This window comes from Manacus vitellinus, unplaced genomic scaffold (assembly GCF_001715985.3).
Source record: "Manacus vitellinus isolate BGI_N305 unplaced genomic scaffold, ASM171598v3 scaffold_1_pilon, whole genome shotgun sequence".
NCBI classification, from domain to species: Eukaryota; Metazoa; Chordata; class Aves; order Passeriformes; family Pipridae; genus Manacus; species Manacus vitellinus.
The window spans coordinates 39,908,188-39,980,276 of NW_021939396.1; the positions used below are offsets into that span (position 1 = coordinate 39,908,188).

General features: G+C 37.8%; 1 protein-coding gene across 3 annotated transcripts; it reads left to right on the plus strand.

Moving 5' to 3' along the window:
- The first annotated feature begins 508 nt into the window (after positions 1–508).
- On the plus strand, positions 509–42,142 carry PCMTD1 (protein-L-isoaspartate (D-aspartate) O-methyltransferase domain containing 1). 3 transcript variants are annotated; one of them, XM_018080310.1, is made up of 6 exons: positions 509–617; positions 18,760–19,186; positions 23,130–23,232; positions 34,378–34,549; positions 36,137–36,260; positions 39,466–42,142. In XM_018080310.1, the coding sequence occupies exons 2-6, from the start codon at positions 18,880–18,882 to the stop codon at positions 39,834–39,836; spliced, it is 1,077 nt and encodes a 358-aa protein (XP_017935799.1). In that variant the 5' UTR covers positions 509–617; positions 18,760–18,879; the 3' UTR covers positions 39,837–42,142. The 3 variants fall into 3 exon arrangements, with proteins under 3 accessions (XP_017935799.1, XP_017935791.1, XP_008920912.1); XM_018080302.1 differs by lacking the exon at positions 509–617 and adding an exon at positions 2,031–2,150; XM_008922664.3 differs by lacking the exon at positions 509–617 and adding an exon at positions 8,321–8,486.
- Positions 42,143–72,089: the final 29,947 nt, after the last annotated feature.

The window sequence follows — 72,089 nt, forward strand, 5'->3', positions numbered from 1 at the left end:
CCCCTCCGCGTCCGCCCCCGAGCCGCCGCAGCGCTCTGCCGCCTGCAGTCCCCCCCAGGCGGGTCCGGCGCTGCCGCCCCGCGCAGGGCCCGCGGCCCCTGCGGAACGGTGAGTGTCCCGCAGTGGGGGTGGGCAAGCTGCGCTCTCGCCGCGCTCTGCGGCGCCCGGCCCCCTGGGACGGCCGGGACGGTGGTTGCGGGCGAAGGGGTGGGACCGCGGCCCGCCGGCCCCGCCGCTCAAGCTTGGGTCGGCTCCCCGGGTGCCCCGGGTCCCATGTCCCGGGCCCCGCACGCAGGCGCGGGGGAGCGGGGGGTGGGGGTGTTTGTTTTCACGCAGCCGGGACAGGGCGAGGGCTCGCCCCGGGGAGGCACGGGACGGGGGCTGTGCGCGTCCGCCCTCAGCAGCCCGTTCTTCTCGTCCTCCTCCTTTGCCCGACCCCCGCCACCCCCCGCTCCATCCCGCCGCCTGCGTAATAAATAATCCCTGGCCCAAAAAGGGTTGGGAGGAGGGGAGGTGGTTGATGTAGCTGTCGCGGGCCCAGGGCAGCGGTGAGGGGAGGACGACAAGAGAGAAGGTTCCAGTCCTGAGATCCAGGCGGAGTGGGGGGTGGAGGCAAGGTAAGGACATTGCTCGTCCCCCACTGCGGCTCAGCGCCCTGCCTCTTCCCCCGTGATGGCAGTGGGTTTGCTTTTTGCCTTTGAGGAAATGCAGTGAGAACAGGAGCTTGCGTTTTGGAGGTTTGTTTGTTGTTTGTTTGGGGTTTATTGTTGGTTTGTTTTTGTTGGTTTGTTTTTTTTCTTTTTACCTCTGCCGAGCTTTTATAACCTCAGGGGCTTGTGGGGGCTGGCTGCGTCTTCCAGGCCGAGGCATCTGCGTGAGACAACGCTTTGTTTCCCGCGGACTAGGGAAGGATATTTCTCCTTTCGGGAGAGGAGTTGGTGCAGCGGCAGTGAGGGGCAAATACTTTATTTACATAAATAAAGTGTGTGAAACGCGCGATAAGTTCGCTTTTCGCCCCTAAGCCGGAGTGAGTCGGTCGGTGAGCCTTCCTGGCGGCCGCCAGGGGAAAGCGAGAGGGCTGCTCTGCCCCCCGCTTTGCCATAAGCGCACATTTTGCCTCTGTTTACATTGTGGTCTCTGTTTTGGCTGGGAGCAGCGTAAGGGGAGGAGCAGGAACTGGCTCCGGGGCAGCCACCTCCGCCCCTCTGTTTTCTTTGTTGTTATCTGTCTGTTCGGGGAGGCGTCCTGGGGTCACGTCTGCCGGTAGCTGAGCCGCGGTCTGCGGTTAATGGGATTCCTCTTGGGCCCGAAACCTGGGCCGCCTTCTGCCGTGCGTGTGCCGGTCTTGTCTGTCCCCCGCCGTCGCCCTCCTCCCCCTGCCTCCGCAGTTGTCAGCGGCTCGCAGTGGAGTTGGAGGAAGGGGAAGGGAGGGCAGAGGGGGAAGGAATCTTGGCATTTATTTGATACTCGGTCAGCAGCCTGGGCCAGCTTTGTACAGCTCTGTCATGAAAAAATACCGAAACAAAAAGCACCTCAAAAACCACCTATGGCCGAAGGGTGAGGGGTTCGTTCAAAAACATCTTCAGAGTCTGCAGGAAAGAGATGGAAGTACTGAACTGCTGCAGTGTGTAGAGAATGCATGTGTGTCCTTCCAGTACTTGCCAGGGCCCACATAGTTACTGTTCTAGCGGGTATTTTTTCACTCAAGTCAAGTAAAAGTCAAATACAGTTGAACTAAACACTTTAATGAGGAAGTAGGGTTTCTTCTGATAGTGAGGAACAAATTTTGATACACACAGAAAAAAAAAGACACAGGTAAGGCTAGTCAGCAATTGAGTGAATTAATGAAGATACCCAATTCCTCTTCACCATGTGACCTTTCTGTTACAGAGAAGGCTTGTTAAGATGCAAGATGCAAAAAATCTAATGCCTAAAATTAATATGTTACAAGCATGTATTGTCTTTGTAACCTTAATCCATTATGCTTGCAAATGAATCATAATGTGTGATACATTTTTTTCCCCCAACAGGACCATTACCTTACTCTGGGCAGACCATCTCTGGGAAGAGTCAGGCTTGGATAAGTGGAGCTGTCTTCTGCAGAACTCCTGCCTGATTTGTTGGGAAAGTTTGAAAAATACTTTGGATGTGTAGGTGGAAAAATGTGTGAAAGATCTATTGGTATTTTAACTGACTTTGGGTGAATAAATGTAATGATAGGAATATAAGTATATGAGTGAGGTCAGAGAGCCACAATGAGGGCTTTGGAGATGGACACTTAGCCAGATGTTCTTTACAACAGTCAGTGTCCCTCAGAAAAGCTAGCAAAAACAATTGGATGTTGTTGGGAGGTCCGCAGTGAGGAGAACGTGATGAAATCACAGAAACAGAAAAAAAGTATGTAATAGTGAACAGTCCTGGGTGGCAAATCTTATCACTGTGTGTTGTGCAGGATTAGGTTCCTTCCCTGTGTAATCTCTGATCTTCCTTCCAGAATTCTTGTAAAAATATTCCTGCCTCTCTAACTGGCCTTCTCTCTGGATTTTCTTCATCTAATCTGACTGCATCGTGAGTTGCTTTAGATGTTTGACTAGCCAGTTTCAATTTTACAGTGTTTATAAATTTATGAAGTCTTGCCATTTTTATAATCACAGTCTTGGCAGATTATTGATTTTTATTGCTTAGTCTTCTGTTTGCCTGTCAGTGACTGCCCCAAGCTGCAGCATCTCCTTTTGAAGAGGATTCTGCCTAATAGGAGAATAAGAATAGGATCTGAATGCCAGACATGTATTGTAGTTTTCTGTGCCTGTGCTGGACCACACCAGAGCAGTCACTTGTCTGTGTTTCTGTAATCTTGAAGTGCTTTTGAGATAGTGTGTATTCTGAAGCTAAAGGTAGGCTTAGGCATGATACTACTGCAGGTTGAAGTCTTAAAAGAGCATGTTGCCTGTGATATTTTTTTTTCTTTAGGCAAATTTAAAAGACATTAGCACAAAGGTAAAATTTGAAATTCCTACAGCAAGATACAGTTAGTAGTGTAGGTTTTTTTTCCCCCCAAAGATACTCCCAAAACTAGGCAAGATAATTTTTCCATGAAGTGTTCCAGAAAGATTTACATGAGGAGTTTTAAAACTTCCCCAGAACAAATACTTAAAAAGCAATTCTGAAATAGTTAGGCATATGGGAATGCTCATCCCAATCTCAGGTGCATGGTGAGAAACACCTGAGAATACAGTCGTTGTTTCTCAGTGAGAAATGTCTTTACATGTGTCCTTTTCATTTCCTACTTTGTTCCCATTTTCAGCAGGAATGTCACCGAGATGTGCTATTCTACCCTACTGAACTGAAAGTGATGTTCTGTAGCTGATGATTAATTAGTTCTCTGTATAAGAAAAGTGCCTTGAAGTCTACAGCAGTTGGCACTCTTGAATGCAAACATTGTTTAATATTATCTTGTGTAATTTACCTACTTAGAATGTAAATTCCTCAAACCAGAAGTGGGTAGAATATATGTGCAATCATGTTTTGCAAATGAATAATCAGGTATATGACTGCCCTAAGGCACTCCATGAGTCTTCGGTAGGGTCAGAAGTTGATCTACATGCTTCATCTTCTCCAACCAACAAGCGTGAATTTTTTAGATGGAGAATTCTTTTAAAGTATCTGGTTTGCAGAAGTGTGATCACACTGTTCCACTTCATTATTTGTGGAGTTCTAGGAACTAAAGTGTAGTAGTTATGATGAAATATTATGGTTATAATTGTATGAAAGCATCAGGAAAGAACTACTGTGCTTCAATTCCTTTGGGACTTATTTGTGTGCACTGGATGTTAATGAGAGCCTTCAGGCCTGCTTCATGCAAGCTCTTAAAGCAGTTGCTGCTGCTGTGTTATTTAAGAAATTTGGACTGGACTTCTGGTCCTTGAAGAAAGGCTAGAATGTGTAGCAGCTTAGGATAATTTTTGCAGAACTAAAAGATAGTTGGCTGACATTCAGAACAGTGGTCTTGGTTCTCTGTCCATTTTGTCCTGGTACATCATGACAACTTGGTGTTTCAGAATTAATGTTGCAACTCCAAAGTTGACAGTGATCTTAACTAATCTCGAGGAGCTTGGAATCCTGGTGGAATATATGTGTGTGAATTATTGCTAAATCTATGTCTGATGAGAAGCTTATTGAAAATGTTGAAAGGAAGAAGTAAAAGTAAACTGAAAACAAAGATGCATTTAAAAATGGCAGTTACTCCAAAGAAACTTATTCCTGGAAGGAAAAAAGGATTGGAAACAGTATCTGGAAACAACTGTAGGGTCTTTATCACTTGTACATTGTGACTACAGTTGGTACCTGACATTTCTCAGTGAATTTTATCAGTACTTTAAATTGAAGCACAAAAATATAAATTGCCCTTTATTGTGAGGAGAAATCACTGGTTTAGAGGTCATCACAGAGCACAGAACAAACAAACAAACAAAGACAAACCCTCAAACTCCACAGCCCTGAAGTAGTTTAGATGTGACATCAGGAGTCTCTCTGGTTACTCACAGGCTACAGATTGTGGTGTATTCTCATGTGGCGAAGTTCTAGAGTGGGGAAGTGACTGTGGAGCAGGATTAAACTGTCTTGTGGCAGAAAAATACTTGGAACCTGCAGCTTGGAAAATGCATTTAATGAAGGCTAATTTTGGACTTCTGGCTTTGTTTTGTATAATATTTAGCAAAGAAAGGATATAAAGATCTTGTTTGTTAGAAGTGGAGAATATTGCGTTCTACAAGTTGCACACAAGTAGAGATTTAAGATTCTGTGTTGTATTGTTAAGTTGATATAAAAGGTGATCTTTGGAATGTCTCTCAAGTAGCGCATTTCACTCATAGTAGTATTTGCTCAGCATACAGTTGGAAAACAAATGCTGAATTTGGACTTGCAGTGTTCCTATGGTGTAAAAGACGACAAGTCGAATTAATATTTAAAAACTTGGTTGAGGAAACAATGCAGAATTTGCCAACAAAACTTTAAAATTAGGTTTAAAATCTAGTAGGCTTAGAGCAAGTGGTTTGATAGCGACATGGGATGTTTTGAATCCTGAATGAAAGACATTTATATGGAGATGCTGTAGGGCGTCTGAGTTGTCAGCATGGAGCTGTTGGATATGAGATGGGATTTACTGAAAGCCTACGTTCTTTGAAGTTAAGATTTATCCTGTCTGCTGTTTTTTTTAAGTAGAGGTAGCTTAGCAGTTAGGGAAGGGAGAGCCTTTGTCTTGGTTGCTGACATACATGCTTTACTGGAGATGCTGTGTGTTGTAGACATAGAAGCACAAGGAACACATGGACAACCAACCAGTTCTGTGGCAGTGTACAGACTGAACAGGCCAATGATGCCTTTTATCTAGTTGGTTTTGCAGTCCCAACTGAGTAGTCTTAAATCACACAAGAGCAGCTTTTCTTCCTTGTTTGCAGAGAAGCAAAGACAGGATGTGGGCAGAAGAGTTTTTTGTTTTGTCACTTAGTGCCGTTGCCACTTCATAGGCCGAGTAGCCTGTAGTCGGTATGAGCACTTAATGTAGCACTGGAGGTCTGTGTTTGAGCACCTGAGTCACATCACAAGTATCAGAAGCTTGCTGTTATTACAAAAACTTTTCTTTGCATGATTCTAAATAGATGCAGCTTATTAAGGCTGTCAGTAATCGTAATTATTTCTTCCTTTTTTAATAGTTGGCTTATTGAAGCCTTAAGTGAGGGGTGTGTATTTCTAATGGCAAATTAAGCAGTCATGAAAACTATTTTCAGGAAGAGTAGCGAAAACTTTGTTGTACTGGATAGTGTTCCACCGGGAGGCATCTGTCAATGGGAAGACTTTTTTTTTTTTTTTTCCCCCAGCTAATGTCCACAAATGTTTTTATAGATGTAGCAGTAGTCAAATCAGAGTTTTTCTAGTATAGTAGTTTAAGATGTAATGAAAGGCAGTATGCAGTAGTATAGTGGACACAAAATACATGCACTCTTGAATGTAACCATTGAAAGTATTTGTATTGATATTATCCTTCAAGCAAAACAAATAGAATTTGCTATGAGTTGTATTCTGGAGTGAAAGGGAACGAAATTTCAAAGAGAAGATCTCAGAGATGATACATCTTAATTATTTGTTCATATTTAAAAAGAAAAAAAAGCTGCTTATCCAGAAAGAGATCCCTGCATCAATGCATGGTTTCCATAAGTGAAGTGATAGTGATGGGAATCGGTTATAGTAATAGTCAGCTAGTTAGTCATATCCAGCAATTGATATGTCTGTGGCATCCCTGTCCCAAATAAAAGGCTTGGTTCCTATAAATGGTTGTTTTAACATTGAAAGAGGAATTAGGACCACGTGGCTGGGAGAAAATGAGAAGTGTTTACTATTTTGAGAATTTATTATTTCTATAGCAAATGTTTTTAGCAGATATTCAGGAATTACGATGTAGTTTTCTTGAAACATATGAAAGAAAAACATGAAAGAAGGAACCAAGTAATACTTCTCAACCCAGTCAGGATGACTATGCTATGTAATGGTCTATATATCAAAGTTAAGAGACAGATGATTGTAGGGGCCTCTGTACTCTAATCACTTTCAGCACAATTTTTCTTGCTTGATAGGTATGGCTGAACTCTATGCAAGTTTTGCTGAAAGAATGAGCTGCAAAGTTCTCTAAAGGAGATGCTTAATTTTGACAAATGTTCTAATATTTCTACAGTACTCATAACTTCAAGTAGTCAGGAATGCTGTGAATATTTCTACTGGGGCATCAGTTTGCCATCACCGGATTTTATTTTGATTTGAAAGTCTTTGCATGAGACTCATAAAGTTCTTATTTACTCTTGTAGTTCATGTTGCATTCTGGTAGATTGAGTTTTGCTGGCTCTTCTTCTGCTGGGGCATGTGACCCTGCTGTCTATTGCAAAACTGTCCCCTTTACCCTTTTCAGAATGAACTGTGGCTTTCTTTCCATTCAGTGTAGTCCAGTTTGTTAAGCTTTGCTGTGTTCTTCTGTCAAGAAACTAAATTTGGCATTATTGAGGTCAGAAGGTCAGTGAAACTGGAAGGACACAGAAAAGTTGAGTTGCTGAGTTTCTTTGACTTCTGCTGAGCTGACAGTTGCAATGTTATAAAATCCCATAGGCCTTAGTCTCTGCTTATTTGCTTCAGTTAATTATGCATTCATTATGACTAAGACTCATTGCTGCCAAGTTTCCTGAGATTCTGTGATGTTTTCTGAAGTAATTCAGTTGTCAGAAAACGTCAGTGTACAATTTGACTTCTCCATTCTGGCATGCTCTGGATAAACTGGAGATATCTGTGATATAACTACATCAGGTTATGTGATTGTAGCAGCCTCTTGTGTTATATCTGTAAACTACACTTTTGTCAGGTGAAAACCATGCGCTTTGTGTGACTGCAGAAAACCTGATTGTGAGGCTGACGATTAAGTTAAGCTGTTCAAGTGCAGTGCTGCTATATAAACAGTGATATAAGTTTTCCAACCTCTGTGTCATGCTGAAATATTTTTATGAATGTCTTGAAATGGTCACTGAAGCTTTCACAAATGCTCCAGATCCCCTCCAGACAACATCTACTGCTGTCTGTACTGTAAGGAAATCATAACTTTGGAGCCAGATTTACAGTGGTACTTGATTCATACCTGGAGACAAAGAAAAACAATAATTTGGAAACATTTTCAAGGTAAGAATGTGCTTATGTATGATGGTTTTGGCTTTTAAGGAAGGCCTATAAGGGGTTTTGTTCAAGTATTTCTAGTTTTTAGTTTAGGTGTACATGGCCCCAGGTCCAGTGAGTAGTGAGGCTAAGCACGTATTCTCAGTAGCACACAAACACATGTGTTCAGCATGTACATACATAAATATATAGCAGGCCACCACACCAACACAGAAGGCAGCAGTAATACAAACACAAACAGCACCAATGGCCTTATCCTGTTGCCCTTTCTGGGTGGCCAACCTAAATGTCTGCAAACACATGTGCGTATGTATTACGACTCTTTCCGGTTACTGGGTTGAGGCACTAGTTCTACCCTGGATTTGGCCCTTTGGTCCATTTATGCCCTATTGCCTCTTAGAGACATACACGGACTCAGCTACCAGTCCCAAACCCCACAGTTCTCCAACAGCTCACTTGGACTCCTCCTTGTTCCTTTTTCAGCCAACCCCTTCAGTTGCCTCGCTCAGTCAGTCTGTCCTGTCCCAGGTTCCAAGGCCACTCTGCCAGTTTTCTGGCTAGCCCAGCTTGGTGCTCCCTGTGATCACACTCTGACCTGCAGAAGTTCACCCTCGCCTTTCCTGGCACCAGAGACCCACTAGCACCCCTGTGACCTATGATCTGACTCCACGTCATGCACCTGGGGCACTGAACAGAGATCCAAGAAAAAGAAATTAATGGTCAGACAGGACAGGCAGAGCACAGCTGGACACACATACAGACCTGCAGACTGCTCACAGGTGACCCGTCCCTCTTGTTACCATAGCCCTGGCTTTCCATGCTTGTTTTGCCTCTAGACACTGGGGTCCCTCCCTTTTCCCACCCTTGGTTCCTCCTTCTTTCACAGGACTTCTGCAATCCCCAAGTCCCTTTCCCCTGTACCCCATGGTAACTCTTCTAGTCTTGTAGGAATCACACCTTTCAATCTGAGAAGTGCCTTGGAGAGGCCCAGTGGTGGTGGGAGTGTGGGGAGAGCTCATGGATCTTCTGTGATAGCCTGGGTCAGGGTATTCATGTGGGCTTCCCTCAGCCATAGGCATACCTCTCCGCTCCTTTGTGTGCAGAACAGTTTCCTGTCGCATAACCCAACAGGGTTAACTTTGGTATGTGCAGGCAAATAATCTGTTTAATCATTTGCAAGCCCTGTGAAAAATTTAAGGTAGAAGTTGCTGGCTGGTCACAGGTGTAAATTAAAGTGATACTGTTGTGAAAGCGGTAGTTTGAAACATTACCTCAAGTAGGGAGAATTATAGAATGTTTGCATGAAGCTTTGTGGAAAAGGCTTTGATAACAGTATTAATGCTGTATCCTTTTTACATTGTAAACTAAAATGTTGATTTTCTCCCTCCCCCGCCCTGATGACTAGAGAGGTTTCAAAGATTTTTAAAGTAAACTTAGTTAATACTTGATTTGTACGTTTTGAGTCTTGATAAAACATCGCTCCCTTTTGGTAAGAACCATGAAGGGATAGTTGATCTCTGTTTTATATTAAGTAAGCATTGGACATCTTAATGAATAGAGATTTATGGACAAAGTCATTTTAGGTTGTGCTGTTCATGGGTTTATGGAAAATAAGACAGATTATGATATGGATCCTTAAAGTGTAAAGCTTTTGGAGATATGCAGGATTTGGGGATTAAAAAGAAGAAAGGTTCAATTAGATATCCATTGCTTTCTTAGACAAGGTAAAAGTAACTCTTGGTGTGCATGTGTTAGTAAACAAGTTACATTTGAAAAAAATGATGAGTGCAGTGTGATGCTTCTGGAAGATTGCATCAGTGAAAGAATTTTGTGTCATGGTTCTGAGGAAGAGAAGCAGGAAACAGGAGTGGACCATACTTATTTTTCCCTCTTGAGAATTACAGGCCTAAGTAATAAAGTAACTTCTCAAAACATGTTATTGTATTACACTGGACTATTTTAAAAATCAAGCAAAAAAGGATTAGGACTTATTTTTCCTTAAACTGTATTTATTTAGCATCTTGTAAGAAGAGGGTATATAATAAATAAAAGTTGAGATTCTTAGGCTCTGAAAGTAAACAACAAAATACAGTATTTAGAATTGTTTGTACTGTGATTATTGCATGCTATTTAGATGCTTTTAGATGTATTTCTAAAGATTAGAAACTCAAAAGTTTTCATGTACTTGGAACTTGGTAAAGTTGATTGATATTTGTGTTTTTTTAATTGGGCCTGTGTTTTTTCTGTAGAGACTGAATTAACTGCATAACTCTATGATGAGGTTTCAAGTGTCAGGAATGCAACTATCTTCTATTTTTACACTTGACCTCATTTCTATTTTCTTTTGCTAAAGGCAACAGGCGTATGTTGTTCTGTTGCTGCTGGAAGTGAGTTATTTAAATAACTTGAAATGTTTATGTGCAATAAGTTTTTGAACTTTAGCAGTAGCTGAAATAGTGAATATTTTGTCATGGGCTACATTTCGCCTACTCAAAGTTATATGAAGTGTGACTTGATCTGCTTAAGAACTATAACTTTTGTGGTAAAAGCTTAGGAAAATACGTTTCAGTTCTTGTACAAAACCTGCTTTGTATTTTATTGTAAAAGAGGATTCTCCTTCCCCAGTCCCCTATTGTTACTGGTTACTCTCATCAGATGATATTGAAAGTAAAGGAGCATGATTTTCCTGTGGTTTGTTACATTCTGGTCACCACAAACTAAATTATTAAGCATTTTCTTTCATGAAGAAAAATGAGTTTCATTTTAAAATTGAGTATTTGGCTTGTTCTTTATATATATATATATCTCAAGGTGTCTTAGTTGGCAAGTGTTCACAATAATATTAAAATTTGCAGAAAAGTTTGTGTCACTTTTATGCCTTTTTCCATTTTCAGACTAAACAAGATTAGATATACCAGAACTAGTTCTTTTCACACCTTACTCTACAACTCTTCTAATTCCTAATGTTTGACAGATAGGGCTTATATGAACCTGCTTGAAATGAATATTCTGTTAAATACCCTTCTACAAAACTGTGTATAGTGGCAATGAGTTTTGCAGGCTAGTCACTCTGTAGCTCACTAATTCCTCTGAAATATGTGCATGGACAGCAGTTTCTCATCTGAAAAACAGGTGCGTGATACAGACTTGGTGAATATCAGACACCTGCATGTATTAATCATCATAGATTCATATCTGTCATATGAAGTCCTGACATTTTAGTCTTGCCAGTGAGCAAACTGCTATTACCTGGTACCTCCTCTTTTTGTGGGTCTGTTAGGCCCTCTTGAGAAGCTTCTCATCTTTCTGCTTTCTCCCAGCCAGTCCGTGATAAAGCAGTACTCTTCAGCTGGACAGACTAAAAATAGCAGTATCTGGGGCATAGGCAGAGCTGTAGGCACACCTCTCAGGACCTGAGACCTTTACAACGTGTACTATAAGAGGGTTGCCAGGTTGTGTCATGGACACTGGTGTCAGAGGAAGGATAGGGGATCTTCTACGTGTTAGAAATTGACTTGTCAAAGCTCCACCAGAAGATCTCATAAGCAAAGGGTATCAGTTTAACCCAATGTCTAACACGTAGAAGATCCCCTATCCTTCCTCTGACACCAGTTGCTGTTCAGTCCCAGAGCCAGCTCCTCCTCATAATCTGAAGCACATGACCAGAACTGCTGTTAAGAAAATAGCCTCTTAAGTGCTCAAAAAAAAAAACATTTTTCAAAGCAGCAAGATGCTGCTGGCTAGCACCATCAGAGAAAAACACACCAAAGATGTAAAATTTGCTGTGTGTCAGTTCAGTGATACAGTCTACTCCCCAAGGATGAGGGCATTTTATCCAGAATCCTACAAAGAAGCAATAGGAAATATTTTGGACTGGTGTGGGTAGAGAAGCAATATTAATTGTTTTGAAATCTGCAATTGATGGGATACTACAGCGTACCCAGAATCTGGGCAGAGCTAGTGTTCATTCAATCATAAAGGTATACGTACAGCCTGTTGAGATGTAATCACCATTTTGCCTGTAGCTGAACTTTAATGGCAAGCAACAGACTGGCAATTATTATTTTGTTGATATTTTCCCACTGCATACTGTGAAAAAAACGTGTCATGCTGTTCTGATCAGGTACTACTACCGTTCTGATCAGGTACTACTACCGGGAACTGCGTAGTTTTACTGCTCAGACCACATCACACACTTCCAATGACTTTGGTTCTTGTCATTGTCAATCAGGTATTCAGACTTCTGTTAGATGTTATCATTGCTCTCTGAAACTACTGCAATAATTTAGAAATTTTTTTTAATCTAGTAGACTGTATCACTGAACTGACACACAGCAAATTTTACATCTTTGGTGTGTTTTTTTTCTGATGGTGCTAACCAGCAGCATCTTGGTGCTTTGAAAAATGTTTTTTTGGAGCACTTAAGAGGCTATTTTCTTAACAGCAGTTCTGGTCATGTGCTTCAGATTATGAGGAGGAGCTGGCTCTGGGACTGAACAGCTCCTGGTTATTAATGCTGTCTATCAGTAATGCACAAAGTCTTTATGCCAGGCAGACTCATGTCTTCTGCACAGGTGGTACTGTCACGTACTTGAAGTCTCATGAAACTTTTGCAAAGACAGGTTAATCAGGAAATTTCAGAGCTGTTAGTCATCAGCCTCTCATACATGGAGGCTTTTTCATTTTAAAAATAATGTTTCTTAACAAAGTATTTATGGCAGATGCTGGCTAAACTAAAATTTACTGTGAAATTAGATACTAGCAAATCCTTCTAAAAGAAGGAAATGTTTCTGTGCTTGGTCCCAATTTAAAACTTTTTGTAACGTGAGTGACTACATTTGAAATGTTTGTAGGTATTCACACTCTCATGTGCATAGGAGGTGTGTGGGGGAAATAATTTTGTACAGATGACCAGTAGATACTCTTTACTAGGAATTAATGAATCTGTGTTTGAAGAAGAAACTGCTTCTGAAGCCTCAGAGGCTAAGCTTTGCAAAAATTTTTTGATTGCCCAGATTTTAAATAGTAAGGAGAACTAAATCAAGATGTGGGTTTAAGCTAAGCATTAGAAGTTCCATCCAGGAAATATATAGGATTGTTTCCTTTGCTTTGTAATAAAAGATAATGAATTTTAAAGTCTTTATCAGCATACCTGAAAAAGGGTGTGGCATATAGAAATGATGTATAGAATATGTTCCTTTTAGCATTCAGTCCTTGCAATTATTTGAAGAAGGTAGGTAGAATTTCAGATGAGAAAAAAAAAATGCAGTGCAGGAGAAGGCATAGACCAAGAAAGAAATATAACCTAGTCCAAAGAAGGAGAAAAAAAACACCAGCAAAATTCTATGTTGTTTTATTATATTTTACTTCAAGTTCCTGTGAACTGTATCAAATTAAAGAAAAAAGTTCAGTAGATACTCAGCAAAGTTGGTCTAAAATTACGCCCTTGTGTAACTTCCAAGGTTAAAGTCATTTGATCATGCACTGATATGCTTGTCCCTGCTCATACATTTGTGGGGTTCCAAAAGCTTCAGTGCCTCTTTTGAGAGAAATGCAGTACCATGTGTGCTGTTTGGTGTGTTCAGGTGACTGGAAGTGGAGGAAGAGTGAGAGCAGGCACATACCTGGAATCTTGTATAAACAGCTGTTGAAAGCCTAAACAGGAAGATCAGGGCTTAAGCTTACATCAGACTTGACAAACATTTTCTGCTGAAGTAGGTCAATGCAATTCAGGTTTAGTCAGTAGCTGTAGCTGTTTACATTCATTTGACTTAACCTAATCCTGAGGTCTGTTCTTTGTTCCGTTGCTATATTGCAAAGAACTTCAAAGTATGCTTTGTGAAGTACATTGCATTTGAGAGCTGACTGCAGTTGTTTTTGTACTTGCTTCTCTTTAACTCGAAGTGCTTCTTGAAACCATCTACTGAACAGTAGGTTAGCAGTGAATGTTAAGATGAGTCTAGAGTATAGACTTCAAAAATGTGCAGTGTTTTCAAAAGTGTTTTCTTTAATGCACCAATAGTATGTTAGTATAGCCTGAAAACAATTTTTCTTCTTTCATAACTGTTTGGAGTGACAAAACAAATAGGTGTGGAAGAGAAGGCAGTTCAAGTAGTAGCTGATTTTCCAAAGTGCTTAGACTATTTGTTGCCTTTAGTATTGGTTTAGCAGCAAGGTGTGGGTATAAAAATAATTAAAATAAACTGTTTGTAAAGACTTCACTCTGAAATACCTGTGTGTTCCACATTTAGTTCTTATTTTTGTAGTCACCTACTATAGTTACTTCCAGCATGCACTTCATATTTTAGTTTTCTCCAGTCTTTGCCTGGTGAAGTTAATATTAGAATTTTTCTCTTTTTCCTTTCAGGTCATAATCAATCATTCTGGGTTTTTTGATAGCTCCCACTGAAGTCTTAAACTCAGCTCTGCAGTTTGGAGTTGATTTTTTTTGTGTGAGGCACTGTTTCAATACACGGGAGACAGAGCGAAGCTAAACTAAAAATGGAGCCCTGTGGTTGTAGGAGTTGCTGGATGAGACAAGGACAGGCAAAACATGATCTTGAGATCCTAACAGCTGCAGGGGTGTCATGAATGTCACGAATTGAGTCGGAACCAAAATAAGTAGGTCTAACAGTGGATTAGTGGCCTGGAGAACTTTAAATCTCTGCTGATCAGAGCAATGTTGCTGATTTTTGCCATGAGTAAACTTAAACTGTGAAGTGGACTGAAGTGTTTCAGGCACTTATGTGCATTCATGGTTAATTCCCTTCTATTGCTGGTCACAGAACATTCCTTTCTGGGGAAACTTAACAGCTGAGTTGTAATAGTACTGTGCAGCTCAGTGGTTTATAGTTGTCTTTTGCCCCCTCACAGGAAACAGGGAAAATTGACCAAGCAGTGTTGTATTCCATTATGAGTTGAAAGTAGTGTCACATGTCATGATTGTGTGGTGTTGCTCCAAGCTGATATCTTAGTGAAGATAGTTCTGAAGAGGAGACTTGAAATATAGCTTGTTCCATTTATTATATTTATCTTGTATTTTTTATCTTTTGAAACAAAATAAGAATCAAGTAAATAGACTCAAATAACATGTATTTCTAAGGAGTCATCTATTTGGAGTCAAGATATGTCAGTATTACAAGATACTAAATTTGTAAGATACTTGACACTATATGGATTTAGCAACGTCAGTGAGATTTTTTTCTGCCAAATTAAATGGATACCTTGCTAGCATGGTATTTAAACTGTATTTAGGAGTGTGTGCAAGTGCTTAGTGACCTAAGGAATTAACTTGAAGTGCAAATGTATTTGTAAAAATTCTGAAACGTGCAAAACTTGTGTCCCTTTGGAAGTTGGCAAAAAACCCCTTAGTAAACCTTGCTGCACCTGGTTACTGACTCACCAGATAAGAGATCTGCGTAGCTTTTAAGATGGTGAAGAATTAAAATGCTCTCAAATTGCCAGAATTTCTTAGCCAGATAGCCAAAAAATACCTGTTCAATTCATGTGAAAATATTAAGAAAAATCAACAGAAGAACCCTCAGAAATTACTTATGATAAGGAATTTCAGTGAAATTTGTTACAGATTAGGTCAGAAACAGAGGTGCAGTTGTGTGGATTGTTATGTAATACGAAAGTGTGTTGTCATTTCATTTTTATTGTGAATATAAGAATCTTCAAGATAGTGTTCTGACTTCTGAAAATGAATTCATGAACTGTGTGGAATGAGAAGTGGAGATTGTTTTAGCTGTAGTTGGTTTTAATAAGTGAGTGAACTTTTTAATCAAGACTATATTGAAATTTTAACTCCTAAACTACGATTTCTGTTGGCTTCTGTATTCCACAGATTCTTAAACCTAAAGGCAACTGCTGCATTTTGTTAACTTTATGCACCTTTCTATTTCTTGTGAAATTGCTACACCTCTTGGCATAATAGGCATCAGAATGTTGCATATGCTTTTTGTGAACTGCATGTGCTTCACTTTTAGTATCAGCGAGATTACAGGTTGAAGTGCTTTATTTTGTGTGTTTAAAATCTGTCATCTGTTAGAAGTAATTTTACTTTCATAAGGCAAAAGCTTTCAAATAAAAAAGCATTAGAGGAAAGTGGAAAAAAGTACAAGAGGTCACTTTTCGTGAAAATATCTATTTCCTTCCTAGGGCATTTTTTTTGTTTTTGAACAAAAATACTTTCTACTACCTATAGCTGTAGAGTCCAGAGTAGACCACCATAGTTGATTAATGAAAGCAAACCAAAAGCAAGATATCTAAAAAGCAAACAATATCACTGTAATCTACCTTATGTCACCTCCTTCAGACAGGAGCAGTGTATCCAGAATAAGATGTAACCTTCAACTGCACTACCAAACAGCCACAGTTCAGCTGCGCAGGCATCCCGTTTGTCAGAGAAGGCTTTTATTTCTTTTCTCCCCTACCTCCCACAATGTCATGCTGTCTACCACACCTTTCCTGTTCTTGCCTTTGAGATTCTGTGTGATAACCAGAAGGTGAAATGCTGTGTGAAACTAGTGAAGACGCTTGTTGATGGAAATACTAAAGCTTTGCTCTGGAAGAGCAGCATTTTCCCGTCCGCGGGCTCTGTGTTTGCCGCTGCAGTGCTGGTGGCGAGCGAAGTTCTCCATCTGCTGGTGCGAAGTGGTGGATGCACCCCGCGGGAAGAGCTGGAAGCGACATTGCTGTTTCTCTAACAAGTCTTCAGTAAACTCAGTTCTTACCTTTGTGGTTTTAGTTAAAATTATTTCCAAACATATCTCAAGATAATCATGAACTTTGTATTGTGAAAGGATGGCAAAAACTATTACTTTAGTCACTGTAGGTTATTTAACTGAAGAATCCTTTGATTCATTGAACTTTCAGGTGTGATGCAAGTGCAGACAAGCAAGTAGGGCTGGAATATTTTTACAAACTGTACTTAGAAAAAGCCTCCCTCAGGTTTCATATCTTCTGTCTAAATTGCCCCCTAGTTTTTTCACTAGTAGAAAGGAATGTTCCTGCGCAAGTGAACACGCACATACCTGCTTATTCTGGTGTGGAACACTGGGGTGTTGAGAAATGTGGCTTTTCTACCTTAATCAAAGGTTTTCCTGCTGGTTGATAATTGCACCTGGTGACTTTTTCTCTCTTCCCAGTCGAGAATGGCACTGAAAATTGCTTCAGAGGGGAGCACACAGGTGAGCGGTGAAAAGTCATAATTTTACCAGGGCTTTAGCAGCCCTGAGCATTCTACCCTCTCCCCAGTAATCTGCCCCTGGTTTGTATACTGGGCATGACACCCGATGGTATGCAATATCTCTTTGACCAGTTCGGGTCAACTGTCCTGGCCATGCTCCCTTCCAGCTTCTTGTGCACCTGCTCAGTGGCGGAGTGTGGCAGATGGAAAAGTCCTTGGCTTAGGGTAAACACTACTGAGCAACGACTAAACTGAAGTGTGTTATCAACATTATTCTCATCCTAAATTCAAAACACTAGCTGTGTACCAGCTTTTAGGAACAAAATGAACTTGATCCTAGCCAAAACCAGGACCGGTTCAAACTCCAAAAGTCTTTTTTTGATGTTGTAGTGGCAGGAAAAACCCACCAAATCTAACTATGCTTGTAAGTTCCTGTTTCTGAATGTTTCCATTGAGTATTATGGAAAGGTTTGTTAGTTCTGTTTTGGTAGACACCTTTTAAACATGTTCTCAGGAGGTTCTTCATTTAAAGTGTTTAACTGTAAAACCTGTGTTGCAGTTATCCTTATCCCCACAACATAAATTTAAGAACCAGCTTCGGTCTGTTAAGCGACCATCGACATTTGGGTTGTATTTGTGAATTCCTGACATGAATATGCACAGATAGGCACGTGCAAAATGGCAATTTGATGAATTAGGTTGGAGTATTCTCAGATAAAAGATTATATTTGTATTTTCAAAAAAGAAATATGCTTGTTTGAAGAAGAAGGTGGAATGTTTTAAAACATGATACTCAGCAATGCAGTTGAAGAGTCAAGGGTGAATGTGTCATTGATTTGGGATTTGTTTGGGTTTTTTTATTTGTTAACTAAGTTACGTAGAATGTGTAGCAAGATTCATGATTGCCTTTCTCTTCTCTTAGCTGTCTGAGCTGACATTCAATTACTGTTAACAAGTAGCTCACTGTGTACTGTATTCATCTACAAGTGGTGGATTAAACCTTTTTGTTTTCTTTTCTCTTAGTCATCTGTTGCTATTTTACTGGTAACTCATGCAACATTAAAAATATCAACATCTGGAATTGATGAGTTTAGTAATTAATAATTTAGTAAGTGCAGATAAAATAGAGATCTGAAGGATTTTGAAGTTAATATACTGTGTAGAATTACACTAAGGAGCTGACAAGTTGTTGAAAACTTCTAGGTACTTAAGGAATTTGTATTCCTCTAGTGAATACGGCAGGCATTAGGAGGAGCTCAAATACTTGGAGTGGTTTCCTGTTTTGAATTCAGAACAGCAATGTGCCATTGTATCTGCTGTAGTATTCTGGTTCAGCTCAAAAGTGAACATCTGAAAAGCATCTCCTGGACGTGACCGCTTACTGGGCTTAGTCTCCCACCATGGAGTGATGTTAGAGCATGTGAACCCAGTTCCTTTCAAAATTAACTACGTTGGTACATGCTCCAGCTGCTGTTGGACATTTAGTTCCAAGGATGGGACTAGAGCTAGCCCAAAGCCAGTTGCTATCCCATCCGTTCCCCCTTCAAATATATAACATGGGTGATAGGTTCTTAGCACAGTAGTGTTTTTGGTGTTTAGCAAGCAATGCAGCGTTAGGGTTTATTTAATGTAGACAGCCCATGTTGACACATGAAGGCTAAGATATGTTTCTGGCTAAGGTCAGACACATTGGCTTGAGGTAGAATCTGAAGGGCAGAATTTTGATTAAATACTAGCTGTCCTGACTCTTAATAGTTCTGCTTCACGAAGTTATCCAGTATTAACTATTTCATCACCCACTAATAGTTGTTGATTTGTTTCTCTTTTGAAACTCAAGTAATCTAAACATATCTGTTTTTCAGGATTCGTTTGTGATGTGCTTCTGAAAGAAGAACTGAGACTCCATTACATACATATACTTTTGGGAAAACTCTCCTCCTAATGTATTTTGCAAACTAATTGAATTACCGTAGAAATTCAGCATGGGAGGAGCTGTGAGTGCTGGAGAAGACAATGATGACTTAATTGATAACTTGAAAGAAGCTCAGTACATTCGCACTGAGAGTGTGGAGCAAGCCTTCAGAGCGATTGATCGTGGTGATTATTATCTGGAAGGATACAGGGACAATGCTTATAAAGACTTGGCGTGGAAGCATGGAAATATACACTTGTCAGCACCTTGCATTTATTCTGAAGTCATGGAAGCACTGAAGCTTCAGCCTGGATTGTCTTTTCTAAATCTGGGTAGTGGAACCGGATACTTGAGTACAATGGTGGGATTAATATTAGGTAACCTGAATGTTTTTGTTTTAATATAGTGTGTTTGCATATTTTTAGAAAGTTATGCAAGCCCTGCAAAACTTATTTAAAAATGACAATACTATGCTTAAGGCTGGCTCTTTGAGATGTGTTGTTAAAATATTATTTGTTATCTGTACTGGCACCTGTAGTTCAGTGGTGTTTCATGGGATTTTTTTGGAAGCAGCAATTCTTCCTGCGTTCTACAGTCTAAAATTCTCATTTGAAAGGAACCAGTCCTTTTGTTGCTTAAAAGGGAAAGGTACAGTGGAAAAATTTTTGAAGATTAGAATTTCAGTCTACATTTGCACCGTGTTTATGCCCTCACTCTAGGTTACTGGTTTCATCTTCAGTTTATGGAAAGAAAAATCTAAATTGTAAAGGCTTCTCTTGAAGAAACTTAATTGAAAAATAAATCTGTATCAATGTGCAAACATTCCTTTTAAAATATATTTATTGAATAATTTTATTAGTGAGAAAATTTAGGGATGTAGACTGGATAAGATGTTTAATCACTGTAGGTCTGTAGGTTTCCAAACTGCTTTAACCAATTAGCACTGTAGTTTTTCTTCTGTTTTCAAATAAATTTCCTGTATGAAAAAAGATGTAATTAAATATTGTTTTCTAAATTTAAATTTAAAAACCTACATACGAAAGTGCTTTAAATCTTCTTCTATCCCCAGTGTTTAGACTACAGAGCATATGCACCAACAAGTAATTTCTTTACCAATTAATTTCATTACATAAAACAACTGCAGTTATTTTAATACGTAGCTTTCATAGATATAATTTTTGACCATATTACAAGCAGTTTTTCTTTGGTTGCAGAAACCTTCCTGACAAGTAATATACAGATTTTGTTTACTTATATATAGAACAAGAGTTGGTATATACAGTCAAGAGTTGGTTTGTTAATTTTTCAGTGAGTTGCTTTCTGTCATCAGTTCTTATTTATTAAAGAGCAGAAATTATACCTAATAGCGCATAACAAATGTCATTTGTTGGTATCTCTGGCAGTATCTTTTGTTCCAGTTAATAGTAATAAATTTAACAGGTTCCACTGTTTTGTGAAAATAGGAGTTACGTTCATTCACAGGTAAAAATAAAATGTAATAAAGATGCCTACTCTCTCAGAGTGTTGCTTTGCTTTGTTTGGAAGTGTTTCTGTTTAAGGGTAGCTATTTTAAATTAGACTGTAATATTTTAAGCTCCGTATTAAACCAATAAGAAAATATTGCTGCATTTTTTTCTCTAAAATGTTTCTTCAGCTTAGTGAGTAATGGTATTAATTTATTTGTCTTGTGGGAAGCTTTGTTATTTCATTATTCTTAACTGCTGGAAAAAAAATAATGTATATTGCTCTTGCTTATATATATTGCACTTGTATCTGTGTATTTATCTAACCAATTTTGAGTGGCTGTTGGTTGGCTTTTGAATCCTCCTGAGTTTGACCTTTCCTTATCAAGCAGAATTCCTGCCTTCAGAATAGTATATGCAGTGTTGAAGAAATTAGGCAGGAAAAGACTTGTCTCTTGCAGAGGGTGAGATTGGCTGACAGCCCCTGAAGAGCACAGTTACCCTGCAGATGCTCCCACAAAGGCAGCTCAGGTGCTGATATTCCCTAGCAGGGCTGAGCAGCCTGAAGCAGCAACTGCTCAGCTACTTACAGAAGGAGACTTTCTATGTTTCTGTAATGCTGTATCCTGTCACTGAAATCTGCTTAGTGTTGCAATGTGTTTTGAGTTCTAGGCTGAGGCATAGAAAGTATAAATGCAATTTATGTGCCTTTATTTTCTTACTCAGCTCCTGATAGAATTAGTTACATGTAATCATTTTACTTCAGTGTGTGTTTTAGGCCAGGGAACAGCTGTTTTAACAAAGAAAAATAAACGGATGTAGTTTCCTGACAAATAAACCATATATATTTTTAATAGCTCACCTTTTTTCAAACCAACTTCAGTGTACATTGCAGTGAGCAACAGAGAACCATGTGGGTTTTGACAGTAGTTGGGTGTCTTTCCATTGGACAATGTATGAGTAGTATTTCTGCCACACTGGTGGTGTCAAAATGACTAGGTTAAATTTTGAAATAATTTGAAACTGGTAATCACTTCTGTGTATAGCAACATAATAATAAGACATCCACCCTGCTCAATCTATACAGATTAAATTAACTGCTGCTGATACTGTTAAAATATAAGCGAACTTCAGACTAGGTAGTGGAATTGCCAGCTCATTATGCTGGAAGAGGCCAGTTGATTTCAGAGAATAATAGAGAAATTACATTGATGATTTTAGAATAGCTGACTCTGCTTAAAAGTACAGTTGTGACTTTCCCTGTGAAAGAAGAGAACATGTTTCTCATCTTTCTGTTCAAATTATGGATACTGTGATGTTTGATGATGGGGTAGCGTTCGGCATTCACAGATTTAATTTTAAGCTTTTGGAGCAACTGATGTTTGCAGGATTTTTTAGTTCTTTGTTTTCAAAATTAAGTAATGGAAGGTACGTACATGTGAATTTTTGGACAGGTGATGTTGATGCATCTTTTAAATGATGAGATTGAAGGAATGGCAATTTTTAAGTAAAGAAAACATAAATTGAGTGCTGCTGCATGCTATAGAACTGTTAGAAACATCATTGTCTATTACAGTACAAGAAAACAATAAACAGCTAGGAAGGGATTTCCTATGCCAGTACTTTTTTAATGTGAGCAATGATAAACTAAATTTACATGGAATGTCATCAGGAGGTACGTTTTCACAAGTTCTGAGAACATCCCTTGAATGACACCTACCTCTTCCCTGCAGTCAGAGAGATCTTACAAACACTGCCTGTGGTAACCTAGTGGATTGCTGTTATTTCACCCAGTAGAAAATGTTCTAAACTATTTTAAGAATTGCAGTTCTTGATCACCTTAATGGCATATGCAGTATTTTTCTTGCAGTAAAATGAAACCTCTCTTACTAGCCCTAGGTCTGTTTTGTTAATCCGTGTCCTAGAAAAGACAAATTGAATTGTTTCATTGGAGTAACATCATTGAGCTAAATATTTAGGAAAGATTTGGAATGCAGTAGAGGATATAAATATAAGTTTTGTCTAATCTTATTGATGTTTACTTTCCCTTCTTACCCTTTCCTCTCCCTTTTCCAATTCTGTGCTCCAATGACTAAAGTCCCTGGGCTATGAGTGCATGTTAAATTTAGAATCCTCACAGCAAATGTGACTATCTGATTCAAATTCCTTCCTGATGTGGATAATCCTCATAGTACTGTCTCATGATTTCTTCTCATTCCCAAAAAATAGCATTAACTTTTGGCACACAAATTTACTTGGAATTATATTTGGATTTGATCACAGGAAAGCAGTGTTGTGATTGTGATGAGTGACCACAATGCTCTAGGTGGAAATTAATTATTATATGTAGGTAAATCAGAAGCAAACTTCTGATTTTGCAACCTGCGAAGTAGAAGAGCAGATGTGGCTAAGGGATATAATATCTAATCTCTGAATTGTCGAAACTGAACATTTTGCCATAAGAAAGCTTAAAAATTTAAATAGCAAAATACAGAAAATTTTTAATTGTTGTATTCCAAGTAAGCGACATGTTGAAAAAGAATTTGCGCAGACTGACTTAAGTGGAGTCAATGTTTTTTCATTTTCTGCATGCTTATGAAGAAAATTCATTCCATAAAATTGTTTTACCACAGTTCTGTCCCTGTTCTTTTAGTGAATCTTTGGCCTTTTACCTTCCTCTTAAGCACTGGTAATGCAGATGCAAAAAATAACTTTGTCTAGCAGTATTGGTAGACTTATGTTTTATGTGTTTTTAGTGTTTTCACAGATGAAAAGTATAGTGCTGTTCCATGCAGTTTTGTTATGCTTAAAGAACAAAAAACAAACACAAAAACCACTATGCTGTTTTTATTTACAGGGCCTTTTGGGATAAATCATGGAATAGAGCTTCATTCAGATGTGGTAGAATATGCCAAGGAAAAATTGGAGAGCTTCATAAAATATAGTGATAGCTTCGATAAGTAAGTATCTAATTTGACTAGCTCACTTTGCAACAACATTTTTGTTTTTAAACTCAGTGCCTCACTGCTTATGAGTTTAGGGAGGGGAGAAGAATGGCACCACATGACCAAAATAAAACTTCCAGTTTGTGACTCCATGAGGTAAGTTGAGGCTTAAGAAAGCATTCTTCAGAAGTATGGTAGTATTTCTGTTGTACCGTACTTAGCAAAGCAGATTCCTGTGTTTTGGCGATGTGTATACGTACACAGGCACACGTATGTACGTGCACATATGTGCATATGTTCTTAGGAGAGTGGCGTGATGTCCAGATATCTTTGCATGTATAGAGTAATTTTTATCCATGAACTGAATATTTATTGTATAATTATGCATCATCTCTCTGTGCAGTATTAACTTTTTTCTAATCTACCACTGTTACTCTGGACACGAATGAGTAAATTTTTCTGTCGTCATGTTTATTCCCTGAAGAGATGGACTTAAGAGGATTCATCTATACTCATAACACTACTCATTTTTACTTCTGGTTATAATTCTAGGTTACGGGGCTTTGAACCTTATTACTTCTACCTACTTAACAATTTTTTATTGTTTTAAGTTGGCCCATAAGAATCTGGATCTTGGGCACTTCTGCTTCTGTAGAAGGGAGAGCAAGGTTCTGATTAGGGCTGTTCTTTGTAAAGACTTCTTTCCTTGTGGGCAATAAATTCTCCAACAGTGATTACAAGGTAGCTGCTGGAAATGCAGAAAAGCTTTTGAATTGTAGGAGTGGCCTAAGAATTGCACGTCCTCCACTTCTCGCTATCCTTTTTCCTGTGTGATGTGCTTTTTAATTGCCATGTTCTTGGTTGTGTTGGCTGGACCTCAGTCTCCTTTTTTCCCTACTGCAAAATTCGGGAGCTTGAGTCTGACCACTTTATGGTCCTAAGTAACAGGAAAGTATCCATCCCAGTGTTACCTGGTTCTGAAGTCAGTTCTGTGATTCTGATATTGGCTAGATTATTTTAGTACTATGTCACCCCAGCAGAATAAATAAAATTACGTAGGAGAAAATACATATGTTTCATTACTATTGTCTTAATACAAGCATTTGTGTTGGCTGAGCGTAATGTATAACAGCAGCCAGAATTTACATATCTTAAAAAAATGTGTGTGAAATATGGTCATTTGTGATCATTATGAATACTGCATTAATGGCTGTATTAATGTACCTGCTAGCCAGTCAATTCCTGCACATATATACCTGTATTTTTGCATTTCTGTAGGTGTCTGTACTGAGACATACAAAAACTGGTTTTGATTGGAATGTCTTTCCAATCAGAAATGTGATATGTTTATGTAAAGAAATAAAGGGAAATTGAGTGGAGGGGTAGCGATGAAGTTTTATTATTGTAAATTTGATTAGGATCTTTTTGTAAATGAATAGCAGAACCCTGGTGGGGGTTACACTTTAAAAAATGCAAGAACTGGAGAAAACCAAAATTGCTAAAATTGATACAGGTGAACATCAGTGTTGTATATGTATAGTGTTTCAAAGAAATAAGACTCCTCACCAACCTAACAGAAATTATACTTTTGTGAAAGGACTTTGTGATACAAATGTACTTGGTAATAGCTGCGCTGCAGCTGACATGATAATGGTTGGCTGGTTGGATTTTGTGTTTTGGGGGGGGTTAAGTTCTCTGCATAGCTGATTCTGGCTAACTACTTTCTTTGTAAATACTCTGTATTTTAATGTAGTTAATGAAGATGGTGTGCGTTTTTTCTGTTACAGGATTCTTCTGTGTTCTTTTTTACTATAAGCATTAAGATCATGTCTTGAATTTTAAGCTGACTCTCAAAGTAATGTGTTCTGACTCAGTAAGTCTGGTTTTGGTTCTTGTTTCAGTATTTTCCAGTATCTTCATTTACAAATGAAAGATACTTACCCAAAGTTGTGGGCTGTGGCATCTGAACTTAACTACTGCTTTGATCAGCTTAGTATTTGGACAAAATACCAAAAGGAAGATATGTGCAATATCTGTCTACTGTTGAATGCTGGTATATCTCTAGGGGGCACCCTTACTGTTTGAAAACAGATTATGTGACACACTGCTATGAATGAAGGTAATTGTCTGAGTGAATGTGTGTGTGAGTGAAAAATACCTTGCACTTGGACAGCAGCCTCTAGCAAGGCACCTAGGAGACATAATGAGCACGGAGACCATGATCTGTTTTCCTGGCGGTAATGGAGATACGTGGGTGAGGAATTCAGTAAAGCTTTGCTTTGCTACTTCTTTGCATTCTCTCTTTAGCCTGTAATGTTCTACTGCCTGGTCTGAATGTTTTAAGCACTCTGCTTTGAAACATAAACCAGGAATTTAACCTTATGGGTAGGTACTTGGAGAGCTTCATCTTGGATCCTGAGTAAACACTTGGTGTTCCTTTGCATGGACCAACAGGCCATTGGGTTTGCATCTGACTTTTTCGTGGAGCTGGGTCATGATGATTTAGGTGATTTTTTTGCCTGATAAAGCAAGATGAAATGCTGCATTTATGCCATTTTTGTGGGGGAATGATCCGGTGTTTTGTGGTATAACTTTTTCTCTTGATTCCTTATAAGAATGTTGTTGAACTGTATTAAAAAAATTACTTTTGTATGATTTAAGTGCTTGACCAGAGACTTGAAATGATGTAAACTTAGCATATCCAGAAGGATTTTTGAGACACTCTCTTGACCTAAAGTGCGGGTTGTCTACCTCTGGTAGTTGGTTATATCTCAGTTTTGGCCTCTTGAACTGTTCATGAGAAGAAAAGCTTTTCAGATATCTGTTTCAGAAAGGCAAATAATTCCAGAAATCGTTTGTATCTGTATCCATATCCCACCAATCTATAAAAATAATTTTCCTCTAAGTGGAGGTGGAGTTGTGTATTCTGAGAGATGAAATGCTGCCTTGATTTACTTGTTGACGTATGTTTGCCAGTAGAATCAAAGGAAAAGTTCCATCTTGAAAGCATCTGAAAGGGTCATTATGGTTGAGGTATAAGGACTTTAGGTACAGACTGAAGAAAATCCTTTGAGTCTGAAGTACACCTAAGGCCCTCTTTCATTCTTGAAACCTTCAGAGAGTGCATGCCAATTAAGGGGAAAAAAGCATTTCTTAAAGAAGGCTCTATATAAAACACATATGTTCAGGCCCCGCTTCACCTGTTTATTGAAGGGGAATGTGTTGTCTTTTCTGCTCCCATTCAACTTCTAGACCTAGAATATCCAGCTTGGAGAGAGAGCCACAGGGCAAGGCTAGGTTGCCCATCTTCTAGCACCCTATCAAAAACCCAGCCTGGGTAAGCTGGTGAAGTCCCTGCTGTGAGAGAAAATCAGCAACCCTTCTCAGGATCAAAAGAATCCACTTCAATGGTAAGTGACAAGAACCCTAGTACTAATTATGGGAGATAACTGTTATGGGTGAAACTTCTTTCTGAAGTCCTGTGGTAGACTGTCTGGGCATTAAAGGAATTCCATCAGAATATTTGTCTTCATTGAAATTTAAGGCTCATGGTAGGACTCTGAAGGCTCACCTTTTTAATTAGATTTGAAAGGCAAAGTTCCTAGTATAAACACAGAAAAGTAAAGCTTCTTCCTACCACTCAGCTGGCTACTGATTGCAGTAAAATCTAAGCGGGAAAAGCAAACTGCCTCCAAAATTCACAGCTTTCTTGGTTCAAATCATCCTGATAACTTAGTTTCAAATAGTGTAAATAATGCTTTAATGTAAATTCTTGTTGAGATTTAATCTAACCGGCACAACATGGACTACAAGAATTGCAGTGGGATTCTCTGATGCCAGAGGCTATGTTAAACAAAAAGGAAAGGAAAATAAGGGTTTGGAACATATCCATTTTATATTTAGAGATATTAGAGAAGTGCTGTTTCTAATCCTATACCTTTTAGACCAGAAGCCTCTAAAAATCCCAGTTGCATCTGCTCTTACCTAAGGAGGTTGTTGCCCTCTCAGAACCACACATAAAATATATTCTCAAAATAAATTCCATGATGGACACTGCCTTTTGTTGGAAGTCTCTCATTGCTACAGGTTTTGATAGTATTTAGAATTTTTGGTACGTTAAAACAAGTTATGACAACACTTGATGCGTGGTTCCTATAAAAGCTGTTGCTTCACAAAACCCCACAGTGTAAAATATGAGTATTTCAAGCTGTAAAACCATTTTTCTCCTTCAGTAAAAAAAAAAAAGGAAATATTTTCTGGTTTTTGTAAGCAGACAAATCATTTTCCAGGTTTTTATCCATGGATGTATTAGGGCCTTGACAATAAACTGAAGTGACAGAAATTTTTTCTTACTTCCTTGTTCCTGTTAGCTTTTCTTAAAATTCTCTGTGGAATTGATAAAAAGTGTTCCTTCAATATAATTTTTAATTTTACCACCAAGGCTTAGATGTGGTATCTAATGACATTTAAATTTTGTAAACCAGTGTTGAAGGGAGAGTGACATTAATCAAGCATTTTTAGGAACCAGTGTTTGACTTTTTCTTCAGAAATAATTGAATAATGAGTTTTGGTCTACTCATTGAAACTGATGAGAATATCAGAAATTTTAAACGAGATGACTGAGAAGAACCAAGACAATTTTATTCAGAGATGGAAATGACAAATACAAGAGATACCAATTTCTCACTGTCCCTACAGCATTGCCTGGAAGCTAAAAAAAAGTGTTTAAGGAAAAAATTATTGAATAAATATTTTAACATCATTACTTTTGGCTATTACTGTAATGATTAAAATTACTATTGCAATTGGATGCAAGGGGCTTAAAGTCTATAATGACAGCTTTTCAATTAATACTTTATTTTAATTTTTGTACTGTACATGCAAAAGGTATCAACAATAGTAGGTGAAATGTGCGTAGCTTTCCAACAAAACATGCTAGAAATAGATAAACGTGTTTATACATGAACCAAAGACTAATTTAAAGAACTTGAAAAAATATTTAACTGAGATGAACAATGAAGAAAGAAAAATAGAGAAAATGTAGAAAGAACTTGCCATCCTGCCCTGCTATTGCCTCTCTTCATAGGAAAAGAATTAACACTCTTTAAAAATTTTTTTTCTATTAGCTGGTGCAGGTTTTAAGTTTCGTAGCTCGTGATTTAATCTTAAATAGACATCACTGAGAGAATATATCATGGAAAGTATTTGTGGGGAAACAAATGGAAAAACCTTTTCCTGCAATATGTAAGAAGCACCTTTAAATCTGATTCATTTTAGCTCTGAAGCACTCTTGCAGTCAAGTAAAATAAGAGACGCTAATGAGCCATAGGAATCTGAAAGTATTTCATGCTGTTGCACGTTCTTGTGGCATGTTATATCACACAAAGCCATGTGAATATTGCCCTTCATCTGTTGTTTTCAAAGAAGTTGTTTTAAAACCTGAAAAATTGACTAAATTATCTGAAAACTTCTTCAAAGCTTCTTTCAGTTGAATGCGTTAGTGTTTAAACAGGTTCTAGGAATACCTGGAGTAAGATTACTGATTTATGGAATTATTGTTTGTTATAAGAGAAGCTCTGAGAATGTCTTTTTAATGCAAGTGGACAAAGAAACCAGACCTTTCTAGATTAAATGGTACAGCTTTACAGTCTGTGTCTTCGAATAACCACAGGAACTTACTTTGCAACTGCTGTAGCTCTATAGACCAGATTTTGGTTTTGTTTCTTATTCTTTTCACCGGCAAATCTGCAAGAACTGGTGTTTTTTATTTCCTTCTTTACTCCCATCTTCCACCATCCTGAAGAGTCTGTTTTTGGAAAGTACAGACAGCAGTATATTAGAATTAGGACAACAGTGTATTAGTATAGGACAAAAGTAAATGTTACTTCCTCATCATAGAAACAAAAATTGTTTAATGTTTTATCACATATTTTCAGGCTCTACATATTGTGCACATTCATTGCAATGTCTGGTTATTAATGTATTTGATGGTTTAAGGGGAGTTTGATATAAAGTTAATTCCATGAGTTCTTATGCTGGATTTACTATTCTGGTTTGGAATATGTATTAAAATACGTTATGGTTTTTTATTTCCACAAAGAGTTATGTGTGAAATTCTTTGTTCTAATGTAGTGTCACTGTAGTTCAAATGACAAATGTTAACAACTTGCCAACCTTTTCTCATACATCATTAAAGCTGAACAGTAGTCCTTTGTGCCCTAAATTTAAATAAATTTAAATAAATTTCCTATTAGAAGGGAATTACTTGAAGTAGCTTGATGGTACTGAATGAGATGTCATGATTTTTAGAGGGTTTGAGTTGACCAGCTAAAGGAAATGAGTATGGATGGGAAAAGAGCATAGTAAATTCATACTGAAATGGATTTTCTTTCTATAAGGGCTGTGAGCAGCAAGCTGAGAGATATGAGTGTGTTTAGTTAATGTAGGGATAGGCAGAAGTGTACGTCAAATGATGGCCTGATATGAGTGTAGTAGAGAGGTGTAAAATGTACCAGGAATGGTGCTGGTTTTAAGAAGTAATTTAGTTCTTCTCTTAGCAAAGGACAGGTATAAGTAGTTTTAATGGTTCCACAGCATTGCTTTTTTAAGCATCTTGTAACATGTTTTATTGTTTCCTTCAGATACAAATCTGTGGATGCTGACAGTTTGGGGTTTTTTCCCATTCAAATTACTTAATATTTTTCTCCCCAACTTTATTGAACTTGTTCTTTTTTAAAGAATCAAGTATGTTTACCACTTAAAAGCAAAAAAGGAGACAATTCGTGTGTACTTGCACCTAGTTTCATCTTCAAGAGACATCAGGATAACATCCTGTATTCATGAAGGTTGTATAAGTAGAAGAGCTTAGCCCAAGAAGCGTCCTGTCCATATTCAGAGTTGGAAGTAATTAAAGGTAGGCTTTGTGGGTAGGTGCCATAGTAGGATCAACCAGTTAATCCCCTTGTAAGGAAATTCCTGCTATTAGGGTAGGTTATTGTACTATACTCCTGTTTTTTTAATTAGTATTTTACTATGACACAAATACTAGATTGGTGGATATGGATACAAGAGCAACAAACTTAATTCTTTACTGTGTTTTTAATGGTTATTAATTTTATTACGGTAATAATACTTTATTGTGTTGATAGCTACAGGGAATCTAAATTAAATCATGGGCAGTTACAATCTATTACTTGATCATTTTCTTAAGTTTCTGCAGCAAAGGCACAAATTCACTTTAAATTCTACAGATTTATTTTTACATTTATCTGGAAGAAAAGTACTTTGGCTGTGTTGACTGTGAACTCGAAATGCCCATCTAGTGGAAAAGATGGAAAGGTGGAAGCAGATGGTCAACAGATGTTTTAAACGCTTCAAACTGCTTGGTTATCTTGGGCCATCGCTACGTGTGATCTGTGTGCTTAATTTTTTTCTATGGCAAGTGCTCATTTGAACAGGTTTTCTATTGCTATATTATCTCTAATGGGAACTTAATTTCTGTTCTGTTGGCTGTTGGTTCTCTTGTAATTAAGATACCATATTCAACTGAAGAACCTGATGTCACTAAAACTTCTCCAGGTTGTTCCAGCACTTTTTTCCCCCTTCCTTTTGGTATCTGATGCATGAAATTAGAGAAGTTTTTTTGTGTTATCAATATAATGTTTGTGTAAAGCCACCCTTTGGTAGAGGTGAACAAATGGTAAAGACCACTTGGCATTTCTTAGTTTCATTTCAGCTTGGAAACAAACAGAAGTTTTAAGTGAAATATTACCTCATCTTGATAGGTATCTTATGTGTTTATCAATACTGCATGTTAAACCATTAAGAATTTTGTTTTTGTCAATACCATTAATACAATATAACTCTGTGTAACACAGAATGTTTTACACAGTAATAGTTTTAGATAATTTCCTGATCGATTAATGGGGTCTTTTATACTTGAGTAGAACCAAACTAAACTTTACTTGTTAAAAAAAATTATTTGGGCAAGTTAGTAGAAACAATTTTGAAAATTATACTTCAGTCTGTGTTTGAAGGTCATCACAAATTACTGGATTGGAGAAATATGAGAAGATGGTACATGCCTTTACCAGGTCTTTATGATTCAGAGGTGCATGTGTATTTGTCAAATCAGAATTGTCTTAAGATTCAGGGCACTGGGAAAGAGTCTTGCTGCATCACTAGATTTACGTTACATGGAAGTAGTAATATTCACTGTTGTATGACATGAGTAGGTTTGCCAAATCCATGATACTCTAGTAATTAGGGACTCAGTATGCTTTTATTTCTGGTATTTTGTTGCTGCTCATGCCATAACACATGGAGCGGTTGGTTCTGTGAGAAGCATAAACGAAGAGGGGTTGGTTTTTGAACAATCACTTTGCTATTGCCAGAGACAGTTTATAACCTTTTCCTCTCATTTTTTCTACCTACTTTTAGCTTTTTGGGTAACCTGAACTGCCTATAGTATGCAGGCTAACTGGGTGTGAGCGTTGCATGGCCAGGGGAGCTGAATAGACCTCTTTATTTTTCATCTGACATGGTTTGAAGAGGTGTCTTCAGGAATTACATGTAACTTAGTCCACACAGTGTTTAGGTTTGCTGTGGGAAATGAGTCTGTCGGGAATCACCAGCTGTGACAAACGAGGTTGAAACTAGCTGAAAAACTTACATAGAGGAAGAAGGTCTTTTTTGAAGTAAATAAACTAATAAATAAATGGCTGTTTTGATCATGAGCTTTTCGTCTCCACAAAGTTGTGCTAAGAACATGGAGGGAACACAGTCCAGCCACTTCAAAGTGCCTGTAGATAGTCAATCTGTAGTACTTAACCCACTTCATTCCTAGAAGTGTGTATTAGGAAGTTGCTTCTGTGTCTTTACTTGTACTTTGTGTCCTTCTGGTTGTAAGGCATGGAGCTAAATAAGAAATTCTCCTCGGCTTTTATTATATTGGTAAAGACAACCTCACAGAATATTTTGTGTCTGGGGAACATTTTGGGGAGCTTTGTTTGTCTTGTATTATGATTCCTTGGAGAGTTTGTGTTTTTCCTTGTTTTAAGAGGGTCTAACCACTGGCTTCATGAGCTTTTAGGGTGGTTTCTAGTAGAGAAAACAGTTTGTGATTATGTGTCAATAAACTTGGTTGTTTTTAGGGGAGCATTCTGAGAAGATCAGAAGTTGTGAAAGCTGCGGGGTTAGGCAGGCAGACTGTCTTCATTTTTCTAAAACTAAGCAGACACTGTCTCGAGATTTAAAACTGCATTTTAGAAAAGTACCATATTCATTTTCTCCCTGCCCCCTCACCCCTTTCCTGTTTTACTTTTGAAGCCTACCAAGGTAATTTGCTCAAACCTTCACATTAATTGATGTGGTGATGCTTGATTTAAACTGTAGGCAACCTGAAATGAAAGCTATATCAGGAACTGCCTAATTGACCTGTAGGTAGAATGTAGAAAATATAGGAAAACACATGGTAGTCCCAAGTGCTTTAAAAAATGACATTGCTTCTTCAGCAAAGTAGTCAATGCCTTGGATTTCTTTTTCTTCCCAGCATTTAAGCTTGCCTAATGTATTTCTGCATCTTTGTGTTAATCTGAAATCACTTCAGCCACAGTTCAGGCTGGGCTAGCATTCCAGTTGTGTGTAATAAGGCAGTTTATCTCCACTCCCTTCCCTCTCCCTTTTTTCTTTTTAATCTACCCGTGTTGTCTGAAGCTTTTTTTTTTCTCTGGATTTGGAAGAGTAAACAACGTTATGGACAGTTGACTGTACATGGAAGAGAGAGCTATGCAATAATTGGTGAAGGATTCTGGGATCTATCTGTGCCTAATCAAAGAAGGAAGCATTGCATTAGTTTCAAGGTCAAGCATCCCATCTTGGGGGGAAAACCACACTAGCAGCAAAAACTTCAACTTCCTGATTTGTTAATGGTGATGTTCTAGATCAGAAAGTCAGCCAAGCCTCATAGGCTTCATCCTTAAGCAGTGAAAGCTGCCATCTTTCACTGTAACTGAAGAAATATTGATTTGAATGTTGTCAGGTGTTGTACTGAGATTTGCTAATGCTAGCCAAGCCAAAGAAAATTATTTTCCATTGACAGTCAGCTATAAAGTTCATAAAATGGCTATATGTATTGCATGTTTTCAGAAAAATTTGTTCCTTCAGGATGATGTTTGAGATGCATTGGACTTCAGTGCTGCCAGATGAAGTTTATGAGCTTTTTCATGTAACAACAAGAGTATTAGGTTTTATTTTTTTTTTTCAAAGAAAACCATAAATCCTTTCTATGAGCTACTTTGTAACCTCTCAAATGTGCTTGGGGAAGACATAAAGTTATTAATTGAAGGAATTTTTTTACAAAATAGTAAGTTTTATTATGGTGTTAACAGCTGAAGCAGTAACATGCTGCAGAGATTTAAAAAATGTCAGAAAATAAGTGTTGTGGAGAATATATGCAGCTTTAGCTATGAAGTACTGTCCTGTACATTTTTCCTTTGGTATTTTATGCAGTCACAAAAAAGTTAGGTGTACTAAAAAGGAGTTATACAGCTTTCATTTGCTAATGAAAATGAGAACAGATGCTTCTGAGATAATGAATCTCTTTCTGCTTTGCGTGTCGTCAAAAAATGTCAAATCTTTCCTTTAAATTCCTTTTTGGGGTAAAGTGGATTGGGCTCAAGGTGAAAAATTTGGAGGTAGAGGAAAATGAGTTTATAAAAAACCTAACTTATAAAAAATGGAGGTGAGATATTAGGAAATGAAACTTTTCAATGTTTATTCAACAGCCTGGATATCTCACATTGTTGATAATCTACTATTTTAATGGCACTTTTACCATATGACTAAAGATTTCCATGGACAAATCTATTTCCTTGTAGTTAGGAAGGTGATGCTTTGAGGCCTTTCCTGTGTTGCATAATACATAATTATAACTGCTTAAGAGCTTTTCTTTGGTGGTCTCTGATGTGACAGGAAAAAAACAGATTATTTTCAAATTAGTACTGTCTTAATACAGAATTTTCAAGTATGTATTTTAATCTTTCTTTATAATACAAGGGAAGATATGAAAAATATTTTCTGTCTTTATCTGGAGTGGCTTTTCTTAAAAATCCTGATTTGAAATGTGTCCCCTCTTTGTTTTTTTTTTCTTCTTCCCCTTAGATTTGAGTTCTGTGAACCTGCCTTTGTGGTTGGTAATTGTTTGGAAATAGCCTCAGACAGTCATCAGTATGACCGGATTTACTGTGGAGCTGGAGTCCAGAAAGACCATGAAAACTACATGAAAATTTTATTGAAAGTTGGAGGCATTTTAGTAATGCCTATAGAAGATCAGGTGACTTAGTGACAATTTACCCTTTTAATCTTCTAGTATGAGAACTATATATTTAAGGAATATATAATTTAAGGAATGCTTTTAAATGTATATTTGACTAAGTTAATGTTCAGCTAATAATACCTTGATTCAGTGTATTGTTGCAGTTAAGCAGATATTAATCTTTTTAATGAAGTCTTGAAGTTTTCTGTTAAATGTGTAGAAAAGCATCAATATCCTTCTTCTAACAAAGTCTGTTTCATACTATTTCCTGTATATTACATCAGTCTCAGAACTGCTTTGAAATCTCTCTGCCACACAGACATTTTTAGTCAGTACTTCAAAACAAAGAAACCACCTTCTAAACCAGGAGAATTCATTTCAGAGAAATACAAAATAACTACAATTAGTGGGAGATTGTAAGGGGAGAAAAAAAAAAGGAAGAAAAAATATTACTTTATTTCCATCAGTTTTCAATGTTGCTTTTCCATGTTAGATTTAACGATTTTCAGACAGGTGTATTATTTAATAATACTTGGCACTTTTATCACTTTTCATCCTTAGACCTCAAAAGGCTTTACAAAGGTAAGTATTATTCTCCCTGTTTTACTAGTAGGGAAATTGAGAAAGACAGATCATGTGACTTGATAGCCTCCTAAATGCAGATAATTACTAAAATGCTTGTTGATAAGCATGCTAGTTACTTTACTTTCCAGAAAGAATTACCACATTATCTATCTGCTTACTTAAAATACCAAAGGGATTTAAGCATAGCCTGCATGATTCAGTTCCATAAATACTTTATTTTATTATTCATTTGACTAAGATACTGTCAGGTGAAATTGATGGAATCCAATTTAAAAGTAGTCACAATCTATTAAAAAAAAAAAATTAAGTGTGTGACTACTTCTGCCTTACATACAAAGGATAGGGACTTAGAGCATATAAAGTGTGAGGAGCAGTTGAGAGACCTGGGTTGGCCTAGCCTGTAGAGACACAGCTAAGTGAATTTTTAATTCCTGATTTGGCTTCCTAAAGGGGTGGAGAATTTGCCTGGTAGGCAGGAGTCCAGTTCTCCTCACAGGTGCAGAGCATACTGGAAGGCTGTTACAAATGGCAGCAAAGGAGCTTTCTGTCTGCAAGAAAGGAAAATGGCTTTTTGTAACGAGAGTGGTTGAACACTACAGCAGGTTGCCTAGACAGGTTAGGGAATCTCGGTACTAGATCTTTTTTAACTTAATTGGAAAAGCTGCTGATTTAACTGTGAAGTTGACCTTGTTCAAGGAGTAGGTAGGACTCCAGAGGCTGCTTACAATCTAAAGTATTAAAGTATTGTTTCATCTTCTGGAAAAATGAGAGAAAGCAAAACTTACCTTGGGCTTTAGTTTTCCAGCTGCATTTCTTCCCATTATCAAAGAACCTTATTCATTACTTTAGTGACCAAGTAATATTTCAAGGAGTATCGGAGTGCTTTCTGTTGATAAAACAACCCTAATAATTTAATTTTGAAGCAAAACAAAAGAGCAGAGTGTTTGAACACCAGTCTGAATAGTATTGAGTATGACAAAACTGTGACCACTGATTTATTTTGGTTTTGTTTTTATGCAGCTAACACAAATCTTAAGAACAGGACAGAACACCTGGGAAAGTAAAAATATCCTTGCTGTTTCATTTGCTCCACTAGTGCAACCAAACAGAAATGACAACGGCAAACATGACACTGTGGGACTGCGTAAGTGGCTTTTGTGCTCGCTCCCTTTGGGTTGAATGGTTGTTACAGTGCCTGATGGTGGAAGTCTGGAAGTTGAGATACTATGCTATAGAGACATACAGTTTAGGAAACCAGTAGCTCACTGATATGTTTTTGTGCTCCCAGTGCATGTTGTGTGTTGCTAAATGACTAATATCCTGAATTAAAATGATGCAATGGCCCCAGTTTGTTTCTCTCGCCTTCTTTTCCTGTCAGGTTCAGCTTCTCTATTATAGCAAGGTATAGATAAAATAGTAAGCTAATATTAGGCCTGTCATAGTCCTAAATTTCTCAAGGTCTAGCAGAAAAAAAACATTTTCTCTTCCCCCTGAAATGGAAGGAAGAGGTCTAAACTGCAACTGGGTATGATAGAATATTAATAACCTGAGTGTGCTTGTGTCTATCTGCAACAGATATAGTCATACCTGTATCTGTATGTCATTAGTCATGAGAGTTGGCTTTCTAGCTGCAATGCTTTGAGAAGAGGTAATAAAGATACTTAGAAAGTCTCTGAAAGTATACGAGTTGCCAAGGTGGTAAGATGGGATGATAAGGGGAAGGGAAAAACATGGTAGAGAAAGGTGTAAAGTTGAAATTTTCTGTCTGAGTAGTCAGGGCTAGGAGTAGAATAATAATGCTGAGCTTTAGTAGCATGTGGGGACTTAAATAAACCCAACAAAGAGCCTAAGAGATGACATCTTTACTCTCCTGTTTTGTCCTGTTAACAAATAACCAAAGGGAACTGTCCCCTTTGCATGTTTCTTGCCTTCCTATGCATATGTTTTCACTGTATAAGCCCTTCAGGAGTCCAGGTTGTCCTATCAGGTTTCATTGCCTGTAACTGCTGATCTGGCAATTAATTTTGAGAGTGTGTGTGAGCTTGCCAAGGATAGTTCCTTATTAGAGTTACCTTTACTTTTTTTTGCACAAAGTATAGAAGATCTTCTCCTTTATGTAATCTGTTCCTTTGCAGGAATAATTAATTTTGGTTGTTTTAACACTTACTTTTTTGAGACCTCAAAAGTAATTTCCTGACGTAACCTTGTTAATACAAGATTATTTTTTTCCTCTGTTCCATCCATAGTAGATAGGCTGTATCATGTCTTACAGCAAAATACAGAGATGGGTAGTCAAACACTGGTCTTACTATGGTTTTATACATATAATATATGTAATAATATATATATATAATTCCCTAGAACACAAGAGAGTTTTTATCACCATTCCTAAATTTTCAGAATGAAAGTAGTGAAGACCATGAGCATTCAGAGCTGAACAGTAGTACAATACTATGTTATAATTTCAAACAAAAGTGAGTTGTATTTCTTGATCAGTTTGGCTTAAATGCATGAATGTCTGTGGAACTTAATTCTGTTATTTGAGTCTTCCCTAGGTACTCTCCTGAGTACTTCTGTATTCAGATTTTCTATTACCCTGAATAGGAAAACTTTATGACTGCCTCACTGAAGGACTTCTTAACTGTCCTTCCTACCCCTTGAGCCTTTTTTTTTTTTTAATACAGCAAGTCTTAAGCTTTCTGGAAGTTAATTTTTTTTTATGCTACCTCTATGTGTCTCTGGGACTTCTGAACAGAAGGGCAGGAGCTTTAGACCTTGACCTAATTTATGAAATATGAATTACTGGTAGTTACTGATTATAGGTTATGATCTTGAATGTGACTGTGAGGAGCTTAGTTTGTCTTTAAACCTTTTTAGATGCTGTTATCTTCAGAATAAAGTAGAATATAGTCACGCATAAGTAGCACTAAAAATAATCTGGTTGTTTTATGTTACTTTACAGGATAAGAAAGCTGAGTGCATACTGCTTTTACGCCTTTTTCAGAATGCAGTGCTTCAAAATTTTATTGCATCCTCTTTTGAAGGAAATATTTTTTTTTTCCTTCTGATTTTATGAAGTCTCAACACAATTCTGTATTTTGGCTGAATTCCTTCTGGTCCATTTCTTCAACTTTACATACCTTCTGCTTGCATTTATTATAATTGACTTACAATCTGCAACCCCTGAACTTATAAATGTGATCTGAATGGTTAGTTAGATATAGAGTTTTGTTCTTGAATTTTGAGATTCTTGAATTTCTTTTATATGAAAGAGATGGGGCTTGTTTGGTAGTTTGTTGTTTTTTTTTTTTTTTGTTTGGGATCTTTTGTTTGGTGCATTTTTTGGTTTGTTTGGTTTTTTTTGGCATTTCCTGACATCAGTATTGCCAGTCCTAAACGTTCTTTCTGTCTCAGATAAAACGATTAGCCTGCAACTAAAGTCAGTGTATGAAACAATAGGTTTTGTTTCAACTACATCAGGACTTTTTTTTTTAAGCTGAATGGAATATTTGGAAGTGTAATTTTCAAAATGATGTTTTTCTTCACTAACTTCTGGTCTCCATTAATTTTATGCTTATTTGTACAGGAAGAAATGTGACAAGCAAGAAAGTTGAACAGGCTGTAGCTTTGGTTGATGTGCTTTTTCGGGTTTACTTTCCTTGGAATTAACAATCCGTAGCTCATCTAGAGCAGGCATCCACTAGCCCAGCAATACTTTGTCATCACCTGCCTGTCTGTCATTGGAAGACACTAGGCTTTTGGCTTTTTTCTTACTTGTTTCTTTTTTTGTTGTTTTGTTTTTTTTCCTTCAGGAATTCAGTAATTCTGATTCCTTTTCTGCTGCAAAGATACAGGTGACTTATATGGTTGGTCAGCTGTGGACTACTCATGTCCCCCCCTCATCAGATAGATTTGGGAGGCAGGGGGAAAAGCATAGTGAGTGGAAGGAGGAGACAGAAGAAAGGCACTTGCCTAAACAAGTCTGACACAGGGGTTGAAATTGTTTTCCTACTGCAAGATCTTAACAGTAGGAAAGTAGGTGCCAAGACTTGCCAGGTGCTAAAAGGTGACAGTATTTGTTGTATGATGTCTTAAATTTATTTTAATAATCTGTTCATGCTTTCTACTTCTCTTGCACATCTGTCAAAAGACTTCTTTGTTTCTTGGGCTGTGACACAGGGTTTGTTAAGGTGGCTCTATCCACCCTTCTTTTATTTGCATATTGTATCATGTACTAAAATTACAGTTGTTTTTGAGCGTTAGTCTTACTGCCTTGCAGCTAATGTTTTGGGGTTTTTTTTGCTAGAGGGAGATTTCACTTAGTATAACTTACTTTTCTTTCATTTTAGCTCCGTGTGCTGTTAGAAACCTCCAGGACCTAGCTCGAATATATATCAGACGCACTCTTAGAAACTTCATAAACGAGGAGATGAAAGCCAAGGGTATTGCTCAGAAGGCTCCTCCAAAACGCAAACGCAGGAGATGTCGTAGACGCAGGATTAACACCTATGTGTTTGTTGGTAATCAGCTAATTCCTCAGCCTCCAGACAGTGAAGAAGATGAAAGAATGGAAGATGATAGCAAAGAGGAGGAGGATAAAGATCACAGTGAGGCCTTGAAGCCAGAAGAGCCTCCTCGAAATCTATTGAGAGAAAAAATTATGAGTCTACCATTACCTGAATCTTTAAAAGCATACTTGACCTATTACAGAGAAAAATAACTTGTTTTAAGTAGAAATAATGCCTACTGATAGTTCCTTTATTCTTGAAAATGTAGCATTTATTAAGAAGTAGGTGGACAAATTATTATTAGTTTTTCATCAAGACTGAAGTACAGCGATAAGTGGTAACTTGTCTCTATCTTGTCTTTGCTACAAGGAAGACTTGCATTCAACAGTAGAATCCCTTTTTAAAAATCTATTTTCTTTAAATTTTGAAAATGCTGTTTTAACTCTGATAGAAATATATATTCCATTATGCAGCACTAATCAATATTTTGCATGGTAAGTCTTTTTTGATCCCTAACAGATTTGTATTGATACAAGGATGAGTGAAATTTTATATATGCTAAATAATTGGTTAAAAATGTGCATCTGACTTGATGAACAATTTGTCTGTATTTATTATTATTATGGAAACATTTTAAACATGCAGACACTTACCCTCTAATGTCCAAATCAGACCCTCTTAAAGTTTATTTTACTATGGCTTTGTTGCAATCATTATTACTATGTTGGTCTAGATGTATTCCAACAACACAAGTGCAATAAATGTATACAGACACTGAATGAGCTGGCTTTAGTGAAATATGAAAATACAAGTTCTGCCATGTCAGATGACCCTGCTACTTCTGCATTAATCTTTTGCCAAAAGATCTTGAGACAATTAACAGCTTCTCTAAGAGCCTTAAAGAAACACCGTATTGAATAAGAAGCAAAGCAATGCTTACTTCAGCTCTGCTTACACTTCACTCCATTCTACACTGTCAGTATTTCTAACTAGAGGCAATTCCTCATTTGTGGGAAGTTTAGGACAGTAAAGTTTGTTTATTTCTACAGCTCACAGTATTGAGTCAAAAAGTTTGGTAATACAAGATTGTAATTTAGATTTCAGTCATCTATATTTACTGCTTTTAAATAGAGATAGAATTTCAACAAAGTTTAGTTTGTATTGCTTATTGGGATAGCTATAATAGTAGAAGTTAGAATTTGTTCAGCAAATGCACTTTAGTAAGTGAATTTTATACTTAACATGCATCTCCAAGAAGGTAGACTTGTGCTAGCCTATATTTTGTTTCTGAGCATGGCTCTTAGCACAAAAATATTTATAAAATCATATGCATCTTTTGGAAACCTAAGAGTAGCAGTGCAACTGTGGGGACCCACAATAGTGCTGATTTAAATCTTTCTATGATCTTTCCTCTTCTAGTTGTGAAGTTACTTGCAGTTTTCATTTTTAACTTTGCTTTTACCACTTTAATTTCTTCATTCTGTTGTAATATAACCACGAGGGTAAACAGTTTATTAAGAACTTGGCATGATATGCATTAAAAGCCACAATCATTGGAAACGTATGCCTGTTGGACCCAATCAAAAACATTCCTATTGAAATATCCCATATGATACATTTTCTAATACTGGTGACTTTTTTTTTGTGTGTGTGTAAACAAATGAACAGAATAATCACATCTTTCTAAAGCAGTAAATATTCTTAATCCAAGTATTTATAACCAACCAGTATTCATATGGTCTAGCAGTCCAATATTGACTTCCAAGTACCTAAGCATTTTCTTGGATCTGAGAAGGAAGATAAGACACAATCCCATGACACTGACTCTTTATGGTGCATTTCATGCTGTAGTCCCTGTTTTTTAAGGTACATCATAGTAATGTTTAAATGGAATTTCATTGGAGGCCTGTTGTACCAGCATGTGGAGTTAACTTTCCGCAATATATTTACTGTATAAGTAAACAGAGGTATTTGAAATAAATATTCTGACTTTATTTTAAAAGCAGGAAAACCTTATAAGAAATAGTTTTCCAAAATAATGATACTAATAAAGTAATTGTGATGCTTCAGCTATAAGAATTGAACATAATATTGTTTTAAATGGGTTATTTTAGATGGAGGTTAAATGATCTAAAGTTTGAGATGTTTGTCTCTACTTTTCTTGGAATCTACATCCATAAGCTCAAGAGTATGAGATTACTAAATATTACTTAAGTACTTTAAGGACTTTATACAGGATGCTTTTTGAAAATAAATTTCTGCATTCTTTCACGCCTGTATACTTGGAAAAATGGACAGTGGATGACTTGTCATGATTCTTCAGTATGTAAGGGGTTTTTTTGGAGTCACTGAGAGAGAATGTTTCTTCTGTGTTTTATATGTGGATTTATTTTACACTCTTGAATTTATATTTACATAAATAAAAAGGTAGAAACGCAAAATTAATTAAAACTTAATTTTTGCCATCTCACTTGATGATGGGGACATTGTTGCAATAAAATGTTTTTTTTGTGGTTTCTGCTTGCTTGAATTTCTGTGTTTCTGTGGAAATATTTTGAGTTATTTGGAAATTCAGGTAACAGTTTGTTCGTAATTAGGTCAATTACCTTTTAATAAAGGCTATTCTTGAATTTCAGAAATACACCTTCTTGCTAAATTTTGAATTTTTACAAAGGTTGAAAGATGAGGTGTTTACTCATGACACAGGAAAGCTATTTTGGGTTCATCACTACTTTTGAAGTACTTATATGGAGAGTTTCTGCTGGAGAGCCCAGAAGCAAAAATTGAGCTATATACTAAAGAACAGTTTCACGGCTTGTTTTTTTTTTTCCAAACATTGGTATTTTTTTTTCATCCTCAGCTGAGCAGCTCTCTGGGTCAAAATAAATAAGGAAAATTTGGAGGTAAGAGCCACAAGGGTGGTGAGCAACTACCGAATCTCGCTTCCTTCTGAAACTCCCTCTTGTTGCAGTCTTATTTTATGACGAGTTAGAGGAAAGATACCAGGTGGGTAGTCTGGGCTGATGAGCAGTACTGTAATTGTGGTCACTGTAAGGAAGTATGGGATGAATTGGAACTTCCAGGGGATTTTATCTTCTTTGGTCTGGAGGAGCACCCAAGACCAGTGCAGTCTTTTCAGACAACCTGAATTTTTGATCCCATGTCATTCAGGAAGATCTCAGCAGCTGCCTCCCAAAAAGCTGGAAAGCAGTTTTCATTGAAATGAACCTGAACAGCTCTGTTCAGCTGAGCACTGTCTGTTGCTTGTTCAGGTGCTGGCAACTTAGTCTGTTTGTTTGGGGTTTTTTTATCCTCTAATTTTTTTTCTCCAAACTACTTTTTTAACCTGTCAGCTTGAAAACAAATAGAGAATGTTATGAAATATGCTATGTTCTGATTAAAGCTGTTTTAACTCATTAAATATTAATCTGTATCTCCTCAAGAGCTTCTCCTTCCATCATTCATGTAATTGAGTAAACTGAAGGCTTTGTGTGATTTACTAATCAATTATAAAAGATAAAGGACCTGTGTGCTTGCTGTGTTCTTCTTAGAGGTGTATACTGAATTTCACTTTAATGAGATGCTACTTACTTTGACAACACTTGAATCATGTATGAGATGTTTTCCATAAATTTGTTCTGAGAAGGTCATTGGAGTGTAATTGGAACAGTGAGGCTTTACAGGTGTGTGTTTCTTGAGATCTTCTAGTAAAATTAACTTCAGTAAAATCTGGGTGGTTGGCTTGATAAATACCTGCCTCTTTGTGCTTCTGTAGCTTCACAGTGTTCAACTTGTTGCGTTACTCTGTTCAAGTAAAGCTGGCTTGTTTAGCCCCAGGCTTGGACTGTGTTTATGGTCAGTATGAAAGCAAGAATCTAATGCTGATTTATCAGTGCTTTTCAGCGTGATGGTAACTTTTTTTTCTGGAGTCTTCTGATTGTCATCCTTTGTATTCTGTGATGCTTTAAAGAGAATTTTCAGGGGACCTAAGGGGAGTTACATGTCCCTGTTAAAACTGTATTCTCTGCTGTGACCTAGGAATCTGTATAATACTTTGCCAGAATATTTTGCAAAATACTTCCCTGCTGGAGAGAAGCAGAAGCACTGCAGAAAGCACTGCATTGTTTTCTCTCACTTTTTCTCCATGCATTGGAGACCAGCCATAACGATCATAGGATGAAGAGAGAACAGAGAGCAAAGCTGTGTGTCTCAGTACATGCTAAATGCTGGCTTTGTTTCTTTCTGAGCATTTCCTTGCCATTTTGGTAGCCTTTTAGTCCTGACTGAAAAATAATTTATTGGTGTTTCCTACTGTGCTATCATGGGTGATCTCCTTGCAGAGAAATGTTCCTTGCAGCCAGATAGACATATGGAGTTAAATTACAGTTCTTTATTACAGTAATACAATTAAAATTGTAGCAGATACACTTAATTTCTAATCCTTCTCTTGGAGTTATGCTTAACCTCCCTTTGTTTCCCATGAGTGTTAAAACCACAACTTGCAACTGCTAGGTAACACGAAGTTCTGTGCCTCTGCTGTCTGTGGGCGGAATATTTTGTTGATGTTGCTGGTTCCTTCTCACCCTCCTGGGATCACTTTGGGAATCATTTCTGTGTTGGATAATGTGCTCTTTGCATCTTCCTTCATTTTTCTGCAGCTCCAGTTTGTATTCAGGTTATCTCTTTATGATAATCTGCATATGTTAGATACTATATTTTGTCATCCCTAAGACCAGTGCCATCAATTTTCAGGTCTGCATTTTTGGCATTTCTGGCTATTCTATATCTGTGCACAGCTGTGGGATCTCCAGTACAAAGCATGGCCCACATCTTCTTACCTGTCCTGTCTCCTGTGTCCCCACTTCTCAGGGCCTCTGCTCTCAGACCAGGGCAGCATTTTCTGCACTACAGCATTATGTGAAAATGATAAATACCTTGTACTGCCAACAGTAATGACATATTACTGTTAACTATATAAAACTAGGCTTGTACCACACAAAGGTAAACGTGAGTGAAAGGTTACCTGTCAGGTCAGCTACGGAGACGGTGAAGTGTTTGTCCTGCCATGGGCAGTGCTAGTACCATATGTGACAGGGCTACACAAGGATGAAAACAAGCTTTCATATCTCTCTGACTGGGTGATCAAAAAGCATTTTTTTAAGGGTTGAGACAAGAGCAGGGATAAGGAGAGATGAATAATTTTTACAGGGGAAGTGACAGGTAACTAACCAGTAGTGACAGGTTGGTTTATATAACAAAAAAAAAATTAGCCACAAAATCTTTCATTTCTGCCACTTCCCAGATCTGTACAATTCATAGTCTGTAAATGTTAGCTTGAAGGGAGATGGTGCTCTGTGTTTTAACCACTTTAAATACTTGATTTTAATATTTTTAACTGTATTGTCTTGGCCTTCAGTTTTTCTCTTTATTAACTGGCACAGTGCAGTAGTCAGTAAAGGAAACCCTATAATGCACTGGTTTTGCACTGTTTGCTCCGTATCTAACACATTCTCTAACACTGACTTTCAGTAATCTGTTAACAGTAGCAGCCTTTTTAGATCAGCAGCATAGGAAATTAAGTCTGTTATTTGTGGCACTTTGTATGTTTTAGCTTGTGTTTCTCAAAACTTGACATGTCTATTTTCTACAAAATAAAAAGTAGTAGATCCTTAAAAGATGCTTTTTTACCTTGCTGAAGAATTTTGTCGAAACTGGTGTGTGTAATCACGGACACCAAAAGAGGGCAGCATTGCCGTTTGGGAGACTTACAAGCTGGGTGCAGGCAACTGTTAAGTAAAGGAATAAAACATCTACATTGCTGTTTTCATGGTGAAATATTTCTCTGAGTAACTTGCTTAGATACATATATATATTTGGAAAATGTCAGAAGAGTCTTTATGATTATTCAAAATAATTTTCTGAATTTTCTGTTTTAGGTGTATAGTATAATAGGTTTTTTTTTCTGGGGTGTGCTTTCATGTAATCCAAGACCATTCCAGAACTGATGATGTGGATAAAGCCCTTCATTCATAAACAGTAAAGGTACCACACTGTAAAAGGGTCTGTAAGGGTTTGACTAGCTGTGTAATTGGGCATTAGATGCCTTCAGCTGCCAGAATTGTTTTGGACTTCTTCTAATGCTTGCTTGAGACCATATGTTGAGAACTGGACATTTGGGCATGTGAGGAAAGAACGGTTGTGCCGTGAACTGCCATGTGTGACAGGCTCCGTACCTGTGCATCACCTGCAGCCCTATGTAATGCAGTAGTCAGCTGCTGCTGTTTCTGCAGTGCAGTGCTGCTGCTAATCTCCTGCTTGGAGCAGAGGCATGGGCTGGAAGTTGTGATACAAATATGCATTAAATGTTCTGAAGCATGTGGCATTAAAACCTGGCCCCAGCAGGATCACATTTCCCAGAGAAAGAGGGGTAACCTGAGGGAAAGCACTTCAGAGCAGTGCTTGCTGCTCTGCTGCTCAGGGCCCCAGTGAGAGTTTTGTCCATTCCAGATGCTCTGGCTAGACCACAAACAGATCCCAGTCCTACCTACAGCGTTTGCAGCATCAACCAATCTGGCTGTCCAGCAAATGGGCAGTTTTTCAGTCCTGAGAGTATAAATTCTCTGGATGTTGCTGATTTACTTTCTGAAAATTGGGCAAAATATGAAATGGTGGCTAAAAAAGCAAGTGTCATATTTAAGGTACAAGACAGATCTATCATACTGTTTCCACAGCTTGATCTCAGGTTTGCTAATGATGCCAGTGCTGAGATAAGCACTGGCAACAATCTTGCTTGGATGCAGTGTCAACTTTTCTCAGAAAAAAAAAACCCAACCAAACAAAAAACAGCACATTTCTGAACTATTGTAATAGAGAGAGGACACAAATACTGAATGTTCAAAGGCTGGAGTGAGGATTTGCATGAATGCAAAGGTTGGCAGGCTTATTAGCCCAAATATCACCAAGTGACACTAAGCAACATGCTGAGATGTGGGAAATGGGTAATGAACTATCTCCTTATGAAAACCACTAGCGCTTCACTCCAAAGCTCCTTTTTTTCTACTCTCAGGCATTCCACAAAGTAGAGATTGTGTGAATATGTTGTAGAAAGCTTTTATAGGATCATCATTTTAAGTACCTGCACTAAGTGACTTCTCCATATGCAGAAACCAGGATTTTAGGTTTTGTTTAATCCCTTCTTAATCTTAAATCTTTTTTAAAAAATGACATGCAACTCCATGACCTTATCTCACTTCAGGAAATTTGGTTTAAAAGTTAAGCAGACTATTTATTTTCCCTTTGAGCACAGAAATATATCTCAATTTTTTTTGTGTATCTAGAGAATGTGTGTGATAATGGTTTGATAGTAACTTCAGATTTAATAATAATTTCTAACATGGCTATTTCTCTGTAAATGTGGCATTTTGAGCCACATTAGAAATCTAAAATCCAATTTTTAGGCTTCCCCCACCCCTTCTCAACAATTTATCCTAACACCAGAGAGAAACTTCCAGGCCAGAGGCTTCTGTAGGGGAAGGGGGAAGTATATACATTTATTTACACAAATAAATACTATACAAACTAAAGGCAACTATATATATATATATTACATTACTATCAGTCAGTCCTTTTAAGCCCCTCCTTTAACTTTAGTCCAGGAGCAGCCCTTAAGGCTGACATGTAACACAGTCTTTTGCTGTGGGAGTGTTCTGGGCTCCTGAACACTCCCTCCTCACCAAGTCCAGCAGTTGTTTGTTGTAGTCTCTCCTCCTCATGAAGTCCGAGAAGATAGCTTTGAGTCCTTGCTCCTCTGCTGCTGGTGATCTCTCCCTCTCGGTGTCCCACCTCGGTTCGTAGGCTGCTGCAGTGTAGCTTATCAAGTGTACGCGTCCTGGAATCTTCATTCCTCTAAGTCAGTTTTTGGCTGCCTCCGGTCAGCTTTGGCAGGCAACTCCCGAGCCTCTCTTGGCCCGTCTCCGGTTTCACCCAGGACTCCTCCCGAATGCCGGGCCTACCTCCATGGCCCAGTCTCCTGGCTCAGCTCCAACTCTGAGCCCTTCCTCCACTCACAGTGGAAGGAAAGAAAAGCCCCCCTCTACAGCTTCGCTGCAGAAAAGGAGGGGGAAGAAGGCTTGGCTGCAAAGCCTGCCTCTCTTCTCTTACCTCTGGTGCTGTGAATCTCTTCCTTCACAGCACACACTCCAAATGCTGACCCTAATTCTAGCCAAAGGCTGAGTTGGGGGGGGTCGCAGGGCTCCCCTCTCCCTCCCGGAGGGGAAGAGAAGGAACTCAGCCACCCCCTGGCCTTCTCCACCTACACGCAGCAGACACCAACAGCAAAACAACCAAGACAGAACTGCCAACCATTTCCAGTGCTGTGATATATGATTTTGAGCAGAAGCGACCAACATGAGTGGTGACTGGCTCTCCAGGGAACACTGTCCTGGCACCAAATCACCTCTGAGCCCCTCGAACTCTCAAGGGGGGCCAGTTTCAAATTATGACAACACAGTGTCCTTTTACTGCTATTAAAATCATCACAACAATGTCCTTTTCTCTGCAGTGGTGGTAGCAACTGTGCTGAGATAGATCTAGTTCTGTCACAGTAACCTTGCTGATTTTACTCATTACTGATCTTTCACTGTGTATCTAATCCATGGGCTTCAGCTGTCACTAATTGTAAACTACTGCCTCTATAAAATGCAGATGAAACATTGAATTCCAGTGCATAATGAAATTATGAGATCTTTTTCAGGCAAATAAAAATTAAAAACAACCAACAAAGGTCTTGCAAATCATAAGGTCCACCATGGAGTTCAAGTGTCCAGCTGCCTCTTGAGGCACCTCAACTAAAAGTTTGTATATCCGTAAGTTCTTAACTGGTATACTCCTGCTGAGTTAGTTGGAGTCCCCTGTGTAGGGATCGGTGCAATTGCACAAGAATTTGTAACAGAAAGCTAGAACATGTTTCTCTCAGGAAAACTGCAAAATGCCTTCTCAAACGGGTTAGATGTTTTTTTTCTGCTTTCTGCATTTCAGAGAAAGTTGCAGGGAGAAGCTGTGTGCGAGCTCGCTTTCTCCCTGGTATGCACAGAGATAACATGTTTGCAGACATGTACAAGGCCTCCTCGGGCCAGAAGGAGTAGGGGAGGAGAGAGAGAAAGTAGAAAAAGCCTTGGAGAAGGCAGGGTATTGCCTTTTTACCCTGGGACTTGGTGTGCACAGCATCATTAAGAAGTGGTTCTTACATGTGAAATAAACCTTTTTTTAATCCTCCCACTGCCTTGGCATTCTTGGGAGGAATACCTGCATATGTTTTACCTTACACCTTGGAGAAGGTGAACGAAGCTATCACAAGCAGCACGAGATACTGGTGCAAGTGCTCTCACAAAACCAAGAAGACAAAGGTTTTCAATGAAAGTTCCTCTGTGACAGGTGAGAAATCTAAATTCCACATTGGGAGAATTTATGGAAGTGAACAACAACTCTCTTAGGCTTTAATATGTGGGGCTGGTTTTATTAGTTCCCAAGTCATCATGCTGACTGTTGTGAGTCCCATTCTGTTCCCCACAAGTTATCACAGATGTGTGGTGGACAGGTAGCAGGACACCAGGTCTCACTTCGTCTATGTAACACTTCTGGGAAAAAGAAGCCCCAGTATGGTCTTAGCACCACAGATCAAAATGTATATTTGCTTGCATGTGTTTTATGTTAGGTTCTAATGTTTTTTTTTTCTTCAGGGATGATAGCTTTTGTAAATCAATTGGCTTCAATGATGCAGCCTTGCTTTGCTGTTAAGCTGCTTGAGATTTCAGGATCAGTATTAAAAAAGAGAGCTTGAAAAGGCTATTGAAAGTGTTTGGTCATAAATGAGAATGACAAAAACACCAACTATGCTGCTTTGACAATTTTTAAAGCTCTGTATCAAAACAGTTTCCTAATTAGAGCTGAGGTGTATATGGCTAAGAACAGATGATAAAATCTTTAATGAAAATAGCTGAGCAGTAAGGTTCTCACTCTACTTTTCTTTGACATCCTAAAAATAAGTACTTTAGAAACTTTCCCTCTTAGAATAGAAGTTTCTGACTTGGATTTTCTGGTTTAGGATTCCTTTCATGTGTTATAGGATACATTTCTCTCACTTGGATTGTGTCAAATCCATATTTGATATTTTTAAGTCATGTTTTGCTTGCTGTAGAAATGAAGAGTTTACCTATTCCAGTGAAACAATGAAACAAATTGTAAAAAGAATAAGGATGGTCAAAAAGATACTTTTGTATTTTGCTTCTCCAAAGACAAAAGAGATTTTTGGTTGAGATTTGACAGTTTTCATTCCACCTATTAATCTATGTGTTTTATTGAATCAAAAAAAGTCAATTTTCCCTTTAGTGGGAATGGCATCAAATACAGCTTTGTTTTTCATCTCTTGGATGCTATACCTAAAGTTGTGATCAAGTGTGTTTGGGGTTTCTCTCTTTTATTGTTGTTACTCTTTGAGCTGGAAACCCTTTCAGTACGGACAAAAAAATATATATATTTTTTGTGAGATGAAAGCACTCAGAGAAATGTCGTTGGGCTTGGACCCAATTTGATCTCTGGTTTCTTGCATAGAGTCTGCATTCTTCACCCATCCCTCTTCACCTGATGTCTTGTCAAACCCCCCACTCTCCAATAGCCATTCAAGAATGTTTTGGGATTTTTTAGTGTATTATATAAAGATCTAATTACAAGTCTCCCAGTAGCTGAGCAATCTCTTGTCACAAGCTTATCTGAACTGAATTTAGAAAACAAAGGAAAGGTAGACTGAAGTTTTTTGCTTTGCAGTTTGTAGTTTGTTATTAACATTCGTGGTGTCTTACCTCTCTAAAACTGAAAGAAAGAAGCAAAGAAGACAAGAACCTTATAGTAGGGGTGCCAGAGGCTCAGGTTTGAGGTCTATCAGCAAGATCAAGTGATGTTTGTATTCCAGTAATTTTTTCAATGGAGCATGCTAACAAAAGTGTCGTGCTCTTGTTCTTTAAATGTGAATTTTGTTTTATAGTATCATGTGGCTGCGCAAATTTGCTTTGGTACTGTGAGTGTCCTGGGTTGTGGGAGAGCCTGTCAGACTTATCTCTGCTTTGGCAAATGCAGGCAGAAAACAGTCATATTTATGCTTAAAAGTTCTGCATATACCTGTTCATATCTCATTCTGTAGTTCTTAGCAGTATGATTTGGCAGAGGAGAAGTTTTCTCTCCTTCTAACACCCTATGTGAATTCTAAGACTTTCTGAAAATATTCATGACTTCAGGTTTAAACTTGACAATTTTATTTTAGAGAACTGATAGAATTTTGTAAAACACTCCCCTGCACCTTTTAAAAAATTTAATTTTCCAGTTTTAAGGGTTTATTTGGTTTGGTTTGGTTGTTGTTTTGTAAGGAATATCCTAATCTTTAGTGTAAGGAGAACTAATCTTCAGAGTGGTTCTATATAAGCAAGATTTAAGAGACTTCTTCTCTCATCTTTCCCCATCTATACCTGCAAAATATTGGGGTGCATTAAAGACTTTAATCTACAGGTTCAATTTCCATTCATGAAAATCTGGTCATACAGCAAACCATTAGAGGAAGTTGACCTACAACTAGGTAACAAGCCCACTGCATACGAGTCAAATTCAAAGTGCATAATATGAATATGTGTGAGGAAACTTGAAGTATACTTCCTGCAAGCAAAGCATCTGTGTGTACCATTTACAGGTATTGTGTGCTTCTGAGCCCATGTTAGATTTCCCTGAAAACCTCCACAAATTATAGACCAAAGCATCAAGGAAAAATTGAGATTTGTTTCAGAGCAATTTCCAACAAACAATTTCCCACTCTTCATTTTGCCCGGTTTAGAAAATTTTCTTGTAAACGTCTCAATGTTTCTTAGAAATTAATTTTTCACTCTTCTTTTCCTGGGCTGACAACTTGTTTTCATTAAAAAAAAAAAAAATAGCTGAAGGAATCATCTTTTCCTTCATCAGTGAAAGCTGGCTCCTTATTGCTGCCTTTGAAGAGCCCTGTAGAACCATCATCTGGTTTGCTGCAGTTGTAGCACTGATGAACCTCGCACAGCTGACGCCTGGGATGTGCAGCCTGTCAATCATGAAGAGCACAGAAAATACTTCCGACACACTCAGCAATGTCACTTTGAAAAGCATTTAATGACGCATTTCCCTTTGCAATATATAGCCAGAAAAGTTTCGTGAAAATATGCAGGGAGAGATCGATAGCAGAGGAATTTCAGAACTTTGCAAGAGTTCTTTCAGTGGGAAAAGTATTTTAGCAAAACTTTTCAATTTAACTATGCTTGTAGGACAATATACTTCATTTTTACACTCTGTTTCCTTTATGTATATTTGTGTTCCACAAAATTAAACTGAGAACAGATTTTATTGTATAGAATAGGGAGAAGCGTAGTTTATTTTACTTTTATACAGTTCACTGGAAATTATTTAAAGAATGTTATTTCAGAGCATCATTCAAAAACTGTCAGTTACAGTGATAGCTGGCAATGATCTATAAAATTATAAACTTCTCAGTTTTTGGGTACCAATCTCAGGTTGTTATGAGTTCAGTATTTACTAAGTTCCTTTATACTTACATTGTTCTTGGGTAGAAGTGAAGACAGGTTCATGGAGTATATAAATGAAAGAAATGTTCTTGGAATGATTTCAGGCTGGCTGCTCTTTGGTATAAGAAAAGTGGAAAAACTTTTTGTCAGGCTGCTATCCAGTTTATGAAAATTGATAGATGGGTTATCACACCTGTCTTTTATTAGATTTTATTTTTCCTTTTTTATAATATTGGTCCAGTTGTAGAAAAATCCTATACTGATTGCACTGTCAGTCTGATCCTATGGGTCTTCCCATTTTGTGATTCTAAGCTACCTTCTAGCCTTAACTGATGGCTGGGCAGTCATCACACACTACAGCTGATGGTGAATGACTGTATGTGCACAAAAGGGTGGAGTTGGATAGTAGTTGTGAGTGGGTATTATTCTTAAAAGTTTTTTAATATAATACAATTTTTTTGCATTTAAAGGTAAGATTTCTGAGCATATGAAACACATAATGGTAGAGTTTTCGTAACAGATTACAAGGAGTAGTGTTAATAACTTCACTGTCAATTAGTAAAAAAAAAAAGGACTATAAAACTATTAGAAGGGTGCACTTTCAAATTTCTAATTGATTCACTACCTTGTAAAATATTTCCAATATTTTTTGTTCTATTGAATAATAATAAAAAAAAATCACATAGAAATTTTCTTTATGTTCTCATCTTTCACTTAATGGGAGATGATCAAAACAGATTTAGTGTAAGTACTGAGCTCATTAATATGCACTGCTGTAATGATGTTAATGCCTGATAATTCATTTTAACTTACAGCCTGAGGTAATAACTAGCATACTTACAGATCACAGTCAAGTTTGTGTAGGGTTTGTGGCATTTGCCTCCAAATTAATTTTTTTTTTTTAGAAAATGTGATAATTTTTAAGGCAGTTTTTCCTGATAGGATGGAATTTCTAATGATTGTCATACTTACTGTTTTGTATTTGTTCAGACCTACAAACTTCTGTATTTGTCCAGCCTTACTTAACCCATATGGGTAAACAAGTCTGGAAGGAAATTCTTGATTCTGAATGGAGTTCATTTGGTGAAAAGTGGGACTGGAACAGAGAAAAACCAAAGGAAGGACACATAGAGGACACTGCTGGTTCTCTTTCCTTTGATTTCTGAAAAGGTTTAAGCCCCAAGGCCTACAATGTTGGGGCTGATCTGTCCAAAATTGCCTTGTATTTCAGAGCTTTTTTATTTAAAATACATGACCTTATTTCTTTGGAAGTGGGAAATCTCTCCTTACAGACTATGCTTCTATTGGTTTTCAGCAGGGCCAAATGCAACATGCCTTTGTTGTTCTTTTTTATTTACTCCCAGGGACCTTCTTAATGATCTTTATAGAGTCCAATTCAGATTTTGGGAGAGTAAATATGATGTCAGACTCCTAAAATCTGCATGCCAAAGAGCAAATGACTGCTTTGCATACACACGCAGCACGAAGGGCCACATCTATCCATCTGCAACTGAAATTAACTTTATCAGTCTTCAAAGGTTCATGTTCTTAAAACAAATTCCACCAACAGTTTTGTAAGAGAGGAGTGTAGAAACAAAATAAGATAGACAATGAAATTTACTGTGGAGAACCTTACTTGAAGATCTCTTGGACTGAAGTCTGTATTTTCAGTAGCCCTGAGTGTATATTGTAATTTGTGTGCTTGGACTAACAATGGGAAATATCTAATGATAGCACATAAAAAGAGAAAGATAATTTTCTTGAATGCCCCTTTATAGGAAAATGATGTGTTAATAAGCAATACTAAAAGAATTTATTTCACTAAGTTTTGGAAAGAAAATATTTAGATATATATAAAAGAAGTAAAAGAGAAGAAAATTTTTCAGTCATTTGGGTTGAAGAGAAAAAAGTCTAAGGCTGTGGGTCTGCATGAAAGTAGCACTGCCACAATATTTGCCTTCATCATTAATAGCATCATGGAGAAGGTGAATTACTGGACTGAATGGATGAATATGTACAGGGAAGTAAAAAGTAGATTTGCAAGGCATCAGCATGGACTGTTTTCTTGAATTATTTAGCAAGACCTTGCACATAACATAACCCTAGCAACAAATATCTCCCTTTATACTTTTGGCAAGAGAGATATTTCAGAGCTGTGACAGAAAATTTGGATTCTATGATACAATAAATTATTCCTTTTCACATCCATTTTTTAACAAAAAGTTCTAATTTAGTGTAGGGCAAAGAACTGCTTTACCTTTCAACTTTATTTTTGCTTTTAAAAAATTGTTAAAACTCTGATTTAGCAGCTACTTTGGTTAATCAGTTTTGTTACATAAGTCTACGCAAGAGTTACAGTCTCCTAAGGTGTTTAAAAATTATTCCCTTTTATTATTATCCCAAAAGGAAAAAAGTAAAAGGGAAATGAGACCACTAATGAGACATGGGTTTGTTCTGTCGTGCCAAATGGAAATTATCAGTGACTAGCAGAAGTCACACTGGATCCCAAATAGAAATAAAATATATAGGATAACTTTTACCTCTTCTACATAAAATAAAGCCGCTTAAGTAACAATTATGTTAAAAATAAAATATTTGCAATCCCTGAGGAATCCTTACGTCTTTATTTACTCTGTTGACAGCAGCCATGATTAACATGTCACATTCTACTAAAATGTACGGTCCAGAAGAGAAAAGTGCTGTGTGTGCCACAGCAGCAAACACTGTCTCCAGAGGTTTGGCCAGCAAAGGTCCAGGTCCCTCACAAATAACGCCTGATCAATTGAGCTATGGCAGATTGAACTGAATGAAGTGGACATCTCTACGCCCCAGGCTGACCTGCTGATGGACCAGCAAAACCCCTTTTTCACTGTTCGCCCTAAATGCCAGTCTAGGAATTGGGGTAGCTGAGGTGTAACTGGTCACCTCTGGCACAAACCACCCAGGTACCTGAAGGAGATAAAATCTCAAATCACCAGAGTAAGAGTTATCAGAGGAACTGCCAGAGCCTGAGTACTCTCAGCAAAAGCTTTATGTCAACAAGGAACACCATCCAGGAATGAAATGTTTCACTTACTGGTTCCTATATGGTATTTGAATGCTAGCTGCTGGTGCCAGCATAATTCCAATGGAACTACATCTGTCCAACTTTTCTGGTAATTACTTGGAGGCAGCATGATATCAAAGTAAATAGCAAGAATAATTGGATTATTTCAGCAAAATTTGCTCTGCATGTAGTCAGTGATATGGAAACAGACTCCATTATTATTTTCAATTTTAAATTATCTCACTGATTAGAAACTGCATTGCAGTTTAAACTGCAAAAGAGCAAGGTATGCTACATTTATCCAATTTAAATACACTTTTTGCTTCTCTCTAGACATACTTTTTATACTTCGTGGTATGCACTTTGTGCAATTTCAGTTACTTTTCCTTTCTTAGGAGTATTTCTGCTATTTTTACAAAGGCTGCTAATGGTAATTCTTGTTCTTGTTATTCAAGAAATTCTACACCACAAAGAAAAGCACAGCTTATCTCCTGACTTACTTAAATTGCCTCATTAAGTTTGTGGTCTCAAGTAGGATTAGGAGCATTAGTCTGTGTGTTAGTTCTTTGCAAATACACTTCATGCAGATTACCTGATTGGGAAAAATTTGATTTTTCAAATTCTTTTTCTTTTTGTTCACTAGGGTACTAAATGGGAAATTTAGCTCAGTATCCATACAGAACCCATTTTCATAGAGCAATTAAACAGTTGCTAAGCTTGTTCTTTTCCTGACTCTATTTAGCTGTTACTGTCAGCGTGAGAAATCTAGTATTTTTTTTGCACCACTCGAAAGGCTTACACTTATATAACCTTAATCAATCTAAAGTTAGACAAAAGAAATAGATGTAATAGTCTATAAACAATACCTAAATACAATAAATAGATCTTCTATCAGGGTATTACCATGTAAGAATATGACACCATAGTCTTTATTCATATATTTTGAAGGTCTTAATGAAGTGACTATATTGGTTTATAGTCACTGTTAAAAGAAGCTTCCAAGTATAGGCTAAAATAAGGGGCATTAACTAGCTTTTAAAATTCTGGGTTGCTGATCAGATTGCACATGTTTTTCTGTAGGAAAGGCAAAGGAAGAAGAATTTGGAGCTTTTCTTTCATTGTTGCAGATTCTTACTGGATAGATCTGAAGTGAGGGGTGAGCCAGTATACATTGTGCTGCTGGGTGCCAGAAAGTAACAAAAGGAAGAAACAACTCGAATGAAAGAATAAGATATTCAACAAAACCAAAAAGGTTTCCGGGTTTATTTGGTTATTTTCTTGTTACTTAACTGGGCAAGAGAGATTTTAATAAACTGAATAAAAAATCAGAGCAACAATAAAAAACCCCAATCATTTATATTCCCCTCACCATAATCCCCAAATCCCAAAGCACAGAAAAAATAAGATTTAGTAAGAGTTTTGGAAGGAGGTAGAAAGCAGATTTTGAGTGAGCTGAAGTTGTTGAGATGTAATCTTCTGGTACTGGAATCGAACAATATAGATAGGCATGCAGCAAATCTGCTGTGGTAGATTCCTGTAACATCCAGAGTTAAGATTTTATAAAGAAGATGACTGAATTTTTGTAAGGAAACCAGGCTAGGCTGGTACTGGAGACATGACAGTAAATTGGAACTACTGTAGAAGCAGAAAGACATGAGGCCATTATAATTGGAGGCCACAAAAATAGTGTTTGTGGTTGCACATGGCGAACTTATTTCAGAAATCACAGAATCACAGATTGGGTAAGGTTGGAAGGGACCACAGTGGATCACTTGGTCCAACCTTCTTGATCAGGCAGAGTCATCATAGAGCACATTGCACAGAATTGCAACCAGTTGATTTTTGCATATTTTTAGTGAGGAAGACTCCACAACTTCTCTGGGCAGTCTGTTCTGGTGCTCAGTCACCTGCACAGTAAAGAAGTTCTTCATATTCAGGTGGAACTTCCTGTGCATCAGTTTCTGCCTGTTGTCTCTTGTCATATTGCTTGGCACCACTGAGAGGAGCCTGGTTCCATGCTTTGGTCACCCTCCCTTCAGATACTTTTAGATATTTATGAGGTCCCCCCCTTAGTCATCTCTTCTTAAGGCTGAATAGGTCCAACTGTTTCAGCCTATCCTCATAAGACAGAAGCTCCAGAAATTACTAGAGCAAAAGAGAAAAATACAATCTGAACAGTTTTGTCTGCATTTGACTTGGTTCATGCTCATATAATTGTGTTTTTTGTGATTGATGCCACTGGAGCATCAGCACTCGATCTGTATCCCAAGTTACTGCTCTTTGTTGTATCCTTTTAAACAGAGGAAGGAAAAACAACTTTTTTAGAGATACTGAAAAGATGGTTTTATGTGTTCAGTGATTGTTTAAAATTTTTGAAAATGAAACAAATAGATACATATATGAGAAAAAATTTTATTCCCCTACTATGCTTTCAAAGTTTTAAGCAGTTGTAATTGTCCAAAAGAGAGCATTTTAAATATTATGGGCATCACCAACTATTTGTTTGGGTATGACTGAATCCAGAAACCTTTCCAATCTACTTCATTTGTAATTCCATCCCTTACTTTCTTTCCTATCACAAGTTTCAAATCATGTTCTTTGTTTGAAAGTTACAAGACTGTTGCCATGGTTTAATTCCATAGAGCATCATTGTAATTAGTGGAAAGAGGCACTATTAGAAATACTTTAGCCCCTTTGCCTACATCCTACTGGTGTTAGTAATTCAAACATCTCTTGTTTGCACTTTCATAAGTTTTAGACTTGATTCTGTTAGTTATTTGTCCTGGTATTTTCTAGGCACTTCTGATATTTCAAGTGCAGCCTCCAACTTTATAACTGTCTGCTATGATTTAATACAAATAATGATTTTTTTTTTCTGTTTACATATGTTTCTGGTTCCTATTTTCTTACTTGTTGATGGAAAAACATCAGTGCCTAACTCCTGTTTCCATTCATCCCTACTCTCTGTTGAGATGCCACGAAACAAATGCATCCTTAATGTGTCATCGTAAGAGTGGCAAGGACTTTTTTCTCTGTATGAAGGGAGTTTTCTGGTTTTAGAATAACATCTGTCAGTCTGTGTGTGTGTTTGTTCTTTAATCTCCTTTTCATGTCAATATGGGGAATAGAGTTGATGAAGACATGAATGCAGTAGAGTGAGTAGCTCTGCTGTGCTCATAGTGGCTTACAAGATTAAGATGGGATTATTTGAGCCCCTTTACCAAATGTGGCAGTACAAGGTGTGTTATGGGTTACTTTAGAGACATATTATAATTTCTGCTGAGAGAGGAGAGGACTTGCATTTTTTCATGATTTCAGGTTTATTTGGGAGACCAGAGAGGCAGACCTCCTCCCCCAGACAGCAGCTCCTGGCACTGGTGGTCACGTAGCCTGGCAGAAGAGTCTTCTCGCTGGGAGGTACTGGGGGAAAGAAACAAAGACCTTGACCATGCTGGGAGAAGACACAGAAGAGTGTGTGAGCTGGCCTAGGGAACTGGAGAACAGCTTTCTTGATCCTGTTCCTGGCAGCAATGCATTCGGCATGGTTGGTAGAGTATATACTTAAAATACCATTTATTTCTTTCCAGACTGAAAGAGCTAGAATGATAGAAATGAAATATGTTAACTGTCTGATGGACCTGACAGTGAAGTTTCACAAACAGCATTCCTTCAAGGTATGTGCCAGTGGCCATTTGCACTCTGTCTTAATAACGAAGGTTGAAACAAGATCTTTCTTTGGGAAATCTAATCACTGTAATACCAAGGCTCTGGGCAGTGAGACCAGCTTGACATTTATTTATTACCTCTTCTGATACGAAGCAACATGTGCTATTCCAGGTCATTGCCAAATTTCTGGCTTAAATTCTATGCTGTCTATTTTCCCTTAAAAAACCCCAAGTGTCTAAATCTGTGTAGTTCTGTTTAAAAATGTGCAATCACCTGCTATTCTCCTACCTACAATTAGCATGATAATTTTTGACTATAGTGTGGAATTGAATTGATTGAAGTTGCAAAGACTTGTAATTTTTAAAAAGGGAAGAAATACTGTCTAAAATAGCTTCAATTCAAAGCAGAAATTGTTTTAATACTTCTTGAAATGCATTAATTCCTTGTATGTGTTTTTTATTTGAAACATCAGATGTAGGATGGAATATTGAGGGAGCTTAGGAATAATTAATTATCATCTCTGACTTTTTAATGTAGACATTTAATTAAGTCTTGTCTAAGCTTCAATTTTCCTGGCTTCTTTTTTTTTCTTGTGTTAGATAGATACTCTGTATTAGATAATATGGTTTTATTTTTATACGTTTAAGTGCTTTAAAGTTTCTTTGTTTATAAAAGTGCTTCTCAGGGGCAGAGCCTTTCCTTGTTTCATATAACTAAGACCCCTCCCCTCCACCTGCTCATTTAGAGCAACATAAATGCATGCTGCTGCACTGAGGCACGGGAGAGCTCCCATCAGCAGTAATTGTTGACCTACCACAGTTACAGTCAGTGATCAATAGATACTACTTTGCTGCACAGCAACAGCGCAGAGAAATTGTGGAACCCACTGAGAATTTGTTTTCAACATGCAAACCCAGCTGATGGCCTTCAACTGTAACAGATGTCGGAGAGTGACAGGCACACCAGGGCACCATGAAAGTACTGCTGGAACCTGACTGGGGAAAAAAGAACACTATCAAATTACTAAGTGCATTCTTACAAATAACATCAAAGTGGCAAAAAAAGCCTGAGCAAAAGAAAATTACTACTTTCATTTTCTTTCTTATCTTCCATTCCAACACACTGTGTGCGCTGCCGCGTGCGATGCTATCAACCACTGCACTAATGAGCAGTTCAGCTGCATGAAGCAACGAAGCTTTCACAGAGCTGGCCAAGGGCCTGTGTCACAGGAGAAACTGGAGAGTTTAGGAAGAACATGTACTCCTAGGAGCACATTAGCTAACGTTTTAACTTCAGCATATGTAGATTCTGAAGTAAATATTTACTAACTTTCTATCCTTAGATGACTATGTGAATTCAATTCTATGCAGAAGAAAAACCTAAAATATGGCATTTTTTCATCCTCTTTGTTTGTTGATTACATGTACAGTATTTAGCCCAGTTGTTTTGTTTATTTGCAATGCCTTTATTCTGGGAGATGTTAATTCATAGGTGGGACTTGGCTGAATTGTATATTTTTAATTTGTTGATAGCTTTGGCCACTTCTGGTTGTGGTCTGTAAAACTGAGCAGGCATGTAGCTACAAAATTAAACATGTGCAGGGTCCTTTTAGTCCCCAAAAATACTTCAAGTTCAGTGAGGCAAAAGTATATTAATACTTAGAGAAACTCAGTCTCCAAAAGGAAAATAAAAAGCAGTGGTCTCTTTGTATTCTTTTTCTGGGTCTTAAAATGGATTATTACCATTCCATTGAGTGTAAAGAAGAAATATTATCAAAATGTCAATATCTTCATGCTATCTTATCTTTCAGATACCCTATTGTTGTGCACAATCTATGCACACTTCTCACACATGAATGGTGTCATTATAGACAATGGAAATACTGTAGTACTGCAAAGGAATACTATACTCCTGACAGCAAAATAAAAAATATATCTAGGAAGACAGTGCAATCCTCCACATTTACTACTCTAATGTAACCTGGGGACCATGGAAGAGACCATTTCCCAAAAGCAGCTTTCCCAATGAAGGTTTAAAATAGAGTTACATGCTACCCAACTGATCTTGTAGCTAGGTATAGGACATGCAGACCTCACCATTGTCCTGGGCTTGGAGTGATCTTTTCTCTGAGCAAAACAAAGAACATCTCCTGTGCAGCATAAATTTTGTGTGTGCAGTGGGCCTGAGGAGAATGTGTATTCACTGAGCTCCCACAGCAGGCAGGGCTGGCACCTGTTTCCTCTGCATGGAACATTACAAAGTTCTTCAGAAACAGAAGGAAAACATGAAGCTGGACTGAATTCTGGGGAGGGGTAAAGTTCCTATGTTCTTAGAAGAATAAGAACAGATAATGTGATGTAAAAATATTTTAGACCATAGTCCCATAGAAGTTTACGTAGCATTAAACCTAAATTTTCATTATGATTCGAAAAGCAGGCTGCTTGTTTTTGAAAATAATCATGTTGTCAGAGGAAATGGAATCCTGTCTTGCTCTTCAGAAAAGCATTTTGTGAATGATTTCGGCTAATACTTTTGTTATAATTTTTCCAATATTTCTAAGTATGAAGTTACAAGAGACACACAGTGCCATCCATCCTTGAGTAGCTGCTACATGCTCTCTCCTAGATGGCCCTTGCACTGTGTGTTCCTGGATCCCTTTGTAGGAGGGATCAGAAGGGCAAGACATACCTTTTGGATGGTCAGGCAAGATATCCAAAAGTGCAACAATAATAAAGATGTAATTTTGCTAAGATTTGGCTAATTTGAACTATCACGAGTTGTGTTGTGAAGCACACAATTCAGTCAGTGTTCTAATACACTGTGTAGTGTTATGCTAAGAACCTTGTTTATGGGGAAGGGGAACATGCCTTATATAACTAAATATTAAAAAAATCTGGCATTTATATCTATCTATCTGTAAAGCAAAGAAATTAGTGTAGATAAAGTGGGGATATTAGTAGTCTAATTCAAGCACTATCATGAGCCTGTATCTAATTGTACAGAAGAACAAAGTCTAGTGTAATCAGAATACTGACACAGAAAAATGTCACAACATACACTTCTACTCTTTTTCCTGGGGTTAAGCTCACCCTTCCCCTACTCCATTGGATCCAAAAGTCAGTGTCTTTACTCTGGGATTCCGTATGTGAAGAGGTGTTAGGACACATCACCAGTATCTGGAGTCCTTTCCCAGGAGGAATATGGTGTTCATATGGTGTTACTGATTTCCACTCCCATGATCCACTTGGGATCCACCATTTGCATGTTTGCTAGCACTTCTATATTGTTCTTTTTCTTCAGTGCTCCTCAGCTTCAGGTTATATTCAGATTTACCATATAAGTACTCCTTGCATGTATTAGATGCTATTTCTTTGTTCTCTTTGTTACCTCAAAGACCAGTTCTGCCCACCTTCAAGTCTTCTTTATTTGTTTGTATGTTTTGGGGTTTTTAACTGAAAATTATAGAGACCTGTGCACAGCTGTGGGATCTCCCATACCACATGCTGGACCCATCTCTTGGCATGCCATGTCAGTATGCCACTTCCTGCACCCCCATTTCTCAGGGCCTCTGCTCTCATACCAAGGCAACATTTTCTGCACTACTGCATTGTGTGAGAACCATAAATACTTCATTCTGCCAACAATAACTACTTGTTACTGCTACCTCTATATAGGTTTTTACCATATAACAAACATGAGTAAAACAGCTTAGCTGTAGACATCAAGTCATCTGGAGTGACTTCTGTCACTGCAAAACTGAGTTAAAGAAAGCTACAGGCAAGTGAAGGAAAGCTCAGCTGTGGCAGTCCAGAGGCCTTGCAAACTTACTACAAGGTGATCTGATACTAGTAGTGGCACTACTCTATTAACAGGGCTACACAGTTACAAAAATAAAAGGTGCTTTTGAATACACGTGGACATTTTTAATACAGTGCTTATACTTCTCAAAAATTCTCCTTGTCATAAAATAACATAGATGCAAAAAACCCCTGCTTTTTCCCAACAAAGGACTTCAATTTACAATACATAGCAAGAACACTGCAACCCTATTTAGACATCCTAGCTTGAGAGAAGCTGTTCTGTTTGTAACACCCTCCACCCCCCCCACACTCTGATAAACTTTAGCTTTTAAGACTCTCCAGCTGTGCCTCCCGCAGTAATTGGGGTCATTAGTCTTTGCCTTCCCAGGCTAATTACCAGCACAAACCAAATGTCATCAGCTAAAGAAATGGAGCTTGAACAGGTTAAATGCTGCAGCTACATGCAGGTAGAAATAAAGGGGAAGATAAAAGATAAGACTGTTTTCTATGTCTGTATTTTGTCCTCTATCTTAAACACCAAACTGTATTTGCTTCTACAGGCACTGTTTACTTTAACAGGCTCCTAAATCTTTATTGTCCGTGAAACAAGCACAAAAGATATGTTTGTGTCGTGACTGTGTCCAATACTTAAATTGTGTTCCTCTTAAATATAGCTCTTAATTAGAAGTGAAATCCTTTAATTTTACTCTGAAGGACATTGCATTCAAACTCCAGTATCTAGTAACTTTAGTTCTGGTATGATGAAAAACTAACAGATGTTTTCCAAGTTTGACCAACATTAAAATTTTAAACATGGTCTGGAAAACCCACAAGAATGGCTAATGCACTGTAGTATGAACTCTTCTTTTTACAGTCAAATTTTGAAGTAAATTTATGAGGTCTAGTATGCAAAAATACAAATTTAGAGAGAGAGGTGTAAGATCTATCTTACGCCTCTGTATCTTACAGAAAAAATTCTAATTTGACACCAACAGTGAAATTACATAGTTAAATCCTTGAATTTATATTAACATATAGAAAGCATCTGTTTAAAAGTATACTCTTTGTGACCTGGGGAGAAGTGTGCGCTGAAGTGCATTCTTCTTATGAGTGGAAGAAAAATAAGTTTTTACCTCAGATCCATAATTTTTCTCTAAATTGATGGCAGTGGATTGCATAGTAGGTACTTAGTAACAGTGTAAATCAAGGGTTCTTCCAGTCTCTGAAAGCAATTTTGAGGAAGAGTTCACCATAACAACTCATGTTTCAGATAACTTACAGTCATGCTGATAAGTCAAAATGATTCTATGAGGAAAAAATGCAAATTAGCGGGTCTCTAGGGCAAGATTGCAGCTATATTTGCATTCCTTTAATAAGAGCATGAGATAGGAATGTGCTGCATGCAATATGTTTTCCCTAGATAAGTATACTGTATAGCTGTTACTGGGTGCTGAACTTCAGGACAAAATTTTGGTCACTGAAGACTGGACTCAGCGAAGCTGCTTTAGGACCGTTGACTAATTGCTGCATTTGATCATTTAGAGCAGCAGCTTTTGGACTATAGGTAGGTTTTGAATTGCTCTGTAAGGGAAGGAAAATGGAAACTGGTTCTGGCTTTTATGTAGAGTATCTGAGGTTTTCCTTATGTGCTGTGCAAGCAATGAGAAGAGATCTGAGACTTAGCTTTAGGCCTGCTGCTTAGGCTTGCAAGAAAATGCTACGCCAGAATGAGTACTCAGGAAATGAAGAAGGAGTTCTGCTCACCTAACCACTTCTCCATTTGTGTTTACAGCTCTCTTTCAAATTTTGGATATCTTCAATTCACACAGTTTTGAACACCTTTCAGTCTGTCTCTGGAGGAAAAGAGCAAAATTTTTGGATAGAATAGCTACACAGTTATATAGGAGATGTTACAAATTCCCTGTCTACTGAGTGCCAGATCTGGAAATGTATGCAGATTAGGAATAATTCGTAGCTAGTGTAGCATATTCACAACTTAACTGAGTCCTTTATTACAGATTTATGATTACAGCTGAAGCAAACTGATCTCCTTTGTGATAAAGCATTACGTAATAACAGAAAGTGTAGACTGTATGGACAGCAAGGCCTATTTAGGTCCCATTGCTGCTTTAGGTGGCTGAATGGTAAGGTTTTCTTTGCTGCAAATTTCATTAGAAAATGGCTTCTCAATAGTGAAAAGGCTTCATTTATGACTTGGCCTACTGTTGAAGATGAACAAAAATGTGGGCAGGGAACAATCACCAAGGGGCAAGAAAGGGGCAGGAGGTCTGCAGGCAGAAGATGAGCGAAATATATGGCTTGTTGTGAGTGAGGGCCTCCTGTATTCCCATTGCTGCAGATTGTGGGTCTGGAATGAAAGGTAAAGGAGCAATTTCATAGTCCAAGGAATTTCTGAAAAACCAGGAATGATTTGCAAAGATGATGATTACAGTCCATGTGCCTGTTCCTTGTGTGTTGGGTGGAAAGATGGCAGTGGGATGAGGGGACCCTATGAACCTTCATGGCAATTAGTAGAGAATGTTTTTCCACATATGTTTTCAGATGAAAAGTGAAACTGATTAAAATTTTTTCTACTGGAATTCTATGCAGTAATGCATATTTCTGCAAAGTGAAACTTTGTTTGAAAATAGTGACTTCATTTTTCCCCCCCTAAGAGAATCGAAAATTACATTTTCTAGAATTGTACTGTAGCTGCACTGCAGAGGGAGCAGGATACCTGACTCTTTGTCTCTTCCTATGACTTGACTGGGGAAATGAGCAGGAAGTATGTGGGGAAAAAGAGTTTTCAGTCTCACTTCTCAGAAAACAAAATGGAAATGACAAAGGTGTTTCAAGGTTGGTCACTTAGTGAGTTTTGAGTTGTGTGATGCTTCTGCAACACACATGTTTCTGATAAATCCTGTCTGCAGTATGTTCTGCAGTTTTTATTTTTGCTGCCCATGAGTCTTTTTGAAAAAAACACTAGGCTTCATTTTAGAAAAAGCTGAGATCCAAACTTGTCATGTTGTTTCATGACAAATTATATTTTGTTAGTGTTTTAATATCTGACATAACTTATTGCATTTTTTCATAGGTCAGTTCATCTGTTTGCCTCAAAAGCTGTCAGAAAACCTATTTATTTGGTAATGTGCTGTATATGCTTAGGAGTATTTCACTTTTCTTGGTAACAAATTACAAAAGTGCATTTTGAAAGCTAGCTGAAATCATCTGGACATTCCTTTTGTTTTCTATGAGAGTGAAGTTTTTCTGTATGAGTGTTTGGTTTTGTTTTCTTTCCCTTTTCAGTTTTATTAAATTTAAGTTTGACAGTTGTTTTTGTGGACAAAGTCTTTTCCATAATTGCAAACTTGCTGCTGCTGTCCTACCAATTCAGGTAATAGTTTCCTATTCAGGCATCTCTTGTGTGCTGAGAATATGCCACAAATGATTCATTACATAGAGAAAATCCAATAGTTCTTAACAAAAATAATTTTATTTACGGGCAAACTGAGAGATTGTTCAACAAAAATAATAAAAGTATTTTATTTAACTCACTTGAATAGACTGCAACTCGCTACCAGGCTGGAGTTCTGAATGAAGCCACAAATAGAATGTAGATTATGGGCATAAACACCATTATCCATTTTTCCAGTTCATTTCTCTTCTGTGGTAACTCTGCCTGTTACCCTTTCTGATTTATTATAAGTTCTATCAAGAGGAAAAATAAATTAGAGATCAACAAATGTACAAGGCCTGTATGTGTGTGTGTGCCTGCATATGAGACTAGATTTTTGTGAAATACTGGACCAGATCGCTGGGTTCTTAAAAAGATATTGATATCTAAATTCTTTGTTGCATCCTCATATGGCTTCACTCCACCAAAACAACAGACTTTTTAAGAAGAAATATTTTTCTGCTACTTTCGTTTTACAGCATATAAAATTACATTTTCAAGAATAAAATATTCTATTGTGGCTTTGCCAATGGAGCTACTACTATATCCACCTCACTGACTGCTCCAGGATTCTCCTTTGGTGGAGGACAAAAAGGTAGAAGATTTCCAGATTGATACTGTATTGCCCCTTCTATCTCACTGTAGAAGAATGATGTGTGAGCAGTTTGTTCTCAAGTTCTGGCAAATGTTCCTTGACAGAAATCATCTTTGAGGTTACTTTTGACTTAAAAAAGGGCCTGGATGCTGTTTTGGTGATAGAGTAATGCCACTGTTTTACATCTCTTCCTCTCTGCTGGATATACAGGACTTGTTCAAAATACTGTATCTACATACTTACATACAGTCTGTGTATGGGGACTTCAATGACTACTCCTCCTGTTACTCAATCCTAAATTAATGAATGGTGGTGGTCAAGGTTTGATGCATGGACTAAAATTTCCATGTTGTACCAACACTTTAGACAGCAGTACAAAAATTCAGAGGGTTAGTGTTGGCTAGTAGCCAAGCACCTGCCCAGCCACTCACAGAAGTGGAGGAAATAGGAAGAACAGGAATAAGAAATCTTCTGGGTTGAGGTAAAGTCAGGGAGCTTTTTTGTCAATTACTGTCACAGGCAAAACAAGTACAACAATGAAAAATTAATTAATTGTCATTTAAAATAAAATGTAGTTACTAAATCAGGTGTGGTAAATAAAAGAACAAATATGCAAACACGACCTATTCTCCCCCTTATCACAGACTTAACGTCTCTTCTTCACTCCAGACTCCTTTTACCCATCCACACCTCAAGTGGTGGAAAAAAAGGGGTAGGGAATGGAGGTTTGGGCTCAGTCCATAAAAGCTCTTCTCTGCTGCTCTTTACTCCCCACACTTTCCCCCTGCTCCAAAATGGACTCTCCATGGGCTGCAGCCATTTGAGAATGTCCATTGACTCCAGTGTAGGGCTGCAGGGGAATCTGTTGCACCCCCTCCCCTCCTTCTCTAACCTTGGTGTCTACAAGTCCTTTTCTCATATTTTTCTCACTCCTCTCTCACAGACGCTGTCCAGCATTTTTTACCATCTCAAATATGTTACCACAGAGGAGCCAACAGCATTGCTGATGAGCTCAAATGTGCCCTGCAGGAGGTTCCCCTGGAGATGGCTGTGCCTGGCACGGGACAGCCCTGGCCTCTCCTAACTTCCTGCCACCAGCACCTGGGCACCTGCACCCAGCACAGACCACATCTGGGAGGTGTGGGAAATATCTCCAGATGGTTGGTGGCTCCTCTGTCCAGGTTGTCAGCAATATGTCAGGATCTCCCCTACTGAGGGATCATGAGCTTCTCCTTGAGATAAAATTCAGCTGTTTTCATCTCAGTAAAAAAAAGGTGATAATGGCCTTTTAAATGCAGCTCATAGGTTCAGGACATGGTATTGCTTTTTCCTGGAAGCCCATAGGTCCTAAGAACTCTTGAACATGTGAAGAGGTTTGCTGGTAAAAGGATAAATTGAACATATAACAAGGATAATAAAAATCAGATCCATTCCCTTTCTCTGTTCTATTCTAAAATGAATTAAAAATAATATTTTTTTCATCCTTTTAATACCATAAAAAAAACAAGGAGATCTCTATTTGTGCTCTGTAACTACAATGCTGTTTTCTTTCTTCCATTAGGGCTAGGTGAAAAAGCCACAAAAACATATGATATCTTTCCTCTTCAGTTCATTTTAAGGTCCTCTTTAAGGTTTATTAATGGTAACAGTTTAAATGTAATTTTACTCATGTCTTTCATTTCAGAAGTAATTGTTTCTAAACAATTTTCTAATCCCACTAATAAGAGAGTATATCTGGTGAACATGATTGCTCATTTAATAGGTCTTCCCAAAATGCCTGTTCTGAAAATATGTTAATGATCACCGAAGTTAAATTAGGAAAATTTATCAGGAGTTCTGGAAAATTTATCAAGACTTTGTTTAAGGCACAAATGCATTCTTAAATCCCAGTGGTCATGGGCAAAATATGTGTTGGGTTTTTTAAAGCTATTAGCATGTAACTTGCTCTTAATTGCTTTTGACAGAGCTTTATTCTTGTACCTTCTTCTTAGTTATGAAATTTTTGAGCAAACCTTTGAATCCTTGGTGTTGCACTTGAGGGCAAGCTGGGCTTTTCCTTGCAGAGGGGTGAAAGAGCCTTCTTATTGCAAGTATGTGTATGCAGGTATAGGCCCTGGTGTATGCAGGTATAAGAGGAGTCATAGACTAATTTTCTTAAGGAACTGGGAAAAAGATGTGTTTAACAAAAAGAAAATCATATTGAAATGACAGATACTCTTTTCTCCTCCCATAGTTTGTATAGCCTGACTTTAGGAATCACCACATTGTCGTGGAAACAGGAACAGCTACTACTTCAGAAGGAAGAAAAAGACCAACAAGGACTTTAACTTTCTCTGTTCTTTACCTAGCTATACATGACAAACTCAAGCTCATAAAAATTTTAGTACAATTAATTTGCATGACAAATGTTCATCTCATAGGATGCAAAAAGTATAATTTGCATTTAATATTCTTTCTAAACGTTATATTTTGGCAAACTGTTGGTTTAGACTATGCTAAAAGACTTTCTAAATGCACACAAGAGAAATGGGAAAAAGCCTACAAAAAGCAATGATAAAAAATTGATACATGGTGGCACACTGCATAGACCTTTTTAGGTAAACTTCTCATGCTAGCCTCCTGCTGCAGCTGGCAGAAATAAAACCCCTTCTAGTCTGCAGCTCTGACCTATTTCTAGTTGTCTGCTTTAGGATGAGATGAATCACATGCTAGAAGGAATGTATTCCTGACATGAACTTGAAAGGAAGCCTGGGGTGACTAGTTCAGATTTAAATGTCTGCACAATTAGGTTAGGGAAGAGAAATCCCATTCTTCTTACCTTATTTCTTCTTGGTGCGAGATGGGGAAATTTGACAGGTAGTTGATTCTGTGTGTAACCATTGAAAATACCACATTTGGAGGCATAAATGCCTTGATTCTATTCTCAGTAATATTTAACAAACTGCAAATAGAGATTGGTAGCTTACAGAGAATGCATATGCTCCTGACAAGTCACCTTCAGGGGAATGAGCTTACTTACAGCCTTAGAGAGAAGCGTAGTTTAATGATATACTTCTGCTTGACTAGTTTAATATCCTTGCTTTAAAAGAATGAGTATCATTCTCATCTTCTTGAGGCTGTTGTTCAGATTTGGTTTTACATTCTTACATGGTGCTTGTAAGTATCACATATTTATCTGAACAAAATCCCTGGAAGAAATGAAAAAGCTACTTTTCACTTTCTATAAATGGGAATCTTAAGCACAGGCAGACTCTGCCATTGACCAAGTCCCACAGAAAATCTGTCTCAGATGAGGAGACTTGAATGTATCTCTCTCAGATCCACATCTTTAATTAGACCAATCCTTTTTCTCTATAGCAGACTGATAGGAAACTTCATCGGTCCCAAGTGTGTGATGGTCATAACAACTCCTTGTCCCTCCTGTCAGGGGATTGATAATACTTAGCATTGATCCAATACTTTGCTCATGAAGTTGTGTTTCTTCTTGAATGAGACTCAGTTTATCAGTGTGTAACACTGTGCCATGCCTATAGAAATGTACTTTGCTTCAGAAGCCACTCACACATCCCTAATATAACATTGAACTGTAAACTGAGTCCTAAAAGTAACAGCAGGTTAATCCTTAATATTTTTTTTTTCACAAAGAATCTGTATTTATAGAAGGGCTTGATTACCTCTGGTTGAGAAGAGACCTTTTAACTATAATAAGTTAAACCATAGAAAATATTAAAAGATGGGCAAAACTACTAAAAAAACCCTGACTGTACTAAATTTTACCTTCCTGTATGGGTGGATAACTCAAGAAAACCCCAAAACTATGTTGCTGGTCTGTATGTGTGCATAGATGTATATATACACATACACAGGACAGAACAATACTGGGGCTTTCCTATTTTTAATCTAGCTTGGGCACTGGTGTTACACTAGCTGCAAGACCTGGATCAGCTCAGTCTGCAAGACTTGCTGGAGCAGCAGAGGAAGATTCTGGATTTCTGGTGTGCTTTTAGTTCTGTGTTTGAACCTGCAAATATGTTTGAATAAATTAGCCTACATCTAGTTTGTCAATGTTGTGCTACGTCTTAGACTGAGCATGCTTTGGGCTGATGCATAATAATTGAGGGCAGACAAAGTTTTCTGACAGCACATGGTAATATATAATTAAGCTGAATTTTTCTCTGATTCACAATTACAGTTACTGTTTTATAGCATCTCTCTGTGTTGATTATGAATGAAGCTGTTTTATTGCTGGCAAATGGGAAGTCAAATCCCAAGCAGCTTAGCTGCAAACAGAAAAGAACAAAGGTCTGTTTATGTGATTACAATCAAATACTAAATGTCACCAACCTTCCAAGCAAGGAGACAAAGAAATTCACAATGTTGAGCTTATCAATGAAAAGGTCTCACCACCGAAGAACTTGCTGCTGAAGGGTGGTGATCTGGCACTAGGTGCCTGCCAACAGGCATGGAAAAGCATATTGTTAGGGCTCATTCAATAGAATGACCAGAGCAGGGTTAACATGGAGGAAATGAGGTATTTTACTCTTCACTGTAGCTTAAAATTTTGTTTTGGAGCAAGCAGAACTCCTTGTCATGGCAAGTGTAATTCTGTAATCTTACCCCTCCTGAAGTGTCATGTAACTGTAATTTTCCCAGGGCAGAAGTGTTAGCCTCGTGAGAAGACCTCTGCTGGACCGTGCACTCTGTGAGTGCAATACAAAAGCGGTCTTCTGAACCCAAGCTTCTGTCTGCAAAGCTGTGCGGAAAATCCCATTCCAAATCTGTGAAAAAAAGCATATACCAGCCCAAACACTCCTCCTCTAAGAAAATGTGCTCTAAAAAAAATATATTAGTGTGGGAGATGTGAGACTGTGACTGAGCCTTTGTTAGAAATTTTTCCTACTCAACAGAGAAGGTCTTTAATTTCTAGAATAGAAATGAGACTAGAGTGGAAGTTGCCCATCTCAGGCCTTCCTCCTTCTCCAGTGTGTACAGAGGTATGCATTACCTGGGTACCTCAGTGTGGGAGCCTGGTATCTCAGACGTGCATCCTGACTGCTCCATCTCTTTTTCTCTAGCCCTGGGAACAACTGAGGGTTTTATAAAAGAAAGAATACTTCAGTTGAGATCCTGAGGGGGGCATGCCTCAGACAAGTACTGCTGCATGTGTTTCTGAGCACAGTCAAGTTCCTAACTCCTATTCTTGCTCTCTTCCAGCCTGGCCAGTAAAACTAATAATAATGTACTCAAAGTTCAATGTAAAAACATATATTTAATCAAAAGTTGCAGTATCCATGCAAAAATTGTTTCTAGG

Coding starts and splice junctions, on each gene's coding strand:
- PCMTD1 (XM_018080310.1), top strand. CDS start 18,880: ATGGGAGGAGCTGTGAGTGCTGGAGAAGACAATGATGACTTAATTGAT. Junction 19,187..23,129: donor AATGGTGGGATTAATATTAG/GTAACCTGAATG, acceptor TTTTATTTACAG/GGCCTTTTGGGATAAATCAT. Junction 36,261..39,465: donor ACATGACACTGTGGGACTGC/GTAAGTGGCTTT, acceptor CTTTCATTTTAG/CTCCGTGTGCTGTTAGAAAC.